Source organism: Canis lupus, chromosome 1 (assembly GCF_048164855.1).
Source record: "Canis lupus baileyi chromosome 1, mCanLup2.hap1, whole genome shotgun sequence".
NCBI classification, from domain to species: domain Eukaryota; kingdom Metazoa; phylum Chordata; class Mammalia; order Carnivora; family Canidae; genus Canis; species Canis lupus.
Window position 1 is genome coordinate 85687450 of NC_132838.1, and position 71796 is coordinate 85759245.

The window sequence follows — 71796 nt, forward strand, 5'->3', positions numbered from 1 at the left end:
CCCATAACCTGGAGAGTTCTATAGCTCTTCAGTTGGAGATTGACTTCAACAACTCTCACAGAAGGTCAGGAAGCATCTAGAGTCAGGGCTCAGCACAGTGACTGTTTTTTTGCATTCTATGTATGATTTCCACTGAAGAGAGTTTGCATTCTCTAAACCTTGTATATTTGTGCTCACACAACTGTGTCCTCTTGGCCAGGGGACACACTCCTAATCCTGCCTGTCTCCTCTCACGAGTGATATATCTTTGACCTACCCTTCACTTGTGTCCAGAGTCTGCCCAGCTCACTCCAGCTCATGAGTATTAATGGGTTCATTGATGAAACAATAATTGGCCTCATTGGTGGATGGACTTATCCCCTTAGGAATGGCCTCCAACTCTTACAGTTCCCCTTCCCACTGTTCTTTGCATTCTCATGAACTATGCACTTGGGTGTTTTTGCCTGGGCTGCTCCCCTCCTTCTTCAGCTGCTTCTAAAGCCATCTGAGGTCAGCCATCAGCCCTACCTTCAAGAATGTGGGACTCTCAGTGCTCCAGAAGTTAACTTTTAAGGAGACAAAATAGAATCACATCCCCCACAACATTGAATGCTTGGAGTCACAAGATATTTCTTGCAGAAGAGAAGTTACTACTCTGTCCCATCCTATGATGCCTTTCATCCTCCAAAACTATATTTCCTATAATTCCCAGGTCTTCCCTTCCTAGGATTATTTTGTTCCTTCTATTTCTGCCTTCTGCCCTCCTCTTCACCAGACTCAGACACAAATCGTATGATGGTGATGGCATGGTACCAACTTCTGATGTGGGCACCGTGCTGTATTTCCTGCCAATCCCATCTCTCACCAAAAAGGCAGAGCAGACCTTTGCTCCACAAGCCCTTTCTTCCCAGGAGATTCATCACATGCAAATAGTGACCTTGGGCAACCCAGTTCATCAGACTTTCAGATATTTCAGAATCCCAGAAATGCCTAGATCTCAACTGTATCCTGGGGGTAAGCATACAAATTCCCCATTCTTTCAAGATCATGCTCTTTACAAGTTGGTGAAGGGTGAGTTTGACAACGAGTGAGGTATGGATCCAATACGTATACTTTAAAATTAAATTTTTATGGTAGAAACAAAGTGAATATGGGTCGGTGAGGTAGGCAAGGAATGGAGGAGTGTGTGTGTGTGTGTGTGTGTGTGTAAAAATCAGTGACCTGTGTCCTATGTGAATATTTCTATTTATTGATCCACCAAGGCGATGAATTTAGAGCACTAAAATAAGAAAGCCTAAGAAAGCAAGAGCTTACTATAACAGGAAAGTAAAAGTCTGAACCAAGGCCCCCAAAGAATCATAAGAAAGAAAAACAAGCAAGTTAATCATGTCCCTAGCTTCCCATTGGCTATTAAAAAGGCTTTAGACCCACTTTTGTTGTTTCCCTGAAGCAAACATACTGATGTACACTTTGTGCATATTAAACCATTTCCTGGGCTTATTGTTTCTCCCAGGATGATCTCATTTTTAATATTGTATGTGTTTTTGAAAACTGAATAAATTATTTTGTTAAATTGTGAAATTTTATTGTGAGATATATAATAAACACAAATATATACATATACACACAATTTATGGGTGTGTACCTGTGTGTACAGATCAAAACCCTTAAAATAGTTTTAGGATTGGGTAAACAAAGAAGGTTAACTTAGCAGAGGAATATATATCAAAGCCAAAATAACTTTCACAGAATGCTTACCAACCGTTTCCATCAAAACTGCCTAGGTGCCTGGAGTTGTGCTTTGCAAAACAAGTGAAATGATTTCACATTGTCTAAAAACAGCAAGTATATCTTCAGGAATTAAGTGCATACAAGAATATATGAGCATGGAGAAATAAAACATGAAAGGAATAAGGTACAGTTCTAGAAACACTGATGCTTGACACATCCACAAGTAAATTTATTATAATATTTGAAATATGCAAGTATAAGGAGAACCCAAAGAACTTCAACTCCAGTCCTCCAAATACTATTGATCAAACACAAGTTCCTGGGACTGTTCTAGAGGGCAGGCCAGGAAGCATACCTACATTAATGTTTTGGAAAATATGAGTCAAGACCCTCATTAAGTCATGAAACCAATATAATATATTAAAAGCATTTTTCATGGAATAGAACAAAACAAAATAGAAAAGAATAGAAACAAAAAATAGAAAAGATAATGTCAGTGTGTTATCCAAGGCAAGCCGGCTGTTTCCAGAAACTTTGTTTCAGGTATGTACATGTACAGAGATAGATAGAAGATACATTTTTTATTTTTTTTTATTTTTTTTTATTTTTATTTTTTTGATACATTTTTTATTGTGGCTACTTGCCAAATGTTTTGATAGCTCCTACCTTTCACAGTATTAGTGAGAAACAATTTGCATGGTACCAATAAGGGGATGTTCTACTTTGGAAGTGCTGCAAATGGTGACCTTTCTGCTAGTACAAATGACAAAGCACTTCACAAATAAAACCCTGCAGTTGCAATAATCAACACGAAGTGATGATGTGGGGGAAGAAAAGGAGAGGAGGCAAGAGCAGTGGGAAGTGGTTGGCGATGATAAAGAGCCACTTCAATCTATCAAAGAAAAAAAAAACATAGCTATTAGATTAGCTGCTGCCCACAACTAGTGGTTTATTCTCCACTTCCACATCCCATACACCCCCTTCTTCTTCTTTTTTTTTTTTTTTTCAAATGTGTGAGTTCCTGGACAATACAGATTTTGACATTTCTCATAATATAGAATGGCTCAAAAATCATTACAATCAACAATCATTACAATCAACTGAGTGAAATGGCTGGAAGATGCTTAAATGCCTTTAGTGCCAGCTTCTCACTCACTGAAGCAGACCTCAGACCATCTCTCACCACTGATTAGGCCATCACTTAATGCATTTCCAGCAATGTAGCTGGGACTCTGATTTCATAGGGAAAAGGAGAAATGGGGGGGGGGGGATGAAAAAGTTGAATGTTTTCATATGAACTGAAAGGTTTCCCTTGATCTTTCTATATCCTATAACTTGACATCAACAGCATTCCCCTTCTAATTGTGCTGACAAGAGATTGTTTTGGATTCTATTTTAGGGCAAGCTTCTTTAGGTTTCATGTTTGGCTTCTTAGTCACAAGATAGCACTAAATGTGAGGTTTCCCCACACATGTGTATTATTTAGACATTTATTATGAGAATGAGCTGTATGTGCATCTCAAAGAAGGTCAAGAGAGACCATGCCCTATAATGGAGGGAATTCTAGGTTGTGAGTCACTAAAAAGCAGGATAAAATGGAAACATTCCCATAGTTCTCAGGGTTTAGTTCCTTTGTCAGTAAAACAAGTAAGTACTTGGACTAAATGTTATCAGATATTCTTTTCATCCTAAAACTCCTAGAATTTCTCCCTAAAACCATGGAACAAATATAAAAATGCTCACCAAATAATCCATTTCTCCAAATTTCCCAGCCTCCTTTGGACTTGGTTTGGGACCACATACTAGTTCTAGCCAATGGGTTGTGAGCAGAAAAGAGGTATGTCACTTTTACGCTTAGATATCTAAGAGCAGGTTTGATTTAAGATCGCCAGATTTAGCAAATAAAAATACAGGGTACCCAGTTAAATCTGAATTTTTAGTAAATTAAAACATTTTTGGTAAGTATGTGCCAAGCAATTTTTTGGACACACTGATACTGAAAAAGTTATTCATTGTGAATTTAAAACTCAAAATTAACTGGGTACCCTATGTTGTCTGAGAAGTCTAGTTTAACTTTTAAGAATCTCTCATCCGCTGCTGAAGCTACCCCTGTTGACCTAGAAGCATAACTAGCTGCAGGAAGATGAGATTCCTGAAAAGCTAGGAAGAAGTTAATTGCCTTGGAGAGTCCTACAAACAGCATCAGAATTCTCAGGGGGGAAAAAAAAGACTTTTTTAGGTTAAGTCTTTGCAATTTCAAGATGTATTTTTTTACAGCTTTATTGAGGTATAATTGACATATAGCATTATATCAGTCTTAGGTGTATAACATGTTGATTTGAAAACTTACATGTTACAAAATGATTACCACCAGAGCATTAGTTAACACTTCCATCATATCTCATAATACCATTTCTTTTCTGTGGTGAGAATATTTAAGATCTACTCTCCCAGCAACTTTCAAGTATGTAATACTGTATTATTAACTATAATCACCAAGATGTACATTAGATTCCAATAACTTGTCTTAGAACTGGAAGTTTATACTCTTTCACCAGTATTTCCCCATTTCCCTTACCCTCCAGCTCCTGGTAACACCATTTACTCTTTGTTTCTATTAGTTCAGTCTTTTTAGATCCCACGTGTAAGTGGTATCATGTAGTATTTTTCTTTCTCTGTCTGGCTTATCTCACTTAGCATCATACCATTGAGGTCTACCCATGGTCTTGTAAATGGCAGGATTTCCTTCTTTCTCATGACTGAAGAATATTCCTTTGTGTACATACACTTCATCCATTTATGGACACTTAGGTTGTTTCCATATCATGGCTATTGTGAATGATGTTAAAACAAACATGGGAGTGCAGATATCTTTTCAAGATCCTGGTTTCATTTCTTTTGGGTATATAGACAGAAGTGGATCCTGTAGTACTTCTATTTTCAATTTCTTGAGGAACTTCCATGCTGTTTCCCACAGTGGCTACATCAATTGACATTCTCACCAACAGAGGTTCCCTTTTCCCCACAACCTCACCACTGCTTATTTCTTGTCTTTTTGATAGCAGCCATTCTAACAGGTGTGAGGTGATATCTTATTGTGGTACTAACACTACAAGAGGCTATTTTCCCTTAGACAATTTTCTGTTCCAATAAAGGGAACTGACATTCAAAACAATTCAAATTGACTCTCCATAGGATGTTCCTATGAATGTTCAAACCATAGAATCTTCCAATTTATTATGTGACAGGTTCATATTTTAGTCTACTCTGTCTATCTAGGATAGAGTTGGAAAACTCAACTGTCTTCAGGAGAGAATATATCAATAAGTAAAGCATTCCAGGAGTTAGAGGCATTTGGAGAAGCAGGGAAGGAGGGGGCATGTTCAGAACAAAGGCAACCATGTGACTCATTATCAGTTAAGTAGCCAGTGGGGATATAAGCCCAGTATTGCCAAAGATTCCATATTCAATGGAAGCCAGAAACTCAAGAGAAAGATTATATGAAATCAGCTATATCATATACTGAGAATATGTTTAAGCACTGAGCCATGATACTAAATAAAATATGCCTATAGACTCATAGTTGCAGCCTTTTGTTAGTCATTAGTTGTTGAAAACTAGAAAAATTCTAGGAAAATGATATGATTCAAGAAAGGGGGAAAAGTTTTGAAAACACAAAGCTATTTAGGATACTATCAAAGAAGAGATCTCCAAAGACCTGCCTTTAAGGAGAAGTAATAATAGTGGCAAGCTATATTCAATTTCTCCTTTGGCTGGAGATAATTAACAATGCATGACTTAAACAGTCTGCCCACCAAACTCTACTGGAAAAAATGACCCAGTGAGCTTGTCGGTGTGGAGAGGGGGCAACAACTGATCCAAATGGAAGAAAAAGTTAATCAAGCTCCATTCATAGCTGTCTATCTAAGACTAACAGTTAATCTTTACATTCAGCTTCTCCCACCCCTCAGCTTCATTTCAGCCACACTGACCTACTTGCTGTTTCTTAAACTTGGGGAGCCCAGCTCCCATTCAGGGGCTTTCTTCTTGCCTGCAACTGCCTTCCCCAGATATACAGGTCACCTCCCTCTATTCCTTTCATGTCCTTAACTGAAAGTCATCCTGTCAATAGGGCCTGCCCTGGCTACAAGATCCCAGTTTTTTTTTTTTTTTTAAGATTTTATTTATTTATTCAGGAGAGACACACAGACAGAGGCAGAGACACAGGCAGAGGGAGAAGCAGGCTCCGCGCAGGAAGCCTGATGTGGCACTCGTCCCAGGACTTCGCCCTGGGCCAAAGGTGGCACTAAACCTCTGAGCCATCCAGGGATCCCCAGGATTCCAGTTTTTAACCGGCCCCTCTACATCCACAGGCCCCAGTCCTGTTCCATGTCCCTCTAGCACTCAAGTGTAGAGTCAGAATAATGCCATTGGCTTATCTCTTCTCCCCTAGCCCATCTCTTGTCCCCTTTAGCTGGAGACACTAGTTTCTGACTCCTATCTTCAACTTATGTTCTACCCCTTCTATTAATTTTTGTCTTCCGCCATTATATCTCTTTAGAACTCCAAGGGTATACTTATTGACTTTAAATATTGCTTTTCTAAAAATAGCATCCTAGCCTAAATCCAAGAAAACAGCATAATTTCTCTGAGGATATTAATTATAGTTTTCTTTAATGTTTTCATGTTATCTTCTGTGGCTTGCACTTGTGTTTATCAGTTGGTCATGTATGTCAGAGGCTTCCTGCAAACGCTTGGTCACCCGTGACTATCTGCTCATATTTAAACTTGAGGCTCCGGGAAGCACGATTGCATTCTCTGCTTTCCCAGGCTTGACTTGTCACCTTGTGGGCATCAGAGTGTGGGGATCTGACTGGTGGGTTTCATTCTAGGCAGCCCCTTGGTTGGGATAGTTGGGTTTCCCACAAAGAATCTTCCAATCCCTTGTCCAGGAGGTACAAGCCCAGCTGCCAGGTTGAGTCATACATGGAAAGGCAGGCATCCAATGTCTCACTGTTTGGTAGGTGGCTCTGCTTTTCATCCTCTGCTATCAGTTCTGCTTGCCCAGCCTTCTTCTGGAATTGGAGTGACATGGTTGCCTAAGTCTAGAAAAAAAAGGCAGAGATGTAGGAGTCTAGTTGCTACTTACTCAGACTCTCATCCGATCCCATGATCTAGATCCACCTTTACCAGGACTCAATTCCTGAGCCACCACAGATCAGCTTGATTCTCGACTTCCTCTCTTGCTAACTCACTTCTCCATATTTTCTGTGTTTTACCAGACCGGTTTCGACTCACCCCTCTGCCTCACAACCTTTCTTCCAAATTAGTCTTTTGTTCTTATGGACTTCTTTGGTTATTCTTTTAATGACTTTCCTCCTTTTCACTGAATGTTTGGGAAACTGCGATTTGACCCTGGACCTGGAAAACTTAATAGCTATCTACTTTACCACTGGAAAACTGTTGCCCATCACAGATTTTGGTGGCAAAAATGAGACCTGTGAAAAAGTGTTGACCAAAAAGAACAATAACTTTGACCCAGAGAACAATGACATCTTAAGGATAGGATATGGTTTCAACTAGGCAAAAAAGCTTCAATATATCAGTTGCAGAACTGCAATGATATGGAAAACTGTAAGTCATTTGGAAGAAACTGTTTTGGGAGAACAGAAAGGAACATCATTTTTCCTACCAGACATATCTTTCAGGAAGGACTAGTGGAGAAAGCAACCACGGTGGAGATAGGTTATTCAGAGACAGTCTCATGTACAGATTGTTGCAGGGGAAGGTAGAGATGAAGTAAAGTGAGAACTCAAGGGTTAATTTCCTTAGGATGTTGAAATAACTCCTGAGACATGAGACTCACACAGTATAGAAATAACTGGACAGGCAGTTGGGGGATCAGAGTTCTGGAATAGCTTGTAGTTTAACTTGTTTTCCAGCTGAGTGGTGTTGGGCAAGGGACTGACTAGGGTGCAGAGGCTATTACTTAGTTGGCAGTGTTAACCCCACACATTTCCCAGTGAGTTAAAATTATAAGGCCAATGACATTAAGTGGTACTGAGTTGAATACTGTTTTGTTTTAATAGCAATACATTTAATGTCATAACTTACATATAAAAACCTATAAATTTTAAGGATATTTTTCCTGGAACGCTTGGCTGGCTCAGTTGGAGGAGCATACAACCCAGGATCTCAGGATCGTGAGTTCAAGCCCCATATCGTTTGTACAGATTACTTAAAAATAAAATCTTTTAAAGAAAAGATTTTTTAAGATGTTGAAGGAAAACAGGCAATTAATTTTTTAAGATACAGTAAACAATAATATTTATGGCATGCAGACATAGTAAATATCTTAAAGTGATTAACCCATGAATGGGCAATATGGGAAACACTTGACTTGCTAACTTTCTTCTCTGTATATATGTTTGGATTTCATGCATGGTTTCATTTCTACTTTTTTTTTTTTTTTTTTTGAGGGCATATTGAGAAGACACATTTTTAAAGTTAAAGAATCAATTCAAAATGCTAGCATCAGCTTCCCATTTGTTTTAAGGAAGATATTTTTTCCCCTTCCAGAACATGGAAAAGCAAGGCTATGTACAGTTCATTAAGACCAAGGATCTTAGCAGAAATGGTTTGCTGTAGGCACTGTTGAAACAGATTGGTTATAGCACCCTTGTCTAATAATACCAAGGAAAGCAAAACTATGACAGGCATCCAACTTGGCAGTATTTTCCCCAATGAGACCATTTTGTTTTTGGCAACCAAAAATTAAACCTTCATCAGATATACATAAGAAATGATTCAAAAAAAAAAAAAGAAAGAAAGAAATGATTCATAGCACTGAAACTCCAGATCTTGCTCTCTCTTCCCAGGAATACAGGAAAGCCAGTGCATTTACCTGTAGAGATGGCATTACAGGAAAATATTTTCAGAGTACTCTTCCCAGTCACAGACTTCTATGGATTGGAGAATTTTCCCATTTCTTCCATGATAATGAATAACAACATTAAGATAGATGTTCTCCTAACTGAATTAGGTAGAAATCAATCAATCATTTGACCCTTAGGTGATTTAAGGTGAAAAAATGTAAATTCTTAGATACACCACTGTTATAGTGATTAATCAGTTTAGTTATGTTTTGGAAATTACTGTAGATACTAAATATGCTCTTTTTTTTTTTTTTCCATTGAAAAATGGCCAATCTTGAAAGGGACATTAAATTGCCTCAGCACTGGTTTGGAGGATATATCTAACCTCCAGCTAGTTAGCTGTTTGGCCCCAGGAGTGATACTAACCTTCTCTAAGCTTCGAGTTACCTACCTACAAAATAAAATAATAAGAAAATGCAACTAAAGAGGTATGCATAAATATTAAATAATATAACATATTAAGTGAATGGAAAGAGCAATTGATGTATTTAAGATTAAAGGCATTATTTTTGCATTGATCTACACAAACATGTTCCAAGGTCAGTTTGGTACTGTAGTTAAAATCTGGAAATGTCAGATTTTTTTCCACATAACAATACTTTTATTAATGTCATTCGTTAAATTTCCACATTTTTTTCCTGTTTTGCTCTATTTCGTTCTCTATTATCTTCTCTCAAAACCATGTAGTTGCTTGCATTGTTTCCCTGCATAGTGGAAGATGTTGGCGGCTTAGGTTTTTTGTTGTATTTTATTTTCAAAGATGTGTTCTCAGACCTTTAAATGTGGCTCTGCATCTCTTTTTTGTATTGTCAACTTTTTAAAAAGCTCGATTCATTTAGCTGTGCGCAGGCATGTTGTTAGAATGAGGCTCTCACAATCCACTTGGGAGAACAAATAAAATCTTGCAGTCTTTGCTGATGCATAATCAATAAGGACCTGGCTGCCAGAGATTTTACTTATCTTACAGCTACCTCTGCAGCATAAATGGAGATTAGAACACTCAAGGGTTCTGGTGATATTCATAAACTTTGCTGAAGGATTTTGGTTTCAGACTTAATGAACCCACCTTGAATGCTTTTATCATTTTTCATCTGCTGGAGATAAATTATCAATCTAAATTCCCTAAAGACATCCAGTCTTAGCACCCTGATTTATTCTTAAATTAGTAGATTCAAATCTTTATCTCATTCTTGTTTCTGAGCTGTGCTTCAGAGAGGATATAAAAGCATGGAAGTGTCCTGATATGACAGTTGTGAAGGGTACCACAAACTTCTCACTATATTATTTCATCTTTTTCATTTAAGAAAAAAAATGACTCAGATACTAACTGTATTAGTTTTCTAGGACTGCCGTAACAAAGTGCCACAAACTAAGTGGCTTAAACAATAAAAATTTATTGTCTCATAGTGCTGGAAGTAGAAGTCCAAGATTACTGTGTTCACAGGGCCATGTTCTCTGAGGACTCCAGGGAAGGATCTGTTCTAGGCCTTTCTTCCAGCTTCTGATAGTTCCTTGTCTTATGGCAGCATGATTCCAATCTGCACTTGGCTTTCTCCCTATTTGAGGGTCTGTCTCTGTGTCCAAATTTGCTCTTTGTAAAGACAGCAATTATTGGACTAGGGGCTCATTACTCTGGTATGACCTCATCGCAATTAATTTACATCTGCAAAGACTCTATTTCCAAATAAGTCACACTCTGAGGTACTGAGGATTATGACTTCAACATATAAATTAAGGACAGGAGGCACAATTTAACCCATAATATATTTATGAATCACATTTTGGACAGATAGACTCATTTATGAATCAATCACTTTATTCTAAGACCTAGTCCATAATAAGTGCTTATTCTTCAGATTGGTCCCTAGTAGATGACTTTACAGCAGAGGACTCAGGGTTTCATTCAGGGGTATCTGTTGACTGTGAACTGACTATATATAGAAATATCTTTTCCTTGTTGTGGCTGAGGTTCATAGTATGTAGTGTCTCAGCAGATGTAAAATACACAGAAATAAAGCATGTAAGGTTCTGATATGGCACTGACTCCTAAAACAGTCCTGTCTCTGAGTCTGTCTAAAATGTCAAGATAGACCCCTTCATGAATGGATGCCTAAATTGAGGTATAAAATTGTGAATATGTTAATTCTAATTCAGATAAATTAATCAATTGTTAAATCTTCTGATTCCTATTTCACAAATGATGGAACTTGATATAAATTCCTATGTCTCATTTGGCCACCCTAAAATTCTCTAAACTTCTAGGAGTGGGTCTTCACCACTCACACTGGCATACAGAATTTAGTGAAAAGTGTGGGTTATGATTTTTGGTATGCATTTTACTTATAGTAACAGAACTTTATTTAGGAGGCAGTCACTTAAATAATTCCTTTTAAGGACTATGGCTTACAGAAAATCATGATTCCACCTAACAGAGTATATAGCACACGGTTCTTGCTTTAAAAAAGTATCTGTTGAATGAATAAAAGTGATTTACCAAGAGATCAGTGCTTGTCCTACTTTAAATTTTTTTCATAAGCATTCATTCACCATGGACAAAATTTGAACTAGAGACTAAGGAAAAAGAGATTAAGGGAGAGAAAAGGCTGAAGATAGAAGGGTAGGCAAAATGACAAAAAGAGAGAGGAAAAGAGAGAAGCATATAGAGGGATTAAGAAGAGATTATAATTCCTCAGTTGTATGCATTACACCACGCTGCTCTTTGAGAAGTCATTCTTATTAAAGAACACTTGTACCTTCAAATAGAACTTGGAATTTGAAATAGCTTTCAAATATTCAACTCACCCATTTAATGCAAAATAAATGATTTGTTAAAAGGGAGAAAAAAAATCCAAGAGGCTGAGTCATGGCAAGAAGTCTTAAATCCGATTGGTTTATTTTGATTGCATTTGCAAGTACCTGATGAAAATGTGCAAATCAGTCCATCTCAGCATTTCAGGCTTCCTGTTGATTGTGTGACAGAGTTGCCAGGCACATAACACATTTGTTTTACAGCACTGCATGATGAACTCACAGTGTTTTACCTCCAGGACTGAAAGTCCTTAATTTGTTCTTTGAGGAACAGTCTGTTTTCATCAGGAGACATGCTTTGCGTTGATCAAGCAATTCTACAGAGAGTGACATTAAAGAAAAAGAATCTGGGGATCAGGGTTAGCAAGGAAGTATCTGCCCAGTGCCCATGAAAACATAGCAGTTTTAATTTCCAATTAAACACATTTATCAATTTTTAGATGAAGTTTTCACAATATGTCCACAACCAGCACAACAGCAATCTCCAGGGCGAAGAAAAAATGAAACAAAAGCAACAGGAAAAAATGATCAGTGAATTTGTAGTGAGTGCTCTGTTTAAGGGAAGTAATATTAAGTGCCAAGGAGTATGAAATGTGTTTAAAATACAGTTTTGATAAAACATTACTGTCTGCTTAAGAATCTATTATCATTTTTATAAATCTAGTTTGAATAAGTTGTGGGGTGAAAAATATATATATGTACAATAGATATTGGTTTTCGAAAGCTGGTTTAGAATTCCTCTTGGGAAATACTTTGAGGTATTTTACATATATATATATATATATATACACACTATCTCCTACATGTTAGCTACCTTCTTCGGGTGGGAGATGCAGGGATGAAATGACAGGTGCTGTCCCTTCCCACGTGGAGACTATAGTCTACTCTGAGTTCATCCCCACAGGCCACTGGGAATAAAGGTGAGGAAAAAAGCAAAAAAGATTCACATTGTGCTCAAGGTAGGAAAGGAGCAGTAATTTAGGGATAAGGGCAAACACAAAATCAAGTCAAAGGTAAAAGTTTGAGAGAAAAGAGAAGACCATGAATAAGGAAAAAAAACCTTAAACCTGAGGTTGTAAAAAATGACTGGAAAACGATTGAAAAACCAGACTGTCCAATATCCACTTTAAAAATATCTGTGTAGAGGTCTCATGTGTCAGGATCTTTGTCATTACCTGGGAATAACCAGAATCATCCACTACACCGCTGGAACTACCCCCAGACATAGAGAGTTGGCACGCAGAAGAAGCTGGAAACAGCCGAGATGTCCAGCGTAAGCAGTAGGCACAGGGTGATGCAGGGCAGTCTTGGGGAGGTCAGGATCAAAGATGAAAACCTGACCAGATCTTAAAGGACACAGTGGGACTCCAAATGAAATCCACTACAGAAATCTCTCCTTGTCTCTCTCGCTCCTTGGGTGTGCGAGCTCATGGATACATTTATGAATAACATACGAATAAGTCACTTTTAAAAAGAATTTTAAGTTTGAATCTCAAATTCAGCAGCCAGCCACTTCTGTTTGGTTTCTTAAATCGTAAAATTGATCCTGCTGGCAACAGCCTCACTTCACATAGCCTCGGCTTTCTCATCTGTGCATTAGAGGCTTTCTCTTTCTTTTCTGCAGCACATTTCCAAAATCCAAATTCAAGAATAGACATTAAAGCAATTTGTAGATTGCCACCTGGTAAATAAGTAATTATAGCAATGACTTTGTATTTGTTCAGCTCTGAACTCTTCATAAAGCTTTTGACCATATGTCGTCTGCTTTTCCATTCACAAAAACTCTGCAAGGTAGACCTCATTGATCCTCCTGGCAGACAATAAGCAAAGTTCAGAGAGGCCAACTGAGTAGCTCAAAGTCCCACAGCAAGTAAATGGCAGAGGGGCCACTTCCTCCTTCACGAGCAGTCCTTTTCAGCAGTGTCTGGGTGGCTCAGTGCATTAGGCATCCGATTCTTGATTTCGGCTCAGGTCATGATCTCAGTGTCCTGAGATCCAGCATGCATCCACTCAGTGCTGGCATCAGGCCTGCTTAAGATTCTCTCTCCCTCTCCCTCCCTTCTCTTTCCTCCCACTGCTTGTACCCACACAGCATCGCATTCTCTCCCTTAAAAAAAAAAAAAAGAGCAGTCCTTTTCTATAACCTCCATTTCCTTTTTGCTCTTTAAAGAGACATCAAATAATCGGCAGCAGCTTCAGCTTCACCTAACCCATCCTGCCTTCTGATCATAGTGAGCCAGCTCTGTACAAATGACCCATTGCCAGAAATCTTGGACTATCCAATGTTTCGATTTAGTTAAAAACAAATATCCAGAAGTATGGGGAAGGTAGACTTAAAAAAAAGAAACTGAAGACATTGAGGTTTAAAACAGAGCTCTTATCGTGCTGGGTAATTGCTTTTCATAGTTTTTTTTTTTTTTTTTAAGCAGAAAATATAGATCCATAATATGCTAATGAACATTCACACTCACAGCATGCGCTGTAATGACTCTGGTGGAGAAGCACGCAGCTTCCATTCGGTTGGGAACAGGCTGCCAAATGAGATCATATCTAGTTTCAAGCAATCAAAGATTAAACAGTATCTGTAGCTTACTCCAAAATACACACACGTGCACACGCACACCATGACTACCACCATCACCACCATTAAATAATATTTTAAGTTACCATAAAATAGAAATGTAACCAGAGAGGAAAAGGAAGCTTTAGAGCAAGTAGTGCAATTGAGCCAAAAAATTAAACATTTTTAAAGGTTAAAGTATACAAAATAAATTACGGATCTGATGGAAACTCCATTCTCACCCACTCTTATTGTCAATCACAATCCTTAGAAGTGCCAGAAGCTGAGAGACATAACATGAATGAAGAAAAGTTGATGTATGATTAAACACAGGACAATCACCTTAACCCTTTGCTTAGACCGACACAGCTTCTCTTCTCAGTATGGATGGGCTTAAGCAGGGATATGCTTTACAGAGGAGTGAGAAGACCCCTGCCCCCCCTCCCTCACAGTAACATAGTTGCCAACATTTCAGATCCCAGCACATCAGACTCAAATAATTTACTAATGGTCTCCCTGCATCATTTTGCCAACTGATGGGAGAAAACCCAGAGTCAATAAATAGCAGATTATTTTTACTATTCTTCAGTCTCTGATGAGTGACTGCACATTGCGCAGCCGTGATTTTGTGCACTGCTGTCACCTCTGCCTTCCTCTGTTTTCTCTAAGAACTAAAACAGATTTGACTCCTTGTCATAATTTGAGTCTATATTGTTAGTGCCTTTCCATAAGATGCAGTTCATTCTAATCTCCTACACCTCCTTCTGAGGCACTCCATGCAATACTGAGATCATACTATCTCAGTCCCAAATATCTATCTGTCTATCTATCTATCTATCTATCTATCTATCTATCTATCTATCTTATTTTTCCCCCAATTTAAGGCAGCTTTATATCTAAGTGTATATGGAAGTACAAGTGAATGTACAGATGTGTCTTCATTTGGGTTCTTCCAGAAGCCAACCCTGAAATAAGGATTTGAGAGCAATTAGGGTACTTGGAACATTATCCAAGGAAACAGTAGTGAAGGGTGCTACTGACAGGTTGTGTTAATTCTCCTGTACTTTCATTCTGCTGTGCAAGAAGGCAGACCTAGCTCCAGCTAACAAAAAGCCACTGGACAAAGAGAAGCAAAGTGTGGCATTTAGAAGTCAGAACTCCATGCATTACGCAGTAAAACCCCCAGAGAATATAATGAAACACCAGCATAATTTGCAAGAGGCTAGATATAACCCAAATAGAATAAGAGTAGAATCCCCATCATCAGGATGCTGTTAGGATGAAATGTTTGCATATGTGTAAACCACGTAGGGTCTATGTATGATAAGTATTCAGTAGGCATTATTATGTTAGACCTATAATTATTAAGATTTTTAAAATAGATTATTGTGATTATATATTTTACCTCTTTGTTGTATATTCATTTTTTTCTCTTAGTAATCATTCATTTCTGTTTTTATGTGTTTCTTGTCTATTCCAGAAGTTATTTTCATGACTTAAAATAATATATAACATGTAAACAAATCAAAATGTAGAAAATAGACATTCAGAATTATAGAATGAATCAATGAAGATGAGAAACAGCTATCATAATGACCTGCACATTTGTTTTGACTGGCTAGACATTTGTTTACAAGCTATTTAAAAGACAATGTAAAAACAGCAAGATTGCAAGCCAAAACTAGCTTCTTATTTAATCTGAGCAAAAATACCAAGGGAAGAATAAGGAAACTTTTCTGAAATCCATGGGCCTGGGTGTTTGAAGGTCCAGAGACAACATACGGAAAATTTTGGCCACATATAAGTTTCCATAAAACTTATATTCCATTACCAGGAATATAGAACTCATCAACATATGATATATGTTTGCCATTTATACAGAGATGTACTGTGGACATAGTCATGTGAGGTTTCTCCTGCTTCTGAAATCCCAAATGACTTTAGTGTGCAGAAGGTAAGTCTGGGGCAGCCCGGGTGGCTCAGCAGTTTAGCACTGCCTTCAGCCTAAGGAGTGATCCTGGAGACCCAGGATCGAGTCCCGTGTCGGGCTCCCTGCATGGAACCTGCTTCTCCCTCTGCCTCTCTCTGTGTCTGTCATGAATAAATATATAAAATCTTAAAAAAAAAAAAAAAAGAAGAAGAAGAAGGTAGGTCTCTTCTTACAGACTCCTACAGCCCATAGAAAGAAGAGGTAGGTTAGTGGTTCTCAAACTTTCTTGGTTCATGACACCCTTAATGTTTAGTAATACTTCTGTGTGCATCAAAGCCAAAATTAATACCTCCCAATTCATTAAGTAGTTAGAAGTTGGGTCCAAGAAATTGGAAAAGTATTTATGTTATAGTAATAAAAAAAAACATTGATAATACAGTTGACCCTTGAACAATTCAGGGGTTGGGGGCACTGACCCCCTCACTGTTAAAACTTTATGTATAATTTTTGAGTCCCTATAAACTTAACTACTAATAGCCTGCTGTTGACCAGAAGCCTTACCAATACCATACACAGTCTATTAACATATATTTTGCATGTTATATGTATTATATACTGTATTTTTACATTAAAGTAAGCCAGATAAAAGAAAGTGTTATTGAGAAAATCATAAGGAAGAGAAAGTACATTTACAGTACAGAACTGGGAAAATATCTATGCATCAGTGGACCAGCACACTTCAAACCATGTTGTTCGAGGTTCAACTGTAATACACACAAATGTAAAGAAAAATAATAGTTTATTTTTAAAATAATACTGACAAAGGGATGTGTTTTCTGTTGGGTTCTGCATACTAACCTTACTTCCAACTTCTAACAGTTGCATTCTTCAACTGAAAATAATCTCTGGCCTCAGAGCATCATGATCTTCACCTGCCACTGCAGGTGAGAAGTACCAGGGAATTAACATCCCCAAGAGCACTCCCAACCAAGCAGTAGTAAGAGTCAGTGCATGAATGCTCCAGCTCCCTTAGCCATTAAGGGCATGACTCTGAGATGTTTGTATTTATCTCCCAGAGCTCCCCATTGGGATTAAGCTCCATTTATCCACAGTGAGTGTTTGCTTGATAATGTCTCCTTTTATTGACTGTCTTTGTATAACTTTCCTACTTCCTCCTTCTAATATTGCCTGAAATCACCTCCTAAGCAATAAACTACTGTACTGAACCCTGGTCTCAAGGTCTTCTGGAGAAAATCAAACTGAGAAAAATGAATGAATGATTCATCAATCTTATACCATATACTAGCTATTCTTGTAAAGTTTCTCACTTCTTTCCTTTGCTCTTTATCCCAGCTCCTAAATTAGAGTGTTATTTATCATAAATAGGCACAGAACTAATCATTATATTCTCATGGTGCCTAATCACAATTCATTCAACTGAAATGCATCAAGCCCCCAGTTTTGCATGCTGTGTTCAATGTTGGAAATACCAATATAAATCAATATAAATAAGACATATAATTTTTGCTTTCAAAAGTTCATAGTCTCAAGAGTAGAAAGACTTATCAACTGGTGACTATTGATATATAGTAAATACCTGCTGAAAGCCCTCAATAAATAATTCTTGTATACCTGAATTAATAAGCATCCTTCTTGCTCCCAGAATCTTCTTTAATTTTTTCATTATGTTCTTTATTTCTTTATATAACATTCTCAGAGGAAAGGAAGAGAAGTGGGTATAGGTCATAAGTCACATGTTAGGACATGTCCCCTTTGTCATCTCTGCAGTAAAAGTAGGCTCTATTTGGTCCATTTGTTTTGAATAATGCATTGTGAGACCAAGACTGTAAGTCTCACCTTGGGCAGACACATGGAAAAGAAAGCATGAAAGAATTAACACAAATCCATCACCACTGCTAAGGAAAGGGCTTAAAATTATCACTTGTGGTGGGAGATAGCTTCATGCTTATTAGTAAAGGAGATAGATTTATGAAAAGAATCATCTGGATTCTTCCCCTTTACCCAACTCATTAATAATAAAGTTCCCTTGGGAAAGTCCTCTTCAGCAGTCAGGGATCAGGAAAGTGCTACCTAGGTCCATACATATTCAATTCAGTAGTCCCTTGCCAGTTTAGCCATGACTTTTTAAACAGAATTAAGTTAAATAACTAGATAGATATCCATAGAGATATATAGTGAAGGATATAACGAATTCATAATTCTTTGCCCACCATCAACAGCAACAACAAACATGAATAAAATTACTTTAAAATAATTAGGAGTTGTTTCCAAGTTAACTATATTTTCATCAAAGGTCTAGAGCCAGCCTTATTAGAACAGTGGAAAGAAAATAATTCTACTTTCACACATGATGTCATAAAGTGATTCATAATGTGAGCATGATAACAGCTAGCAATCACAGTTTGAAGACATTAGCTCTCAGAAGCTAGATGCAAAGGGAACAGCCTCAGTGGCTGCCAGTATGATGGCTTGAAGGGAATGCCGTATTTCCCTTGAACAATTTAGTGCTCTGTTGGTCAGATACAGCCCACAATTTATGCCCCTGGGGTTAAGTGTTGAAGGAAAAGAGACTTAAAACTCAACTAGGGGGTTCCTTCAAATGAATCACAGATAAGGAGATATTGTGTTTATATGGTTATGGTCACCATAACATGGTCACTATAACAGCCCTCTCTAAATGAGGACGTGAAAAACAGAAAACTCTTCATTGCCGTCCCATTTCGTTCATTTTCAGACAGCAAGAAAATTAAGTTATCTACACCCGTGTGCATGCATGTGTATGCACAGCCAGTAACAGGCAAGAATATTTTAAGCCCTTGTACAGAGTCAGACATGGTAACTATGTCCCTGAAAATTTTCACAGCCGGCTACTGCTTAAACACAGGGAACCGATAAGTGAAGATGAAATTTGTATTTTAACATATTCAACTCCTGGACATTATTGCCAGGGATAAAAGAACAGGAAGCATGTTAGAAAAGTACACTTCATTTTTTTCTCTTCATTATCATTTTCCATTGACCTTTTGGAAAATAGTAGCAAAGTAACTATCTTGTTCACCCCTTTGTTAGATTCAATATAAGGAACTCACAAACACGACCAATTTCTGTTTTGTAGTGTTTCCTGGTTGTGTGTCTGAAAGGAAAGAGGCTTAGGGTTTTTATATGTTTGTATTATTTAAGGGATTTTAGATATGTGTGTTGAAGCAAGGGGAAGTAAATAATCAGTTTAGCAAAACTCTGCCATTTTGAACTAAAAGGGAAACTGCTTGAATTAATGCCTGTGTTGGAGTCAATACCATCTTTTTCCCTCCTGAGTATGTTCAGTACCTCACACTAGGCTAATAAAATGTTGCCTAGAAGCAGTCATTAGAGAAACTACTTTACTAAATAAGGATGTAAATAAGAATGAGTCACAATTTGTAGTGTATCAATTGTTTTAAGGGAATATTCCAAAGAACAATTTACATAAACCAATTAAAGACAACCCCAACAAATGAGTTTACATGATAAAATCAAGCCATGGGCTCCTCTAACTAGAAAACTAATAGTCCAAAAGTTTGTAGACATTTACATAGCAAGCTTGATACAAGTATTGCACAGTACTACACATCCACAATTCTCATACCCACTCCTTTTACTTTTATTGAACAAAGAAAAGAAGCACTGGTAATTCTCCATAAACAGATACACATAGACATCCATCCTTTCTTTTTTCTTTTTTTAAAGATTTTATTTATTTATCCATGAGAGACATAGAGAGAGAGAGGCAGAAACATAGGCAGAGGGAGAAGCAGGCTCCCTCCGGGGAGCCCAATGGAGGACTCGATCTCAGGATCCCGGGATCACGACCTGAGCTGAAGGCAGATTTTCAACGACTGAGCCACCCAGGTACCCACCCATCCTTTGTTGATGGTTAGCACGGAAGAAATAAAAACCTTATGTATATTTTGCTCCTGTTATCTGGGGTCTGTAGGAATACCATAAAGGGTGAAAAGTAGAACATCTTACAAAGTAAAAAGAAATCAGCATACTGATCACAAATGAATGGCTCTTCTGGAACAAAACAAAGCAAAATATGAACAACAAAAATAGTCTTTTTACCTCCCAGGGAATAATTTTAAATACATATGTGTTTTTAAGATGCAAAACTCATGCTATCAGAGACCAAACAAACCAGAGTGTTGCTATGATAGTTATGGTCAAATGCTAATGAATCAATTCAAGGTAGAGTAGAAATGAGAAGAGAATTAAGACAGCACCTTTAAAAACATGATTCTCCTAATCAAACTAGGAGACCAGACAGCAGGCAAATGCCAAGAAATAATGGTCTGATGTCTGCCCTTTCCGGGACATTTGTGTTAAAGAGCAATGTAATTTTTAAAACGTGGGAGATAACAGTGCCCAGGCAAAGAAAACAGTGCATTTTAAAGTATGTAATGAAGAATTTTCCTTGACAGGCAAGGAGAGCAAACACTGCTACTGGATTGATTCAGGATAATTTACCACCAATTCTTTAAAAGATACTCTTTAAAAATCATACAAAAAAAAAAAAACCCAATAGCTCTTTGTTTTAGCTTCAGTCAGCCTCTATTCATCAGTTATCAATAAGGAAAAGACATGACTTATTTTTGTTATTAAGAAAACACTTAAATTTCCTCCACTGGTCCCTTCATCATTTTAATTTGAATCTCACAGGATCTTATACAGCATCTAAGCCAACATCAAAGATTTAAGAAGTAAAATGATTTGCTTGGTCTGCTAAATATTTGGAAACCAGACTTCACCTAGAATGGACTATCCTGGCTATATCTCTGAGACAGCTGAGGGGAGTGAATGTTTCCTTAGTGCAGAGATAGAACAATAAGCAAGAGAGACATAGCAGCTCATATTTCCATTTTTTTTTCCTCATCAGTGTCACAGAACCCTCAACGATTAAGTGTACTGGTACAAGCCGCATTGCAATAATCAACACAACGAGTCTCTTACTAAGATGGGGAGAGTCTGAAGAAAGTGTGTCTTAAGACAGTATAGCTAGTCCTTGGTTTTTCTGGGAGGATGGTAAAGGAAAGTCAGGCTTCATTAATGTCAACTCTGATAAAATTTCTGGGGACACAGGGACTTAAGTTATGGAGAGGTGGACTGAGTCTACCAATTCTTTCTAAACCAACATTTAACAAAGCTTTCTGAAAATATTACATATGGCATGTATCAACGTATGACATGTGGCCAATAACAACAAGTGTAAATTTAACTTGGGAAATTAGATATGAGAGGCATACTAACTCATTAATAACTTGTATTATTGAACTCTAGAGACAACACACAAGTAATTAGGCATGACACAGTCAATGGACAGTTTTGACCACCGGTGCTGTCACCATCAGAGGAGCAATGTAGTATTTTACAGGAGTGGGGGAGTAGGGATGTACTTTTGAATGTTCCACGAGACTTGATATTGAAAAGAGCCTTCTTGCATGCACATCAAGGTTAACAAAGGACAAAGACAGTGTAGTCAGGAAAGGCTGCACTACTGTTGAGAGGTATATTTTCATTGGAAAGGAAAGTCAACAGCAGATAAATAACATAAGTAATAGCATCTACTAGAATTCGTTGTCATCAGTGAGCAGCAGCCCAGCTGTGGAGGGGATGATAGAACTAACAATTATGATCCTTTCATCCAGAAACCTATAGACCTAAGACATCTACAAACTGTACTTAAGAGTATACACAAATACAGTTACCAAAAATAATGTACTGAAGGAGATTATCATTATCACTTAGAAGGGATAGTTCTTTTTTTTTAGGATTTTATTTACTTATTCATGAGAGACACAGAGAGAGGCAGAGAGAGAGAGAGGCAGAGACAGGAGAAGCAGGCTCCATGCAAGGAGCCCAATATGGGACTTGATCCCAGGAATCTGGGATCACACCCTAAGCCGAAGGCAGATGCTCAACTATTGAACCACCCAGGTGTCCCAGAAGGGGTATTTCATATTAAAAACAGAGGAGTCAAGAAAGCCTAATAGAGGAATTACAGTAAGAGCTAGGTCAATTGAATTTCAGTGCAAAAAGACAGAAGTGCATTTAAGTCGTAAGGTCAAAGTAGGTGTAGTTAGAAATGACCACTCTTTTCAAAGGGATTTTGGGTAATGAAATTGAATGGAAGTGTTAGGTTTGGACTGTGAACTTCTTGAATGCCACACTGAAAATGACATTATACTATAGAACAGAGCTGCCCGATAGAACCTTCTGTGATGAGGGAACTGCCTTATATTTGCATTGTCCAATATTGTAGGCATACGTGGCTATGGGGCATTTAAAATCTGGCTAGTGCAACTGAGAAACTGAATTTTAATTTTATTTAATTATAATTAATTAAAATTTAAATTTAAGTAGCCACATGAGGCTAGTGGTGTCAGTGTTAAACAGCACAGCTCTGGGGAGTGGGGAATCACTGTAGGTTTTAAGCACGGAATGACAAGATAAAAGCCATATTTTAGGCAAGTTAATTTGGCAGCAGTGTTTAGGAGAGTTAGGTGGAAAATGAGTAGTTCTCTTGAGATTGTACTGAGTTTATAAATCAATCTGGAAGAATTGACATCTTTAAAATATGAGTCTTCTAATCATGAACGTGATATGTTGCTACAGTTATTTAGGTTTTCCAATTTTTAAATACCCCTGAACAGGTTTTATAAGCTTATAGCATCATAGTTCATAATAACAAAAATATAGAAACAACCCAAATGTTCATCGAAAATATAATGTGTAAGTAAAATCAATGATGTGTTCTATTGCAAGGAAAAGGAAAGAGCTATTGTTATAGGCAATATCATGAATATATTAGGTAAATGAAGTAAGATACAAAATGATACACTTAATATTACTCCATTTAGAAAAGATACAGTAATAGACAAAACAAAAGCCGTTATTTATAAGAATTATAAAATCATATAGAAAAGCAATTATTTATTGTAAAAGTCAAGATAATGATTTCTTCTACATGGAAGGGATATAGTCGGAACATGGGATATTCCTAGGATTATTGGTGATATTGTTAATAACCTGGTTAATTCTCAATCTGTGTAGTTTGTATTGAAAGGCAGTTTCAGTGTATATATTTAGCAATGACTAAAGGCATAGTAGCCATAAAGGTAAAGTTATTATTTAAAACAAAAAAAAAGACATTGCTCAAAAGCTTCGTTGTTATCTTTCACAAAACCTCTATGCTACAGGAACCCATTTCTTTAACATTATTACCAACAATGATATCAAAGGTCATACATATTCCATTTATATATTGAAAATCACAGGGTTTAAGAAAATTTGCTACTTATTGGTTATAATTTGTCCTACTTGACAGTCTTTCATTATCTTATTTCATACTTGTGTAGTTTTCTATTGATGACAAGCCTACTCTTGGCTAATACTAAAATTTCCAATATTGATAAGATTCTGAAATTAGGTGAGCTTGCTAAGGCAAGAGTAATGATAATCACAGACCACCTAACAGGCAATTAATAGAAGGGACCTCTCATCTCTCAGCTCCAAAAATAATAATAATGACCAGAAGACTTCAAAATAAGTATACCTGTTTGACAAAAATAAAGAACAAAAAAAGAATGGTATCATGAGTCAGTGTCCCGGGTTCCCTGTACTTTACAAATTTGTAAAGATTATCATCCCAGTGAAGCTAACATTGGCATATGTCAGCTGGATGGTTTAAGAAAAAGCATAGCAAAGAAAAGAGAGATGAGGCTTTTTAAAGAGTTATAAAATTTAATACCGTAATCTCAGGAGCAGCGAGAAGATTTAAAAGAGAAATCTTGCCTGCATTCTCTGAAGTTTTCTATACTTTTTATTTAGTTACTCCCTGATTCCTTGAAATGCTTTTTAGTGTAAAAGAGAAGAGTGGAGGAATGTTTGGAGAGAGCCAAGATTCCCCCAGGGAGGTAAGGGATAAAACATCTTGGGAGAGAGGAGGAAAGGATCCTGAAGAAATGGAAAGAGGGTTATTAGACCCAAGTACAGAAAGAAAATTAAAATATTCTGAAATTCAGAGGCCTGAGTGAAGGAAATCGTGGGGAGCTTCTCAGGACCTGAGAAGGGACTATGATGCTGAGAAGCCAAAGGGCCTGTGAGCAATTCCCTGACGGGTAGCAAAATTGCAATGAGAGCCCACAAAATAATTAATCCTAAATGCTGAGAAATAGGCACACCGGCAATACGTGCCTTTGCTTTGTTCTAGTTTCTGAATCTGAGTTCACAGTCCACAGCGGTGTCTTTCTTTTCTATCGGTAACACTCTGCACACATCTACAACATTTCATTCCTTTCTGGTGATATAGCTATGAATGTGTTACACATATCTTTGTACAGTTAAAAAAAAAAAAAAAAACAAAGCCTTACCTTTATTTCAAATGATGTTTTCATAAGAATCCACATTGCTTCCTGATTAACTTCTCTACCACCATTAAGAAAGTAAAGTTGTACCTATATGGACTTGATGGTGTAAAATTTAGGCACCAAGGTGGTAGAGATAGACCCCTCTAGAAAGCTTCTCCTCCCCCCCCCCCCTTCCACTAATGGATTTAACATCCTTAAATTGCAAAAAGCAGGACCGAAAGGTGATGTTTTGACAAAATGAGCTCGGTTGTTTGGAAGCAGCCCCCAAGGCAGAAGCTCTGAATTGGGGGCCTGATGTGGATTTCTCCATAATGCAGATAAAACTTCATGATATATTTAAATCCTCTTCCGCAAACATTTCCCTGATTTGTTGCCAAGCTGTCACTGAATTTAGTAATCCAGACAGATTACCATAGGGGTTCTATTTTTAGGGTCCTTCTGTTACTGTGGCAGTTGCAGCTGATCGGATTACAGCTATATCCTACCCATGTAAAATGCATTGATGCTTCAAGAGGAACCTGCCCTCCACTCCCGTAATTACAATGTCAGACTCATCGCTGGATATTTCTCTCTGAATTTATTTTGTAGCTCCATCGTGGCCAATCCATTATTAACTCCTGAGATGGTGTGTTGTCTTTTAGTTTTGCTTAGTGCCTTTCAATACTAGCTCACTAGTGTGTGTGTGTGTGTGTGTGTGTGTGTGTGTGTGTGTGTGTGTGTTTTGGCGGTGGGGAGGGAATGATGGAAAATGCATGCTGTGGATCACAGAGGACATATATAATTTGTCTGATTCTGAGACAGGAAAATTAGCAACGCAGACATTTCTCTCCCATGAATGACAATACCTCCATCTAGTGGTGAAAATGAGCAAAATATTTATGTTGCCTTCAATGTCAGAAGAGGAAAGAAGCATTTACAAATTAGTCTCAAAACATAATTTGTATTTTACCTACAGAATATAAAATTTCTCCTAAGAAAAATATACATTCAGGTAGCCAGACTGGACCCTTCCTGCAGCCTTTGCAAGGGAAAAATAAGTCCATTTACCTCAGAGAAATTTTAGCCTCTGGAAATGACTGACCCTCAATGTTCAGGTGTGCAAGATTGGCCAATTATCTCTTTTATGTTTTTTTTTTTATGAGGCATTGGAAGGGAGACAGTTTAAAGCGTAGTGAAATAACAAGTTGAATTATTTCATTTGGATTTTTGTATTTTGTCTAAGAAGTAAATTTCCCATCTCTCATAAAACTACCTTTTATTAATTTCGTACTATTTACACCTCAGTGAACTAGAATCTATATTATACACATATATTCAGGTAAATTGCATCTTTTCCTTGAAGGAATAAAGGCTAAAGAAGAACGTTGAGGCTTTCTTATTTCATAAATTACTGCAATCTCAATCCAAAAGCTCTTGCAATATAAAGCCAATAATTAAAGGCTGTCTTTTACAAATGCTCTTGACTGTGTTTTTGTTATCTCTTAATGCAAACTATTTATTGTTTTTAATTAATCTTCCAACTCATATCAAGTTATATCACTTGTAGTAACAAATTATTTACATAAGTATAAACATATAGTCAGCAAGCAGAAAAACCAAGGTGCCAATGAAGACAAACACCAACTTGCAGCAAAGCCCCACCAGGTGGCAGCACTCACGTGGACATGTTGGAAATCCCGGTCCTTAGACCTAGAGTACTCAAATCTCCACTGCTTTGATGTGCTGCAAGATTTTAGTCTCTCCAGAAGGACTGAGTCCAGTAACCCACAGCAAAAGGGCCAGATCTTTCGAGTCAGAATGCCAACTGATGGATGTAAAATCGAGGATATTCCTTTCCTGAGACTGTATGTCAGAGTATACAGAGAGAGATCATAGAGAGGTATGGAAATAAATACAGATGTGTGACATACACACTTACCTATTTCCTAGTTCTATGCACTGAGCAGCCACAAAGGCAATCACACTACCGTAGCTATGCACACCTAGTGACCGGATCATGGTTCCTTAAATAATTTTCCCATAATTGAGCTAGGGCTCTTTGGAGGAATGAGTGATTTCAGGGCTCCTATAAAGAAGTACAAGATGACCTTGCATCATATTTTTGCCCAGAAAATATGAAAGTTCTCAGAATAGTGGGGACATGTCAAAATGACACAGAAGTCAGCCCAGTGTGTGACTTCAGACAATATGCACATCAAAATAAATTATGATACTAATGGATTATAAGATGTCAAAGTCATAAATGTCAAAGGCAAACTGAGGAACTACTCCAGAGTTAGGAAGATTAAGGAGACATGAGAACGAAATGCAACATAGGATCCTGGATTTAATCTTAGACCAGATATTTTTTGGGGGTGGCAGGTAGCTCTAAAAGACATTATTGGGACAACTGCAAAACATAAAGTAGGTCTACAGATCAGATAGGAATATTGTATTGATGTTACTTTCCTGACTTTGAGAATTCTATTTCGATTTTGTAAGAAAATATTCCTATTTCCAGGAAACACCTAATGAATGTTTAGCAGTAAAGGCTAAACGTTACTTTCAAATGGATTAGAAAAAAGCATGCGTATATTTGTATGTGTTTGTGTGTGTGAGAGAGTGTGTGTATTGAAAAGACAGGACAGAAAATAGGTCAAATGTTAAAATTTAAGAATCTGAGTGAACAATATATGAAAATTCTTTGTAGTAGTCTTACAACTTTTCAGTGTCTGAAATTTTTCAGAATTAAAAAATTTAGAAATTTAGTGTCTAGTAAATAATAATAACATAGTTCCTGGGACATACAATTTTCATAAATGCCAAGCTTAAAATTCATGATTTTCACAGAACAATGAATCACTCATTGGGTATGAGGAACTAAAGTCATATGCCCCTATCATTTATCATTTAATAATTTTATGTTTAAGGGAAAGAAGACACTTTAAAATGATGCTTACAAACTTTAATTAAAAAAACTGAAGTGGACACAGGATTTTGCCTTCTTCTTTTTTTAGAATCCCCCTGAAATAATAGTAAATATATACAAGAAGAATAAATTACTTACAGTGCTAAAAATAAGAAAAGATGCCATCAACCAGCCACAGAAACCTACATGTTTGTAATATAGAAAGCTGGTAAAATCCTTTTGATGGATAACTAGAATAGAGAAAATGACTCAAAACTTATGCAGAAGGTTGAAAAACAGGTGGAAACTATTTCTTTGTATAGAATCACAAAGTGGTCAAGTTCAACATTGGCAAAGATGGGGACAGTGAGGGGTCCAAGGCTGTCCTCAGGGTCATTAGTAAAAATCTGAATATAGAATGGATGAGCTTCTGTATTTATAGCAGGTAGATTATATACCCCCTCAAATAATAGCCCCAAAGGAGAAGGTAATTGTGTGGGTACAACCTTCTCTATCTCCCTCATGGGGTGCAAAGGAGTGAGGGCGTCAGCTAGAGAGAAGGCAGAGAGATCGCAGGTTGTGGTCCAGCTGGCTCCTTGGCCAACCCCAGAGCCATGCACCTCTAGACCTCCTATTATGAGCAGGAAATAAATCCTGACTTGTTTAAACCATAATTTTTCAGGTTTTCTTTTATTTAGAGCCAAAATCATTCCAAAGCCAATTGACCATTAAAACACACAAATACAATCATTAGAAACGCTAAAGAAAAATAAAATAAAATTAATGCATGTTTGTAGGAGCAAGTAGGACTGGGGAAGGTAAGAGGGATCTCTTTTACAGGAGAGATTTTAAAACTTTCTAAAGTTCCTAAACTAAGAAATAGATGGATAGGTTTGTGATAAGAATTTTTGAGTTAAAACATTGGAAGTAAAAATACAGTTTCAAGTCAATCTATTCATTGTCTCAGATAATACGAGAACAAATTAGGAAAAATGACTTAAATGATTTAAAGGTCAACATTTTAATAAAAGCAATACAAATCATATAGGCTGGGAATATGAAATGAGATCTCATATCGTGTGATATAATCATTCTCTTAACATGTGAATACTTATTTGTACAAATCAAAAAACACATCAAAAAGTACATACCACGATTCCAGGCATTTCCTAAGTCTCCGTTTTGCAGTTTGTTTTCGAGAATAAACAAAAGAAATACAAAATATCTTACTTTTTTTTCTTCTTCTATGCAGCTGAGAAAGAATAAAATGCTTGCAGTGTAAGAAAATTTACTTAGTCCTTAGAACAGAGTTTAAAGATCTGTGGAGGGATCCCTGGGTGGCGCAGCGGTTTGGCGCCTGCCTTTGGCCCAGGGCGCGATCCTGGAGACCCGGGATCGAATCCCATATCGGGCTCCCAGTGCATGGAGCCTGCTTCTCCCTCTGCCTGTGTCTCTGCCTCTCTCTCTCTCTGTGTGACCATCATAAATAAAGAAAAAATTTAAAAAATAAAAAAATAAAAAATAAAAAATAAAAAATAAAGATCTGTGGAGGGCAGACCGGGTGGCTGGGTGCTTTAGCGCCGCCTTCAGCCCGGGGCCTGATCCTGGAGACAGGGGATCGAGTCAGGTCCGGCTCCCTGCATGGAACCTGCTTCTCCCTCTGCCTGTGTCTCTGCCTCTCTCTCTCTCTCTCTGTGTCTCTCATGAATAAATAAATAAAATCTTTAAAAAATAAAAATAAATAAAGATCCATGGAGGGAAGTAATTATATAATTACCCGATTTCACATGCTCTCAGTGCATGCTTTTTTCCCTTTCTTACATTTCCATTTTCAGTATTGTTTTTTCATTTCTCCTCATTGTATTAGGCACATACTCTCAGTTTGAAGCTAATATCTTAACCATTTGAAAACCCCTGTTTAGAGTTAGTGACTTGACTTTGAACAATCTGCAATAAATCTAGGGGTCCATTGGCCCAGCACCAAGGGCAAGAAGCAAAAAGTATTTAAAAACAAGAATCAGGGCACCTGGGTGGCTCAGTGGGTTAAGTGTCTGCCTTTAGCTCAGGTCATGATCTTGAGGTCCTGGGATTGAGCCTTGTGTAGGACTCCTTGCTCAGCGGGGAGCCTGCTTCTTCCTCTCCCTCTGCCTCCTGCTCTCCCTCCTTGCATGCTCTCTCTCTCTCAAATAAATAAATAAAATCTTAAAAAGAAAATAAATAAAAGCAAGAGAATAGGGATGCTTTCTGCCATATTTCGGTTTGCAAATTACTGAGTTCTAAATGGAGTTATGCATTCTTCTAAATCATATGCAATCTTAACCAGCAAAATGCTTCCAGCTAGTCAACATTTTGTGTGTTTGTGTTGGGATTTGTGTGTTTATGTCTACCCCAGCATTGGTGGCAATCAGTACTGTTTGTTACTAGCACAGTAATGATGAGTCTGATCCTGTCTCTCACAGATCCATTAACCTCTCAACAGGACTAAAATTCACATTCAGATTGAAAAGTGCAGATATGGTGAGCTTTGGTTCCCTGGGGGACGTCCAAGTGTTGAACAAGTCACTAGATGTGCAAGGCTAGAACTCTGAGGAATCAATGCTTACTCATTAGATTTGAAAGTCATCAAAAATGCAGATGGAAGATAAAAGCATACGTATGGATGATATCCACACGTGAGCCAAGTATACCACTGTGGTTAATGTCAATGCTACAGATTGAATGTGCCCCCTCCCTCCCCAATTCATATATTGGAAGCCTTATCCCCAAGGTGATGATATCGGGAGATGGGGCCTTTGCAATGTGCTGAGGTGTTAAGGGCAGAGCGCTCATGAATGAGATTTCAGAGCTCTTATAAAAGAGGCTGCAGAGCGACCCATGGCTCCTCTGCCATGTAAGGTCACTGGGGAAAGACAATTAGCTGTCTATGAATTGGGAAGAGGATTCTCACCAGATACTAAATCTAAACTTCCGAGCCTCACAACTGTGAGGAACACATTTCTGTGTGTATAAGCCATCCAATGTGTGGTAACTGGTCAGACAAAGACAACCAATAACACTTCAGGAGTAGGCAAAGGAAGAGGAATCTGTAGAAAAGGAGGAAGGGGGAGAAACTGGAGGGAACAGAGGATGGAAGTCACAGGAGGAGGGGACACCGGAAAACAGCCTATCAAATGCAGCAAAAGAGCCCAGGAAAGTAAGGACTAACGAGGGTTATTGTAGTGCTAAAGTCACTGTAGGCAGGCCAGGGTCACTTCTGAAGAGTAGCAAGGAATAAAGAGGGGTAAGGAAGCTGAGGAAGCTGAGCTTGTCGCTGACATGAACTCACTTAGCAAGTGTGGACTCAAAGGAGGACCAGCATGACTTGTGTGATTCCTAAAAATCTATGCTCCATGAATCAAACACAGTGAATTAGGGAAAATGGATAAATTGGCTTTTTGATGCCTCACTTCAAATGGAAATAATAAATACAATACATAAAAACATTTCTGTTTCCACAGCACACATACAGCTTTTCCCTTTGTTGATCATTGCTATTTCTTTATATTCTTTTTTTTTTAAGTTTTTACTTATTTATTTGACAGAGAGAAAGAGCACAAGTAGGCAGAGTGGCAGGCAGAGGAAGAGGGAGAAGCAAAATCCCCAATGAACAGAGAATCTGATGCGGGGCCCAACCCAGGACCCTGGGATCATAACCTGAACTGAAGGTAGATGCTCAGACCCACTGAGCCCCACAGGCACCCCACCTTTATATTATTTTAAAAATGTTTTTCTGGGGACACCTGGGTGACCCAGTGGTTGAGCATCTGCCTTTGGCAAAGGTCATGATCTTGGGGTCCTGAGATCAAGTCCTACATCAGGCTCATTGCAGGGAGCCTGCTTCTCCCTCTGCCTGTGTCTCTGCCTCTCTCTGTGTGTCTCTCATGAATAAATAAATAAAATATTTTTTTAAAAATGTTTTCCTATCCTTCTCCTGTCAACAGTTATGTCTCCTGGGCCAGATAGTAAACCATATGAGGAAACTAGAACACACCTTCTAGTTCTACATTGAATTTCCTTAAGCAGTTCTTTGTGTACACTTAGGAGGAAGTTTTTAAAGTTTATCGCTAGATGGCAGTAAAGATCAAAAGTTGAATGAAACCAGGCAGGGAAACTTCCATGAGTACTAATTTTGAAATAATTATGAATGTGCACATTTGAAATCAATATAGTAGTTATATTGTTGAATGCTATTGCTAATACATATCTGGAAATGATTCTGACATGTTGTTGGTGCTTAAAAAACAGATTATTTTGGGGAAAACAATGGAAATACAAAAACCAAATGGTTAAAAGACACAACTTAGTGATGATGTGTCTGTTTGTATGCAACTACACCCTCCATGACTCCTAGAGACACATTAACAAGCTTTTTAGATAATATGAGAATCATACCTAAATCATACCTAAAATATTAAAGTCCTCTTCTGTGTCTTATATCAGAAAACATGCTCTTCCCCAAAATGTAGAGCAACTTCTTCATTCAGTATTTTAGCATTCTTCATTCTAGCATTACCTTCATTTTTCAGAAATAGTCGGCTAATGAAAAAAGTATAAAATAACATTAGGACAGTGCATAATAATTCCCAGTGTACTTAATGGCATTTTCTTTTAGTTTAAAATAATTTTTACAAGTTCTAATATTTTGCCAACTTTTTATTTTAGAAAAGGTATAGGATTCTGTGCTATTTGGGGGGCATATTTATCATTTGTTTCTTTGCATAACATGAATAGTTATGATAAAACAATTTAGCTATGTAACCTTTGCACTCCAAACAGCACCATTGTGACCTTTGATCAGAGGTGAAGGGACTTCTGACACCTATGTGGATATACCTTCAAGAAAGAGTCACAAAAACAGGATGGTTTAGTGAATAGCCTGGTGGATCAGAAGTTCATCCTCTTAGTCTGTTCTGATATAATTTTTCACTCAGCAGCCCTGTGATGATTAGCCAATTAATTATTTTTTAAATTCTTTTTATTGGAGTTCAATTTGCCAACATATAGCATAACACCCAGTGCTCATCCCATCAAGTGCCTCCCTCAGTGCCCATCACCCAGTCACCCCAACCCCCCGCCCACCTCCCTTTCCACCACCCCTTGTTTGTTTCCCAGAGTTAGGAGTCTCTCATGTTCTGTCTCCCTCACTGATATTTCCCACTCATTTTCTCTCCTTTCCCCTTTATTCCCTTTCACTATTTTTTATATTCCCCAAAGGAATGAGACCATATAATGTTTGTCCTTCCTTGATTGACCAATTAATTAATCGAAGTGCATAGCTTATGCTTATGTCTGATGGTACCAGACACCAGGGGCATATACTGAGCTATTTCTGCTTTTATTCTGTAATCTTTTAAGGCGGAGAATTCTTGAACCTTTTACATGAAGATGGGAAAGAACCAGCAACAGGGAGATATTTAAAATAACAAAAAAAGCGATAATGAGTCCCATGAAGTGTAAACGCTTCCCTATGAGATGCATTTATGTATCTGTTCCACATAATCCATCAAAACACAGAGAAACAAGGAGATGCAACAGGTCAGCTGTATACACTTTAATAAATGGGTTTTACTCCTTTAAATAAGAAGTAAAATTTGCAATTTTATATGAAAGTGGGGATTTTCTCGTCTGATATTTTGTTCCAGGAAAAAGATATAAAACTCACCCAAAACATGGGGCACCTGGGTAGCTCAGTGGTTGAGCATCTGTTTAGGGTGTGATCCTGGGGTCCTGGGATCAAGTTCTGCATCTGGCTCCCCTCAGGGAGCCTGCTTCTCCCTCTGCCTATGTCTGTGCTTTTCTCTATGTCTCTCATGAATAAATAAAGTCTTTAAAAAATACCTCAGGCAAAACAAAATATCAATATTTACTTGTAGACTTTTTTTTTAAATCTTAGAAAAACTATCATACATGACTAGGTCCTAAAATTCACATGAGTCATAGTTTAGATGAAGAGTAAATATAACTTACTTTGTCTTTGGTTGATCGGGTCTTTCCTCCAAGTTCCCAAACACTAGAAGAAAGAATTATCTTTGAATCTTATCTTGTTTAAAATCCATTAAGAACAGTGCCTCTGGGAACAAATGGCTAGTGTCTCATATCCCAAGATCACCACCAGAGTCAGGTGCCCCCCAGGTAGACAAGAGATATTAGCCAGAAACAGAAAGGCCAGGGAACACCGAGCCAGAGATCTCCATCTTCTCCTCTACAATGACACCCTTCCACTGAGCAGATTCCAGAACATCCTAGAGGGTAGCCAAGGGAAGAAATGGAAAAACAACAATAACAACAACAACAAAAACCCAAAAACCCAGAATCTAAGCTCTTTTTCTCAGACAGGTAGAAGAGTATCTAAAAAATTATTAAATCACACCAGATGGCACTAAAAGTTCATGTTTCCCCTCCTTAAACTGCGTATGAAGGTTCATGGTGAAGAATAGATTTTTAGACGACATAAAGGAGCTACATTCGGAGTCAGCTTCATGAGTACATCTGTGCCAATGCATTGGTTCAGAAATGGCCCATTCAGGAGAGCCCCACATTTGATTTCATGGCCTGCTCCCACCATCTTGAAATTGTTAAGTTTTGGATAAGGAGCCTCACATTTTTACACAATGTAAATTGTGTACTTTGGCAATGTACTTTGCCATGCAGCTATGCCTGGTTATATTCTCTCTGCTTCTTTATATTATTCTAGGACTTCATTTTTTTTTTTTATCCCACTAGAGATAAACCATTGCGTTTTTCCCCCTTTTCCTTTTGAGAGTTACTGTAGCAGCTGGTTTTTCTTGGACTATATGGAGAAGTGTTGTGGGTACTTATCTGATATTTTACTTCTCAGGTAATAGATATAGAAAGACTAAAGTAGAGGACTGAACGTGGAGGATTTTAAAAGAAAACACACAGGATAAAGATATTTGAAATATAAACGTTGAGACATTTGAAATCAATAATTGGTTTGCATCCTGACAACACAAACTTGCCAGTCGTTACTGTCTTCATAAAAATGGAATGACAATTGTTTCCAGCAAGAAGCAAAGAGCCTGTTTCCATTAGACAGGCCCAAACAAAGCAGCCTTTTTTCCAAATGGGTTGTTTGGTAAATGACTCAGCCTGGGACTAAGCTTGAGTTTCTGTGGATTTTTGTGGTAGGGCCTAAAACACACACACACACACACACACAGTAGAATTTTTGATGTGCAGATATATTCAAGGCACTTTCATTTCCTTTTCTCTCATATCTATTTTTTGCATTCTTCTCTGCTTTTTTTTCACAGATACTGTCTCTACTTTTACATCAGATCCATTTGTGGTTCCCTATTCAAAGAAAAAGACAGTCAATAAATAAGCTTTCCAAAACTGACACTATTGAATGTAATAATCTCCAGTGAGACAAGAATACGAAGAATATAATCCACAATTTAGCTTACTATAGGAAACCATTGATCTTTACAGTAGCTAGGAATAATCTGACACTTCTGATACTGGAGGGCACACTATAAAGCACAACCATAATAAAGGAAGGTTTAATTGGTAGAAATGCATTGCTAACCTCTCATAGTAGCAGCTGCTACTATATATTAATATTTCCTGAGTTTTTTTTTACTGGTGCTAGGAGCCGATAATCTCACTTAATTTTCATCACAACTCTCAGACAAGTAAACTGAGGCATAGAGAAGGTAAGAAACTTGGCCAAGATCCATATTCAGTGAGTGATATAGGATTAGGATTTGTGTCAAGCAACCTGATTAATTCTTAGTTGTGAAAACACTGACTTTTGAGTCAAAAAGTAAACAGTGGTGATAATTTATAAGAGGGTGTGTTGTTGACACATCAGTGCTAAAGAAAGAATTTGGAAGGTGGGTTGCTTTGGTTACTGAGTCAATAACCAAGTTTCTGCTGTTAAAGGTAAGGAAAGGATCATTTCCACATGACTGCGTTTTAGGTTTCCAGATACCAACCAGTTCTTTTCCTGTATTTCTGGCTCAGCCTGAAGGAGATACACAAACTCCAGTACAAGGATTTCTATTCAGACCCTCCTTTTTTTTTTTTTTTTTTTTTAAGTCATTTCAGCTTGGAGCTAAGAATGAGCCTCATCCAATTTAATCACCACAAGATTTATGCCATTGCAAGAGATGGATGGAAAATCAAAATTCATTCAGTCATAGTGACTATTTGACCTATCATAGCTAATCATCTTAGCGTTTGGAGGCACTATTTTTTTTCATTTTCTCTTGGATGGTTTAATATTAGCTGTTCCTCCTGTTTCTTATGCACCTTATATTAAGTGTTACTCTAACTCCATTAGGTCAACCCTTACAGCAACTCTGTAAGGCAGGAAGTAGTAGTAACAGTACTAGAGGTAGTAGTAGTAATGGTCTCTTACTGATGAAGAATAGTAGTTTAGAAAAGGTCATTATTATTCTCAGAGTCTATTAATAAGCCCTAGAGCTTTGATTAGAAGTCAGATTTCCTGGGACACCTGCGTGGCTCACTGGTTGAGCGTCTGCCTGCAGCTCAGGTCATGATCCAGGAGTCCTGTGATTGAGTCCTGCATTGGGCTCCCTGCAGGGAGCCTGCTTCTCCTCCTGCCTATGTTTCTGCCTCTCGTGAATAGATAAATAAAATCTTTTTTTTCTAATAAAAGGTGTGACCTTTTGAACTATAGTCATACCAGTGAATTGTACACACCTTGTCAACACCCCCACGAATATTTTTCCCAAGATGGTTCTCTGATATTTGTGTCACAAGGACCAGAATAGGAGACTTGTGATGCTTTTAAAGCAATGTCAATTTGTGAACTTGCATAGCTACTCCATGGATGATATTGCAAGTAGTGGTACACAGAATGTAATGACTGGCTATCGCCTTACACATGGCATATCATCTTTTTACAACAATGGCCATCATAATATCGCTATTCTTGCCCAAATCCCTTAGGACCCTGTTACTTTGCCTTTAATGGGTAAAATGTAATTACCTTCCCCTTGAATCTGGGCGGCTCACTACTTGCTTAAAACTAAAATGAGGGCAGCCTCATGGCTCAGTGGTTTAGCACCACCTTCAGCCCGGGTCATGATCCTGGAGATCCAGAATCTATTCCCATATCAGGCTCCCTGCATGGAGCCTGCTTCTCCCTCTGCCTGTGTCTCTGCCTCTCTCTCCTTCTGTGTCTCTCATGAATAAATAAATAAAATCTTTAAAAAATGATGTGTCAGAAGTGATGCTGCAACTTCTGAGGCCAGGTTGTAGGTGATGTAGCTCCTGCCATGGTAGCCAGAACATTTGTGGTAGAGCCAAAACTGCTATGTCGGTGGGCTTACTTCCCTGAGGACACCATGCACTAAGGAATCTCAATCCAGTCTACTTGGAGAAGACTTATATCACCGTATAAAGAGAGAGATGCCTGGCCAGCCCTAGACTCCAATGAACTACAATTGTAGGAGATTCTTCTAGCCAGAACTGCATAGCCAGGAAGAGAGAGGATTGGAGGTGATTCCCTACAAAGGTCTTTGGTGACAGCAAAATGATGAGGGTACGAGAGCAATAAGAAGATTGCTATGCTTTTTTCCCTCCTGTCTCATACCTTCACAGCTCTCAAGGTTCTTGCCTATTTTGAAAACTCTTGATTTTCTATTCATTCTCAGTCCTTTACTCCAACACACTCATATCTGTAAATCCCTTTCTTGTAAATTAACCAATCAGTCTCTGTTGCTTGCAACCGAAGAACTGATTCTCCTGATGTTTAAGCTTATAGATGCCAATTACTTTGTATCAGCACATACACATATACTCATCCAACCTCATTTTTAAGTAAAATGCTTAGTTTAGGGAACCTGAGTAGTCCCAGACATGATGAAGCCAGGCATATCTGAAGTCTGGCAGCCACTTTAAGACCATGAGGTAGGTAATCAACATAAGGCAAATGCCAGATGATCACAAAATTTCCCAACATCATTCAGCCTCAATGCAAGCAGTGGTCTTCCCCTGGATTTCTTGTGGGGAAAAAAAATTATTCATTTAACCATTATTAGTCAGATTTTTCTGTTAGTTACAGAGGACCACAAAATTAATTGATACATGCACAGAAACTATCTTTGTGTATTCCACATGTATGGAGTTATGTAGGAACTAGGACAAAAGAAGAAGAAGAAAAGTCGAAAGGGAATCATGCTCAAAGTAATTAACCTTGCACTCTGGTGGCAAAGATGTCACTTGAGGTGTCACATAAGATATAAAGAGCAGACTTGGTCACTGTGAATATTCTAATTTAATCATAAGAATAAAAAAAAAAAGAGGTTAGATAGAAGCAAGGAGCAACTACTTTAGGAGACACTTTAGCCAAAGATGAAGTATGCAGAGCATATGTGTGTTGAACCTAGAGAGAAAGGGGTGAAAGACCAATGAATAATATATGCGGTATAGTATATGGTTTTGCAGTATTAAATATATATTAAATAATATATGGTTTTGCAATATTAAATATTCTTTTATATTATTCTTATATTTATGCAGATTGTTGAAAATATTAGCAATATTTTGTTTGAGAAATTGATCATCGGTATTATACAGTTTCTACTCCTCCATGCTAGAATCAACAAGTATTTAGTGTATGTGTGTCTGTGTGTGTTAACAAAATCATCATAGGCTTACAAAAATTCACGTATCAGGCAAAAAGGGATAATGGAAGGTTTTTCAGCAAATGCAAAGTGCTAGCTACCTGTTTTATGTGTTTGTTTACTTATTTGCATATTTAAAAATTTAAGTGTATGTTATCTACAAGGGACTGGGTAGGGTACTAGAAAAACAGAAGTGAATAAAACAAGCACAGTCCCTACCCTTAAGAAGCATAGAGAAGAGAAAGGACAACTGAACTGGCAGTTGTAATACGGTATTATGGAAGCATTGAGGGGCAGGCCTCACCAAGATTTTGAGTTTCAAGGAAGACTTTTTGGAAGAACTGTCATCTTAACACAGAGCTGAAAGCCTTAGTGTGAGTTAGAAACACAAATGGAGGGAATGGGGGATTTCCCTAGAGTTTAACAATTTTGTGCATAATATTGTCAGAGGTTTATCCTATACCACAGTGTTTACCAAGAAGAATATCTTGTCCATATGGAAAAACTAATTTCTTGGCATCATGTTTAATTTCAGTATCTAGTCACAGAGCTTGAGGCTTTTTGTAGTCTTTTTCTTTCTCTTTGTTAGCCAAATCTTGATAATAAGTACACTTATAGCTAATAGTTGACATTTATATCTCCAATTATTTTTCCTTTAAACCTATTCCCTATTAAAAGGAAATGAGCTATCAAAAAAGAAAATTGACAATGAATAAATTGCTTTGCATGGCCTTAGGAAGTAGATTCACACACACACACACACAAATATCACTATAAGCAGAAGAGAACATTTTTATTTTTACTTATTATTAAAATAGCATCTTTGTCAAAAGATGTGGCTTTCTGAAGTAGCTTCTCATTCAGTTTCTCTCCTTCTTTGGCCTTTCTTTCCATACATAACTTCAGTGAAATGGATCTGGGGTCAGGAATTTGTGTTAAAATTTATGTTCATTCATTCATAAACTATATGAACCTGAACAAGTCAAATGACCTTTGGGAGCTTTAGATTTCTCATTTATAAAAGCAGATCACATTCCTCTCACAGATTTGTCTGAGGATTAAAAAAAAAAAAAAAAAAGCTTCTAAAAATAGTTTTTAACAATGAATGATTCTCTATAAATACATTTATTCATTCAATCCTTCAACAAAATGAAATAACATTCATCCCTCATGCATTCCCCATTTTACTGTCTTTCCACAATTCTGTTACCTATTTCCCGTTTTGCTAAAATATTTCATATGTGTCTGTATTATAATCATTACATTATATTGTCACCTGTTGCACAGGTCCTTGCTTCTGGATTTATTTTAAGTTTCAAAAGTTGAGAACTGTTTTTTAATAAACTTTATTATTTTAGGACACTTTTAGGTTTATAGCAAAATTATGCAGAGTTCCAAATACCCTACCTCTATCCCATAGGTTTCCTTATTATTAACATCTTGCCTTAGCTAGTGCTAATTGTTACTCATTGTTATAATTGATGAACCAATATTGATACATTATTATTAACTAAAATCCTGTGATTTACATGGTGGTCTATGATGTGTTGCACATTTCTGCAAGTTGTAAACTGTAGGTTTTGACAGATGCGTAATGTCATGTCAGAAGGCAAGAAAGTCTGCATGATAAAGTTTTCAGAAGTCATCTTCTAAGACAGTGGACAGGGAAGGAAAGGCAGGCAAAGAGAGGGTAACTCACTTAGGCAGTTTCTCTAAAATTAATTTAGAAGAGGAAGAGGTGTGGATGCAGTCTTGACCAGCAGATACATTCAAGCACCTTGACTCTATTTTTTAGAATAGTACTGATGAAAACCCCTTGATAAATTCATCCTGCCTCGATGTGCCAGCCTTAGGTTCCCTCTGATTTCCCACTCAGGTACTTTTCCAACCAAACAAGTACACAAAGGAGGTACAATATATAATAACAAAAGACCTAAAAATGTCAGAGGCTATGATAAGCAGCATATCTGTCAGTCTTAGTTTGGCTGATGTATTATGGCCCAAATATTCATGATTGTTCCATAGGATGTATGGGACCAGGTGTAAGTGGAAGAAAGTGAAGTGTGGGGATCAAGGCAGATAAAGCTACAATCAGGTGAATGCAGCTAGGATGGTCAGAGATTCAAATACCTAACTGGATTATTCTGGGAATAAAATAAAATAAAATAAAATTAAATTAAATTAAATTAAATTAAATTAAATTAAATTATTGCCTATGTGGTAAGAATACTCTCAGGGGAAAATAACTGATTTCTTTTACAAAAGTGCAAGAACAATTTGACAGAGGAAGCAAATGGTGTGGGAGCCACTCAACATGCTAAGGAAAAAAGAGAGAGCGCTTTGACCTAGGTTTCACACTTTACACAGAAATTATTTCACTACGGATCACAAACTTTAAATGTTAAATGAAAAACTTTTAGGAGAAAACAGAGGAGAAAGTTTTCAGGGATTAAGGTCCATTAAAAGTCTGTGTATGAAAAGCACTATCAATAAAAGAAAAAATGGAATAACTGAACCACATTAAAATTTAAAGTGTTTGCTTTGACAAAGACCTAATAAGAGGATGAAAAGACAAAGCTGCAGACTGAGAGGAAACATTTGCAAACCATATATTTGACAAAGGACTACTATCTAGAGTATATAAAGAATTCTCAAAACCCAACAATAAATAATAAAGTGTCAAAATACAAAATAGTGGCAATATCAAATGCTGACAAGGTTGTGGAGAAACTATAATACACATATATTAATGGAAAAATGAGGTGGTACAGGCACTCTGGAAACAGTTCAACAGCTTCTTTGAAAACTTAACATGCAACTGCCATTTTTTAAAAAGAGAAATTTTTATTGCTGTTATCATCTCATGTTCACATTGGTTTGTGAAGCAACAGAATGTTCAATTGTTACAATGCTAATGCAATAAATCCATTATTACACAGACCTGCACTTAATTATCTGTATCTGGATGATCACATATAAGGAGTCCATTTTCCAACTCTGTGAATATTTTCTCAAGTTTAATTTGCAAAATCTATTTCATTAAATGATTATAATTTAGTATTCAAGTCCTTGCCCTTGATATCAAGTTAAATTATTTCATTATACACACACACACACACACACACACACACACACAAACACACATACATATACTCAGAATAGAAGGACCAATGACACACAGTTGTCCTGCAAGATCATTTTATTTTCTACTGCACAAACATCTTTCTCAGGTAATGTTATTAGGACAATCTTTTATGAGGTTTTATATTTTGGGATAAATATAGTTTTAAAAAAACTTACATGGAGTTGCGATATAAAAACAATTTATAGGCTATATTTTTTAGAAAGTATTTAGCTAGACTGTATTCCTGCTGAGAAAACTTTCCTATTTAAGTCTATGATATGGAATGAAAAGATATGATTAAAAAGTCTTCTGATCAAGAAGCTTGTGATCATCAAAGGAAAGTTAGTCTCCGCAGAGAGCCACCAGGATTTTTTCATAATCTCCCTTGGTTTCATCCTGTTGATTAAGAAATAGAGCATATTTAATGCTACCTGGAACCATAATCAACATAAGGGATTTTTAATTATAGAAGAATTATGTATTTATATATTTATAGATGTAGAACATATATCACAGTATGTAAACTCTAGGATCTTTGATAAGAATATCATTTATTGAAATAATACAACTAATATAGCAGATAACTAATATTTGTTCATTGATTATTACATAAAAAGCAATAGCTTTCAAAATTCAGATTATATTAATTATGTTGTATATTACAGCCATTATTTTCCAAGAATGAAATATCACACAAAATTGAGTAGGCTTAGCACAGTTTAATTTCATATCATAGTGAAGGCTATTTGACTCACTCACCAGGGAGAAAGTGATAAGCCTGTGATTTTCTCACTTTTTCTTGATAGATTTAGTTATCCGATATAAGTGACAACTTAACTTTAAATAGTCACCTATCTTTCAATCTTTCAATAAGTTGAAAAATCCTTGACTTTTCTTTCTTTTTATTTTTAATGAAAATTTAAACATGCATGTTATACATTTTAATAACAAAATCTAGGAAAAATTAGAATGATAAGTTTCTAATTTCTGACCAATATTCATTGCAAAATAAATCATTATATCTCCCTACTAAAATATTCTGGTTGCTAAATTTATGTTTGGGAAATAAATATTTCCATTGCTACTAAAATATTTGTGTATTTGTGTAGTCTTTTTTAGTGCAGAACTTACTAATCCAGTGAAAGTTCAATTTACTTATAAATTATGCATCCTAATAAAACAAATTAATCTTACATATAAAATCTATAGATATGTAAGTCAGTTTTTCTTTTTGGAAAAGTTGCAAAAAAGACTGCCGTTTGTGGAGATGGCATTATGAAAATTATAACGTACCAGGATGGCTTGGCAGAGAGAGACACCATACAACTTCTGGTAGCATGCTTTGATATCATTCATGTCAATTTCTGAACGGGAAACCATAATTCTGATCAGTGTCTTATGACGAGTTCCAGAACCCTGTTTAAAGCAAATGATGGTAAATGTCATACTCAGAGCGTACTCTTCATAAAGCAGGTATAGGTTTGAATGTGCAGCTCTTTTGTTTATTCATTAAAACACACACATATGCACACACAGACACACACACACACACGCACTTGACACAGGTGGAAATAAAATGACAGGAACACAACAACTGCATTGGCAGCATGTAAGAGCTTTTACAACCTCCTAATTGGTCTTCTATCATCCAGTCTTTCCTTGGTCTAACCCATTCAAAAATTACCAATAATAACATGAACTTCTAAATTGCAAATATGATCATATAATCCATCTGTTTAAAACCCTCAATGGTCTCTGGTGGCTTTTAGGAGGAAAATCAATCATTTTATTTGGGTTTACAATGCCTGATTCCACAATCTCTTCTTCCACTGTGCACCATCACTCTCATTATATTTATTATCTTGAGAGAGTCATGCTAACTCCTCCCCTGGACCAACTTTATCCTTCCATCTCTTCCACCCTTGCTCTCATCTGGCCAATTCCTATTCAAATATCAGGTCTTAGTTTAGCAGACAGCAAGTCTTCATTGATTTCTCCTGCTCTTCTATAATGTTAGGTATTCATCCTTACTCACCTAGATAATTACCCCCCTAGATGGCAAGCAGGCATGTGGTCTAGGACTGTACTGCCTACCAGGTGCTGGCACCATGTGTATCATTTTACCATTTCAGAAGGATTCTTTCTTATTAATTAAATGGTTAGATCTCTCTCTCTCTCTCTCTCTGTCTCTCTGTCTCTCTCTCTCTCTCTCAACTTCCTTATTTTGGAGTTGCAAAGAAAAAAAAAGAGACAACCTAATAGCTTTTCACAATACCTGTATATAGGTGGCATCCCGAGGAGAATAAAGTTCGAAGTTGAAGTGGTATTGCAAATATATCTTAATAACACTTCAGTAATTTTAAAACAACATTTTAAAATCTTGGAATGAAATACGAATCCGTGGCATGGATGACAGAATAATAAAAAAGGCAAGTGAAACTTAGAAAGGAGGAAATTATAAAACCCACAACCTTGGTGGAAATAGGCTACTAACGCATTAAAAGAAAAAAATACATATCTTTTCTCTGCTGACTCAGGTTTTATGGAAACAAGTATACCACGAATTACTGACAAGCTCACCTGACCACCTTACCTATAAAAAAAAATAGGACAAGTCTGACAGAATTTTATTCCACTAAGTATGTGCATTGCCTCTTGCATTAAGTGGAACAATGATTCTTTTTTATTGGGAAGATATTAACATCGGTGTGGTGTGCAAACAATACAGTTTCCTGTTTTTCTCCCCACAAACAGTAATTTCACCCCTCAGCAAAGCATAAAAATAGAATGTTACCTTCATGGCCTCATGAAGCTTCTCAGCAAAGAACATAGGTTTGCTTGTGGCACACTTCACTGCAAGACAGGCACACTTTAGTTGACATATTTACCACATGAGAAGAAAGATACATCTGAAAGTTTGACCAGCAAAATTCCATTCTCCACTCTACTTCCTCATCCCTCCTCTACTAGGGGATATTTAGCCTATAAAAAGCTCTTCTCTAGATGGCGGCCTTGAGGAATCTTTTCCATGACAGCGTCACCTATCTCCTCTATCTTAAATCCACCCAACAGCAACTTCAGTTCATACTCTCCCGAGAATACTCTTCTTGGACATGAGGAAACCAGTAGATGATAGAGGCCATGGGGGCATACCATAAATATTTTTCTTAAGTTGTAATAAGAATTTTTTTTTCAAGTGAAATAGGACTTGTTTCCAGTATAAGGCATCCACAAGATAAAACACTAACAGATGCAACCACAAGATAAAACACTAACAGATGCATCCATTAGTAATAGTCTCTACCTTGCTACTCAAAGTGTGACCAAAAGTATTGACGTAAACTGGGAGCTTGTTAGAAATACAGAATCCCAAGGCCCCACTACAGACCTGCTAAATCAGAATCTGCATTTTAACATAGTTTCCAGGAGATTCGTGCACACATTCATTTGAGGAGCACTGCTTTAGAACATAGGCTCCCAGGTCATCGAAATAGCATGGGAGACCTTTAAAACCTTTTTCTTCTGAAGAACTTTCCAGAAGGTCCTGGAGACCTATGGAGCTAATCCCTCTGGACTTGTCTAAGATGACTCAATCAGCAAGTGACAGGATTTGAACCTGCATTTATTTATTTCCAAACCCCATGCTCTTAATGGCCACTCTGACTTTCCTCTGAGCTATGCCCACCCTGGTGCGTCACTTGGCATAAGTAAATGCTTATGAGAAAGCATTTCCCACTTGTCCAACTTTCTGAAAAAGGTAATAATATCTGTAATTATTAAGAAGGACATTATATACCTTTAGCTAAATATTCATTGCTGTTATCTTACATGTTGCCTCTATATAGAACATAAGTTTATCACATCTTAGGATTTAAAAAAAAAATTATATTTATTTATTTATTTATCTTTAAGTAAGCTCCACACCCAGCATGGAACTCATCACTCTGAGATGAAGACCTGAGCTGAGATCAAGAGGCAGAAATTTCACTCACTGAGCCACTCAGGCTGGGCAGCAGTTTTTGGTTTTGTTTTGTTTTTGAATTGTGGGACAGCCTTGATCATTTCAAGTTAGAAAACTCTTCCCTTTCCATGACTACATACCGATAGCCGTGAGGCATTTCTCGATGTCACCTTTCATCTCCAGATCCAGAACTTTGTTCATGTCGTGCTTACTGTACTTGCGGTATTTCTGAAACACTGAATATTAAATTTAAACTAAGAGATGTACAAAGCATCCTATGCTTTAGCAAACTAGCAAAATCAGGGTAACTGACTCAAAGCATTTCTTTGGATGACTGACTCTTCAAAACACACATTTTAAAGCTAATCGTTTCACGGAGTGTATTTTGGAGATTTTGTCTTCTCCTAAGAATGTAACTCGCATGGCTATCCTGGTGCTCCTGGATATTTTGGGGACTTCTCACACATGTTGACTTTTATTAGAACTGGCATGTGATTGACAACCATGGCCCTTACCGCATCAGAGCTAAATGCCATACCGAATGGATCTTCCCTTATATAAAGAGCTGTGTAGTAAATATCTCTTTCTTTTATCCTAAAAAATCACTGTGCTATTATAAGATGATGAACTTAAAGTCATCATTTGGACTTCCCCCTTTGCCTTGGCTTCCAAGAGGTTCAGAGCCAAATCTTGTGCTCAAAGGTCAGAATTCTTGTTGCTTTTTGGTCTGGGAGCATCTCTATGCCTTCCCCCCGCCCTCCCCACTTAGTCCGGACTTTAATGTTTCTCTTCATTGTAATTTCATTCTGTTGTATGTGTATATTTTGTCACAACTATTCCAAATATTTTGGGGGAGTAGAAATAGTCAAGATAATTAAATGAAGCTCTACCTGCCAAAGTCACAAAGTATGTCTCAAATATGGTAAAATGGCGACTGTGCAAAGTTGGACAAATGCTCAATGCACTCTTTCCCTTCTTTTATTTGTCCTCAAAAAACCTGCGTCTTCTATAAATGGTTTTCAGGAATTTTTTTTCTTACCTTGGCGAAGGTGGGGATAGGCTCTGGTGGTAAGGATGGTAATGAACACATTCACATCTGTTCCTTTTCTCCTTTCTCCTGCTTCATATAAAGCCTATCAAGAAACAAAAACATAGGGGCACCTGGGTGACTCATTCAGTTGAGCATCTGCCTTTGGCTCAGGTCATGAATCCAGGGTCCTGGGACCAAGCCACAAGGTGAGCTCCCTGCCCAGTGGGGAGCCTGCTTCTCCCTCTCCTTTCCCTCTCTCTGTCTTAGCGCTCTCGCTCTCTCTCTCTCTCTCTCTCTCTCGAATAAATAAATGGAGTCTTTTTTTTTTAAAAGAAACATAAACATTTGAGTATCTACTGACTTGATATCTGCACAAGAATGTTAGATCTCTTCAAAAATTTTCTAGGCAGCTGCTTTGTGTCCAATTTAATCACAGTCGGCAATGTTAAGAATGCAAATTCCTTAAAGATAGGGAGGGACCTTAGTTTGGCAAGTATCTTCCACAGTATGTCTCCAGGCACCCTGCAGACAGTAGAGACTGAATATATTTTTTTTGCGGAATAAATATTTGCTGGATTAAATTGCTTTCGGATTATGTTCTATATCAAGACAGCTCCATGGGACTCTCTAAAAAAAATTTTTTTTACTCTTAATTGTTCAAAGTAACTATCAGCAAGTACTAATAAATCAATAATACAAACATAACCTAGATCTTGAATTTTGATATAGAATTTCTGGAGTCAGATTCTGACTCTGCAATTTAGTTGCTCTATAATCTTAGATAAAGAATTTAACCTTATTAAACTGCAGATTTTCTTCTTTCGTAACTGAAAAAGATAATCCTTCCCTTACTGTCACAAGCATGCTCTGTTAACTTTGATATGTTAATTGCCATCATCCCCCTGGGCCACACTAATCCATGTAGCTGCCATAAATATACATCTAAGAGCCCTGATAGCCTTACAATGGAACGCAAATTCAGAAATGGCATAAGTAAATAAGAATAATTTTTTGTTATGGGGGCAATTATTCATAAACTAACTTCTAATATGCTTGCATAATTTCTATTATGCAAATTTCTATTATTTTCTATTATTTTAATAATGGCCAAACTTCTGATGGACAGAAGTTATTTTGGACATTTCAGGCAAAAACCTGGTATGTATGCATTTATTCAACAAAAACTTTTACTGAGTTCCTTTTATGTGAAATATAATGTACTGGTATTGTGAAGGGAGTGAGTATGCACACATAAGTTTCTATCCTACTAACTCACTGTGATGAATGTATAGACATAATACTGTCCCATGAGGAAAGCATATGCAAATAATAGGGTTTTTTAAATTTTTTAACAGAAATTCCAGCCCTAAAATGGCACGATTTTTCTAATGTTGCCAATGGATTGGTGTATACATAACCAACAACCTCAATGAAACTATGTGGATCAATATACCAGAAAGAATATAAATATATTATTATAATCTTTTATAGTTATAATATAATTTCTATAATGTTTTCGTAATATAAACTTATATCTACAAACCACTCCATTGTTCCATTAAAAATGTTGTGCTTACTCTTTCCACTTGAGTTAAAAATTTATTTTTCCGTTTCTTATACACGGTAAAATAAAAATTCAGAGTTTTCTCAACAAAACAATCCTTGTGAATGATAAATTCTCATTGTCTTTCAATCCTTCCCCACTTTGTGAATAATTAAATCTTTTAAAACATAATTTTCCTCTCTTGGGTTATTCGAGAACAGGCTGGGTGTGCATCATTCAGGGAATGAACATTAGGGGCCATTGGTCTCTCAGAGGGTCTTAGTTTTGCTTTCACATAGAGACATCAAGCGGTAACCCCACCTAATGCAGAACCTATCTGACATGGGAAATCCATTCCAGTAGTATTTGTCAGCACTTGCTTACCCTGGCATCCGTATCGGCCAAGTCATCATTTACGCCAAAATCCTCAGATCGATCACCCTGAAAAAAATCCCATTCTTTGGTAAGTGGTTTTCCAGCATGTAATCACATGATTTACTTAATTCCTCTAAAATCAGATAAATAATATTTTTTGAGAAAAAGAGAATCAAGTGCTTATTTCGAGAGAGAGGGAATCTCATTTTACTCTTCAAAAGGAAGAGGTCTGTCCTGAACTAGCTGAGGTACCTTAGCAAGAGAAAGCAGAGCATTCCGATAATCTCCAGATGTGTCTGAGGTGATATCTTTAGCCAGATCTCTCTTCAGTTCTGAGAAATGAGAAAAGCATATTTTTCAATAAACCAGTGAAAACGGTAATAAAAATAATATCTGACATCTGTGTACTGGCTTAGCATTTGCAGTGTCAAATGTTCAGTCACTTAAGGAATATATTTCAAATATTATTTTTTAAATAAATCAGAGCAAGTAAAATTTTAGATCAGCAAATGTACTTCCTACAAGGCAATGAAAGCAATTTAGATAATATTGTGAATAAAACTCTAACAGTCATACAAACTTTGCTAATAAGAATAAATTGCATAGGTATACATAATTAAAAAAATTAACTTTGAAATAAAACATGCCTGAATTTATGCAATGGTATAAATTAGAATAGTTATTTAAAAGAATAAGCCGGAAAAAAAAAAGAAGAAGCTGGGACACCTGGGTGGCTCAGCGATTGAGCGTCTGCCTTTGGCCCAGAGAGTGATCCTGGAGTCCCGGGATCGGGTCCCACATCGGGCTCCCTGCATGGAGCCTGCTTCTCTCTGCCTATGTCTCTGCCTCTCTCTGTGTGTGTCTCTCAAGAATAAATAAATAAAATCTTTAAAATAAAAAAATAAAAAATAAAAGAATAAGCCAGAGGTACTTGCTTGAACACAGATTACTTACTTTAAAAAAGTATAAATACCTTACATGTAATATAGTTTATGTATATATATGTGTGTGTAAGTATGTATAAATATAGATTTACAACTTTCTTTTGTCTAAATACCCTAATTAAACCTAATTAATTAATGCTGTATTAGCCAAAAATTAACTGAATTTATAATTGACTAGAAGACAGGACAGTTAAATATTAAGGTATCACTGCACTGTATTTGGGGTATAATGGAGAAATATAGATATATACCTCCGTAAACTGCTTTATCAAACAAAAAACTATTAATGATGCCTTTCTTGACTATTATTACTAATAAAGGGATCTAAGATAAACACTGGTAATGAGATATAAATTCCTTCTTCTGATTTCTTTATTAAATTTCTCTGAAAACAATGTGTGAGGGCTACTATATTCCCTGTGATTGGAATGAAAATCAAGCAGAAAGATCCTCTATGGTGTTGCATTTTGGCTGGGAAGCCAAAAATGTGGAGGGTTTGTGAAACCAGAAAAGGAAACTCATGAAACTTCCAAAATTGCCCAGGACCCAGTTATAGCTACCCGCTTGTTGACAGCGTCGAGCATATCATTTAAATGAGATGTTTCACTGGATAGATAAAATGAGCCATGGACTTCCATCCCCATGGATATAACTAGAGATAAAGAGTAAGTGAATCATTTATATTCATAATAGTAAAGTGAAAGTTCCCATCAGAGGATTATAAGCACTGCACTCTTTACCTTTTCAAGGACAAATGGAGAATATCTTGTTTGGAAATTTCTGTTCTTGTTATCTTTCCAAAATAAAAGAGAACGGAACATTTTTTTGGGCATAAATCTCAGAAAAATAGGAATGTATTTAGGAAATGCTTTAAATTCAATGCTATGAATTGAGTTTTCCATGACAATAGTATGTAACATTTGTCTTTGAAAGACAGTTTCTATTAAAGTGCTAACTTGACAAGGGGTGGGATACTGTCTCCCTTATCAGCACCCTAGCAACTTGAGGGCTATCTGGTAACAGTGCACATGTGCGAGATACATCCCAAACAATGAAGAAATATTTTAATATGAAGAATTTCCAAAGCCACATCATTAACTCCCACGTTCAATTTAAAGAAAGGTGTATCAGATTTAGTTTCCAACTAAGGTAACTTGGACTGTTGGGCATTAAAACATACCTTCTCTATAGACTCTGTTAATTTCTCTGATTTCCTTGTTAGTTCTTGATGCCAAAATTTCATCCAGAGTGTCTTCATCAGTTCCAAGGCCCTGAATTGAAAAGGAAATGTAGGAAAAACTTTATTCAAGAGCATCTGCTAGTTTTGGTGTCCCAAAATTTATTTGAATCTAGCATTTAGTAAATTTCCTACAGTATTTAATAAATAGCCACAATATTTAATAAATACGATAAACTAATTATATTAGTCTAAAAACAAAAGCCATTATTTTGCACAAATATATAAAAAGTGAGGTCTAGGATTCATGCAGTGACAGACATCATGAGGGGAGTGGAAATAATACATCTGCTAACACCACCATTTAATTAATCAATTCATTCATTCATTCACTCGCTTATTTTATTCCCACTGATTGGCATGCCCTGTACTGGATGCGAGGTTATAACAGGAGGTATAAGTAGACTTGACCTGTACAATCTGTTGAGGAAAGGAATTTTGCTTATATCAATTCTTTACCTTCATGGCACCACGAAGTTCATCAGCATCAAACTGGGCTGGAGTTTTTAATAGAGCCAAAACAACTTCCTCGAGGTGACCAGAAAGGGCTTTCTTCAGAGCTTCATCCAGGGGCTGTACCGAAGAGATTAGAGTCAGGGCTTCTCATAAGCAACATGCTGGGCGGTATAGCAATGTGGGGTTGCCCAACCTTTAGGTAACCTTTCTACTGATTTCTAAATCCAGCCATCTTCTAGAGCTCCTTTCTTTCAGATACAAAATATGGTATGTAGAATGCTATCTTCACTTTTTAGATATAGAATGATGACAGTGAAATGTACTGAATTCACTGGTAACTTCTGAAAGGACTTCTTTGAGGGTTTTCTTACATGATGAGGAAATCACAAATCTTAAAACATATAGATTTGTATATCGATAGAAACAGAAGTAAGAATGCTCTAAAAAATGCATTAATAATTTTCCAGGCTTTGGAGTTTGCACTGCTCAAATAAGCACTATAATCAGACATTGGCATTATATCATTTTCTAACTGCAACTCCTTAAAAAAAATACCCCTTATTGGTTTTAAAAAATACAAATCTTACTTTTAAAGTAGAATTATACGAAAAAACTTTACACTTAGACATTAAATTGCTCAGGTTAAATTTTAGCAGAAGACATGTCAATCAGAACATACTCCTCATTGCCAATAGTACTTTCGGTATTCACTATATTCAAATTAAAGACTGGTCTCCATTAGAGAAGTTATCTGCAAAGAACCAAGATGATTAATGATTGACTTTGCTAGTATTGATTACATTGCAATCAAATGGATAAGTACTATAATCTTAGTCTTAGTTGTAAAGGGAAAACAGTGTTAGAGACTGAAAAAGTAGGTAACTGTGCTTTAAAATCCATGTCTAGACATACATGTAACTGAAATTGAGTATCTAAATTTACCACTCCGACCTACCTTTCCTTTTTCCTGGAGATATGCTGCTTTGATCTGTTGACGCTGTGCATTGTTCCTCTTAGTTAGAATGTCAATGATGGTTGCTTCATCCACACCTGGAAATAAAAGGTCACCAGGCTTTAAATCAATTTTCTTGGGATGCCTGGGTAGCTCAGTGGTTGAGAATCTGCCTTTGGCTCAGGTTGATCCCGGGGTCCTGTGATTGAGGCCTCCATTGGGCTCCCCACAGGGAGCCTGCCTCTTCCTCTGCCTGCGTCTCTGTCCCTCTCTGTGTGTCTCACATGAATACATAAATAAAAATCTTTAAAAAAAAGACCGTACATGTGAGGAGAGATGTTGATGTCAGCACTGAGTTTCTGCTGGAAATAAGCTGGTAAAAATATCAGTCATAACAATGGAGATCCCACTTATTTGACCAAAATTTGCTAAGTGCTGCGAAAGGCAATATATCTGTGTTTCACAGATAAATCTTTTTTATCTTCAAAATGAAACAGACGTTTCCAACTGCACGTGTCTCTTTTATGATAGTTATTCAAATGGCCACTGGGAAATATCCAGAAGAGGACTGTTTGGGGAACACGTCATTACCTTTAACTGTTATTGCGTTGTGCAAGGCAGCAACATCGGAGGATGGATTGAAGCTAGGGTAGGGGCTCACTGCTGACCCAGGACCTCCTTTGGATCCTTTCACAGTTTCCTGTGGATGACAGAGAAACAGAGTCATGTCCATTCATTCTCATTAGTTTCTATTCTGATATTTAACTAAGTTATTTTATTGTCACTTGACTTACGATGTATTCCTGCTCTTCATTTTCAATAAACCAGGCCTGTTTGAGGAATTCTGATACCATTGCCATTTTTAAAGAAGTATCTGGAAAGAAAACAGGTAGATTTTATTACAGAACACCAACCCATCACATATATACATCACTCTACTCTCTCACATACTCAAGACATAGAGTAGCTTTGACCTTATTTTCAGATCACTTATTAGGAGCATAATAAAATGCTAGATGTAAGCTTTTTAAAAGGAGAGTCTTATTCCTCAAACAGAACAGCCTCTACTCAGACATTTGGCTCTTTCTTGTCATATTTAGTCCTAACCTTTAAGGGTCAGATGATTCTACAAGGAAGTGTGGAGGCTGAAGAGAGGGGCTGGTGATTTACTTCACTGCTCTAAATTTATAGACCATCCACCATGTGCTAAGCACTGAGGGCCCAAAAAATGTTGAAACTTCATCCTTGCCTCAAGAGAACTTCCTGCTAGTGTGTGCTTCCCGAGGGTGGGGGGGGGAACAAAAGCTTAGAGGCAGCGCTAGCTGATCTGAGCCTCTCTTGAAATGAGTCAAGATGAACCTGACAGAAAAGTTATAGAGAACAAAACAGAGAGAAGGTTGTCATATTTGGGACATTGAAAGTTGTCTACTGAAGGAAGAAATGTTGACAGAAGCCCAATCAAAGAAGTTTAAATGTATCTCCAAAGCTTTAGGAAAACATGAATGGTTTTCTAAAAAGAGAGCAGCATGATTCCTTTTATATTTCAGAAAGATCAGTCATCCTATATCATAAGAGGACGGCAAAGAGATGGGCAAGATGAAAGATTAGAGGCTGTTTAGCAGGCCTTCAGAGAATCTGCGTGGGATTGGTGAGGGCTGAAAGAGAAGAAATGGGGAGAGAAAGAGCATAACATTTTACGTTTATAAGGTAAAACAATCTGTGACAGTCTACAAAAGTTGATTCAGACTCAAAATGTTAAAAAAGTTTGACAAAGAGATATTTGGATGGTATTTCTCCTTCAAATAATTCCATTTCCATTTTCCATTCCTTGGGATAAAATTATTTCAGCCCCTGGAGTAATTGCTATTCTCACATTTCTTCCTGGTTGAGCCATCCTAACTACTAGTCCTTCAAATTTCTCCACCCAACACAAAAAACCCAGATCATATACCAGGTTCTTTGTTCTAACAGGAAGTATCAGGGTGAAATTGCAACATAGATGCCCCCTTTAGGCAAATCCTATCTCAAAATTTTTGGAATTGCTCTCATGGTTCAGCAGTATTTTTGTTTAACCAACCATGTATATTTTAAAAACCTGAAGCACGTTTAAAACCGAATGTGGGGCACCTGAGTGGCTCAGTGGTTGAGCATCTGCCTTTGGTTCAGGTTGTGAGGTAGGATCCTGGGATCAAATCCCACTTCGGACTACCTGTGGAGAGCCTGCTGCTCCCTCTGCCTATGTGTCAGCCTCTCTCTGTGTGTCTCTCATGAATCAATAAATAAAACCTTTAAAAATTTTTTAATTAAAAAAAACCTATTGTGCTCCGTTTATCCACAAAAGAAGTTATCAGTGATCCTTTTTTTGTCTGGGGATGTGCTTTTAGGAATCCGAGGTCAAGCGAGGCATCTCTCTCCACACTCTTTTGCTTATCCCTCTGGAGACTATGACTGTGAGTACATCTGAAAAAGTCTGGAAGGGCAATCTCAGTACTTTTAAATTCTTGATACGAAGCTAAAGGAATGATGAAGAATAAAACCCATAACCTGATTCCTTAACAGCATGTTCAGACAAAGGATTTCAGCCACACCTGCTGAAAAATAATCTGTTTCAAGTAATGAAATTAAATACGTGAAGGAAATCATATCTACAGCAGAAACTATCTCCACTTTATTATCATTGGGATTGTTCGAATTACTATTATGTCATCTGCGAGAAGAACCAATATATTGTGCATTCATTTAAAGTAATCTCTTCCCCACCCCACCCCCAGCAACGGATAAATTTGAAGTTATTTCCTGAAGTGAAGTCATGATGTACAATTTTGCACTAGGTTTTAGCTCCCATTACAGTCGTAATCTGGAGCAATTGCTGCGGGCACGTGGAGTTTCATTTTCCAATTATTTAATTGGCACATCCTGAACTTCTAACTATTTCTGGCAAGATTTCAGGTATGTGAGATTTCCATTTTTATAAACTCATCCATGCCCTTCATAAAGTAGAATCCTCAAAATGAGTGATATGATTGGTCACTTAGTAAAATACTCTTCCATCAGTGAAACAGGCATTCCAGTATTTCCATTCTTTTCAATTGGGCAAACAAACAAAAACTTCAAAAGAGACCAGAGACAAAGAATATTGTCAACATAATTTTAAAAATGCATCTCAGGGACCCTGGCTGGCTCAGCGGTTGAGCACCTGTCCTTGGCCCAGGTTGTGATCCCACCTGCTTCTCCCTCTGCCTATGTCTCTGCCTTTCTCTGTGTCTCTCACAAATAAGTAAGTAAGTAAGTAAGTAAATAAATAAATAAATAAATAAATAAATAAATAAATAAAATCTTAAATAAAAAAGAATCTCACAACTTAAAAAAATAAATTTTGTCGGGATCCCTGGGTGGCGCAGCGGTTTGGCGCCTGCCTTTGGCCCAGGGCACGATCCTGGAGACCCAGGATCGAATCCCACGTCAGGCTCCCGGTGCATGGAGCCTGCTTCTCCCTCTGCCTGTGTCTCTGCCTCTCTCTCTCTCTCTGTGTGACTATCATAAATAAATAAAAATTTTAAAAAAAATAAAAATAAATTTTGTGAAACTTAACAGGACTCATTTTTTTTTCACTTCAAAAAAATGCTCCCATAATGCATCGATTTCTTCACATAACACAAAACAACAATAATAAGGGGTCTGAATAATTTATTTGACACAACAGAGTCTATACAGGAGTTATCTTTGTAACATATCTCCTGAGTTCCTGGATCTTAGAGTTTGAAATAATTTGGATGGTCTGAAAGCATGGTCTGGAAAAGAAAAGTAGCCTGAATAGATTGTCTCAGAAAAGCAATGTGAGGAAAATGGAATCTCAGTCCAGCCAAATAATATCTACTAGCTCTCAGCTTAAAGATACAGGCATAGTGGCAGGATATAAGAAATTGACCCGAAGGAAAGAGATTTTATTATGTACTAGTAGTTAACTGCTCAATGTCAACCGCATATATTAATAGAAATCTTTAACAGTTGCAACATACCTTACAAATACTACAGTAAAAATATTTTTGCCAAAAATGTAGAGGAGACTGGGACACCTGGGTGGCTCAGTTGGTTAAGCGACTGACTCTTGATTTCTGCTCTGGTGGAGATCTCAGGGTTGAGATCGAGCGCCCATAGGGCTCCACATAGGCCATGGAGCCTGCTTACAATTCTCTATCTCCCTCTCCTTCTCCCCTTCCCCTAATCCACTCCAGACTTCACCACTCCCACTCTGCTCCAGTGCACACTCTCTCCATTAAAAAAAAAAAAAATCTGGCCAAATTGAATTGCTAAACCACTCTATCTCTTCAATAATTACCCTCTGCTTGAAAACTAGCATTTGTACTTGATAAAACCTATTCAATAATTTGAAGGTTAATACTTGCTTAACTATAGATGAATAATGCATACAAAGATATTTTACAGACTGCTATATGTTATGAAAATGTCCGATATTATTACTATTCAGAGAAATATTTGGTCTAAGAAATAGAATTATACAGTTAAAAAAATAAATTAGATAACCCCATGAGTTCACAAAAGATTTTCTTTTTTTCTTTTTCTTTTTTTAGTTGTACTGTTTATAGTAGGTACTTAAGAGCACATTTTATTAATGTACCTTGGCTCAATATATACTTAATCTGAATGCTAATGAGCTCTGAAACCAAGCTTATCTCATCCTTAACATCGTCTAATTTGATGATGAAATTGGCCATTTATAGAGAGATTGACCTTATGGAAATTAATAATATTTCAGAGTTCTTCTAGTAAATGATCTGTTTGTGAACATGCACTGTCTACCAATCTCATTTATCTGTGCATAAATGTGTAACTTTCTAGAGATGAGCATTTTCTTTATACTTATGTTTCATAAAGACACCTTTCTTTATCTCATTCAGCAAGGAATTAAAGAGAGTAAATATGCATAAAAATATGCCCAAGATATTAGACAGAATGTAGGATCCATGCTTGTTAAGCTATATCATAAAGGTATTCCGGAAACAGTGCATTAGTAATTAAACCGACCCAAAATGTGGAAACACTAAGGCTGGTATCAAAATCAATTTCCTGATTTTTCAAAAACCGCACTCCAGTTGTGTCCTCGTTTTTTAATATATAGAGACAGGAGTAAGTTAGAGGCATAGGGACGTCATATCTGTAGTGTTCTCTCAAATGTGATAGCAAAAATATAGCGAGAAGGTAGAAGAGGAAAGAAGACAAAACAAATGTGGCATATTAACAATTGGGGAATCTGGGTATAAAATATATGGTAATTCTTAAGCAATATTCTCGCAACTCTTTTGAAGGATTGAATTTATTACAAAAGTCGTTTGTTTTGTTGCTGTTGTTAATCACCATTTCTATCTCTGTTGGCCTCATGAAAGACAGCTTCCAAGATCTGTGACAAACTGAGTTTTGTGGTCTCTCATGCCTTCCTCGTGACAATCTAGAATGATCAGTTGTACAGCGATACCAACAGTGACTTGCCTAGGACAACATCCTTTTTTTTTTTTTTTAAGATTTTATTTATTTATTCATGAAAGACAGAGAGAGGCAGAGACACAGGCAGAGGGAGAAGCAGGCTTCTCATTGGGAACCCGATGCAGGACTCGATCCCAGGACCCTGGGATCACGTCCTGAGCCGAAGGCAGATGCTCAACCACTGAGCCACCCAGGTGTCCCTAAGACAACATCCTTATTCCAATGTTCTACTTGGGAACAGTAGAAACAGTATGATTTCCTGGCAGTGTTCTAGACGGAAGTGGCAAGCATCAAGACATACATAAATCCATGCTGTTTGATTGCATATTCTTTTAAGCTAAGGACCAAAAGACTGGCAGGAAATGTTATTTTTAATAGCTCGCACTTGAGGATCAAACTCATTAACAGTGAGTGGGCCCATGGAGACTGTGGCAAGGTTTGCCCTAGGACTCAGGTGTTTATTTTTCAATGCTTTGGCTTGTGCTCAGTTTTTCCCTTGATTATGTATTTCAGAAGTCCTTCCCACACCTACCCATGTGGGAGAAGGCAATTAGACTAGCCAACGGTATGACTTATGAAGAACCACTTTCTGAAAGGTAGTCTCATGAATGTTCAGCTTCTGGGCCTTTGGACACAGTGTCTCCTTTGCCTGGAATGCTGTTTCCTCCTCCATATTTGCTCTCCTTGGCCAAACTGGTACTTCTACAAGGACTCAGCATAGACCTCTTCACACCCTCCAGAAAACTCACTCATTGGTTCAGCACTGGGCTGGGTGACCTCCTGCGCTCTCCCAAGGCATCCTCCTGCCCCTATGCTACTCCCTAACCAATTTGTATCATTGCTTTCTACTGACATATCTATATTCCCTGGCAGCATTACCATGAGAGCAGTGCTAATCCACATTCATTATGTACCTCCAATCCCTGGTATTTACTATGTTAATAAATGTTACAGAATGAATAAGCAGTGTATTAGTGCTAATTACTTAGGAAACATATCTATACATTTAACAAATGTTTCCTCCTAACTGTAGGATATAAACATAAGAATTGAGGAGTGCTGAGCCCTATTTTGATTCTCTTTAACTGACTTTAGGGCCTCAAGAAAACATTTAACTTCTTCAGGGGTCTTCATTTGCAAAAATAAGAATGTTGGAATAAATAGTATCTAAAATGTGTGATAGCTCTGAAGTGCCTACCTTAAATTTCACCTCAAGTGGACAGAAGAGGAGAAAATTAAGGAACATAGCATATAAACTATATCTGTTCTGATTGTTCCGATAAAATTTTATCCTGTTTTAAAGAAAAGTGAACTTATTTGCTTCAAAAACTGCTTTGGGTTTATCACTGAAAAAATAATAGGGCCATTGGTTTAGCTGTTTAGCTCTGATTTTAAATATAACTCTAGGCTCTAGAGAAGGTTAAGAACAACCAACTCAGCAAACTACTTCATCCACAGAAATTTAGCTTTGCAGATCTTTTGATTGAGAAAGCATTTAATAAGCGTGAAAGTCTAAATAATGTTATTATGAACTATTTATTTTGTCAACATCAGTGAGATATTGGCTATCTGCCACATGTGGCTGAGCCTGAGGCCCGGGTGGTAACATAACTTCTGGAGAAGAGGCCATTTCAGAATTATGAAACGAGCACTTTACCACAGTTGAATCATTCTGCAATGTTCCTTCTTTTCCAGCTACCAAAATACATTCCGGGTGCAGAGGGGAATGTTACTTTTTCAAAGTTCACGTATAATTTTAGACATCAACAAGGCAAGAAAAACACACCTTTCTTCAGCAAGCTAGCATTAAAAGTTAGACATCAGGACATTTAACATTCAAAATGGGCTAAGAAAAATTCTTGGAGGAACACTTGTAATGTACAATTAGCTGGATATGTTATGATTCAAATTCTCTCCCTTTTGCAAATATATCCAACACCAGTAAAAACTCTGCTTTAGACTTGCTTTGTGGTTTTCTAAGGAGTTTACGGCCATTAGTTCTCATTCACAATCCAGATGCTACTAAGTAGAATAATTTTTAGAGGACCCAATTGGCATTCACAGGAAATAACTTATCTGACACCACCCAGAAAGTATTTCCCTTCCCTTTAGGTTTTCAAAGCATCACTGGAAAAGCTGGTCTATAACACAGAGACCACAGGAATAAGAATGTGGCCACACCCTCTTTAAATGAAATGTTTAATAAGCGGATCCTCTGATTTATTTACACTGCATAAATAAACATAACGTAATTTCAAATGTTAATTACAAAGGGCATGATTATCACTATGAGGTCTGACTCTATATGATTCTTATCAAAAAAGAAAAATAAGATAGTCCTGCTACTTTGAAACAGTTTTCCTGAAACTCATCTCTAACACTTCTGTTCTGCAAGCATCCACCCTCCCTATGTATAACTCGGAGGAGGAAAACACATTCTTTCTTCTTTTTTTTCCCCATGGTAACTCACCAACAGTACAATAAGCCAGGATTAAGCAAACTGTCCATATTTGTAAACTCTATTTCTTAACAAAGTAAAACAGAACATTACAATCTGTGGTTTCTAAAATATAAATACCCAATGTGATTTCACAGAAAGATTTCTCAAAGCATACTAAATACGCCTAGCCCTAAATCCTGCAGAAGCAGTAACACTTAACATCCCGAGGGGAAAAGTTTTCAAAACAATCAAAACTAACTAAAAAGAAAACTAAGACTTACCCTTTTTTTCACTCCTTCTTCCAAAGCACTATGAGATTCTCCTCTGAACGTTTCACACTAGCAGAGAAGCCTTGTACTTCTGATTTTATAGAGTTTGAAAGGAGGCCACACCTAGCAACCAGAAGTTAGTAATTGGTTGCCTTTTTGTTTGTAATACGTGGCTCAGCCTTGCCCGAAACAAAGTGAAACAAGTCTTGCAACAAAACTACTCACTAAACCAACTCCAGGCAGACAGCACAAAGGGGGAAAAGAAAAACCGGAAGCACAGAGTTTTTTCCCCCCTTCTTAGTTTGCACTGCTTTTTCCAAAGTAAAATGCAATAGATTTTCAAGTTGCAGCAGTATTGTCTACCCCAACTCTGCTACCAATGGTTGACACCTATTTTTTTTAGTTAAACTGGTTGTGAAATAAAAAATATATAAACCTCAGATAAACCCAAGAAAACCCTTTCAGTCTGAATCCCAGCTCCATCACTTACTACTATGTGATCCTAGGGACATATTTAATTTCCCTGAACCCTTCTACTTTTGTAAAAATAGGGATAATATTATCCAGGCAGTCTTAAACACTAGAATTCTTGTGACAATTGAGAAATAATGTATTTTTGTAAATTTTAACATCATACCATGCTGATTAAGTTTTATTTATATTTTACCAGCATTTTTCTTACCTTAAAATAAAAGACTTGTTGGGGCAACTGGGTGCCTCTGACTCTTGACCTCAGCTCCGGTCTTGATCTCAGGGTTGTGAGTTCAAGTTCCACATTGTGCTCCATGCTGGGCCTGGAGCCTACTTAAAAAAATGAAATGAAATGATGAAATAAAATACTTCTTGTGCTTGTATATAGCTTGTGTATGTAAATAAGAAATATAAAAGAAATAAATCCCCAGATTATCTCAAAATTGTAAGCAAAGTCAATGTTAGAACTATGATTGTTACGACATTTTTAAAAGGCCAATTTACAGTAATTCTTTTATATAGAATCAGTTTTGCAGATAGATTTACGTAGATGCTTGACATTCTAGAGTAGTTGAACAATAAACCAAAGCACTAGAACTGTAAAATGAAAAGATTAATGAAGTAGCAGCTATTACAAAACAGGTGCCTTAAGAAATTTCTTACCTGACACAAGAAATGGAAATTTGTTTTGGTAGCCTCCATAGTGATTCAGTTTTATTCTCCACAAATCCTTACAAAATTGTATGTGATATTTCCATTAAACTATGCAAAAGTATAAACTCTTTTATAGTGTGTGGTTCAGTTTATAGGACATTTTAGTGGTTTGTTCTTTTGCCTCTTTTCCTTGTAGATATTTCAGGTAATTATACATATGTTATTATACAAATATATACATACATATGCATATATATATTTGTCAGCTTTACAAAAACCAATGAAAATGCCTTCTTAAGATTGTCAGTTTTTATAACACATCCTAAATTCTCAATGCTAATTTCAATGAAGTCAACACATCCTGACATGGGATGATCATCTAATCTAAATATTTGGGAAAATGCCAATCTATATATTTGGCACCCTCCATGTATACGCTGAACGAATTAATTAGCTACTAACTAATTGTTTCATATTACTACATTTCATTTGACAGATAAGACCAGCTTTCTAATACTACATTTATTTTGTCAGGTGTGAAGGGAAAAGATAATGAAATTTGTTTTTCTATTTGTATTTGTAGTCCTAACTCTGGTAATGGAAAAGTTGGAACATTTCTGCACAGTGACATTCTTGTGAAATGAAGAAAAAAGTCCATGTGCCTTTTATAAAATACAAAGACGTAAAAGAAATACATAGGTTCATTTTGTTTTGTTTTTGTGGTTACCAGTAGCATAAATCCAGAGGACTTGCTTTATATACTTGGATTTGCAAGGCACTGGCAAACCTAAAATAGGAACAATAAATGTAGTCCTTGTGGAAGAACTGAGAAAAAAAAAAGAAGATTTTTTTTCGAAATTAACTTTTAGCTGTAACTCTAATAGCAAGTGAAACTCCCAAATATAAAAAGTAAAGCAAGTCACTAATCATAGAGGAATATTGATGTGAATGATCTGTGGGAAAAGTTCTCCCCCCAGACAATCAAATGGATTCGTGAAAATAAAAGAGAACATAGCATATGTTATCACTAACAGCTGAGGGATAATCAGGAGTCCAATGTTTTTTATGTATTTGAAATGCCACCATACTGCAACCCTGGAGACATGATTCACCAATCTTACTGCTTCTAGAAGATGAGTCATCAGCTCCAGTTACTTCACACAGAGAGAAAACAAAAAGGAAAGGAAGAGAAAAAAGGGGAAAAGACCGTTAAAAGCAACCACAATGTATACATTTTCACAGCATATTTATTTCTACTCCTTTAGTGTAGGCCTGGTAGTAAAGATGAAGCAAAACAATGAGACAACATACGGTCTCACTCACACACATTATATGTTAACAGAGCAAAAAACTATGTGCCTAAGACTCCAGCAAAAGATCTGACTTAGGGCCGCCCTGGTGGCTCAGGGGTTTAGTGCTGCCTTCAGCCCAGGGTGTGATCCTGGGAACCCGGAATCGAATCCCATGTCGGGTTCCTTGCATGGAACCTGCTTCTCCCTCTGCCTGTGTCTCTGTCTCTCATGAATAAATAAATAAAATCTTTTTTAAAAAAAGATCTGACTTAGTAAGGGATTTCCCTGCACCTCTTTATGTTAGGCTCAGTCTCAAGCATTACTCTTCGTATGGAGAAAGAGGTATATTCAGAATCACCAAAGATAGCATTTCACTGAAATCCCAAAGTTCTTTACACCCACTATCCACAGTCCATGGAAATATTGCTTTCGTTGGTTATTTAAAACGTATTCACTGGTTAAAGCATTTTGAGAAATAATATTCTAGATGGTTTTCTCTTTACCTCTAGGTATATCAATAGGCAAATAATTATCACATGTGCACATGCACACTGAGTTCCTGGGGTGATGATGATGATTATTAATGCTCAAGTATTCCTGACATCACATGGAATAGAAAGATATATATTGTTTTAAATCTCACCTGCCGGGATCCCTAGGTGGCGCAGCGGTTTGGCGCCTGCCTTTGGCCCAGGGCGCGATCCTGGAGACCCGGGATCGAGTCCCACGTCGGGCTCCCGGTGCATGGAGCCTGCTTCTCCCTCTGCCTGTGTCTCTGCCTCTCTCTCTCTCTCTCTGTGACTATCATAAATAAATAAAAATTAAATCTTACCTACCCAAGTTAATGAGGTAGTCAAATGGATAGTGAGGTTCACATGAGTGCATCTTCATTGGACCTCATGTAAGGAAAAATAGGCAAAATTATCTGTACAGTACAAGTGGAAGACATTTTGTTTTCTTAACATATCAGTGTAGGAAGGTGATTGACTGAGAGTATGATGGATTAACATTTTGATAAGTTATATTGTTTTCTGGTACAGATTCAATGATTCAACAAGAAAAAATGAAAAGAATCACCCTGTCCCTCAAAAAGTAAACCATGACTGGAATTCCTGAGATTGGAATTTCCTCATGTCCATGACCTTTGGAAAGAAAACAGACATTTCTCTTTAGATCGAGGTCCAGCAAGACAACTTTTTGGGTTTTGACTAACCAGACACATCTGTAGCAGTGTGTTTCAATATTTAGGTCAAAATTATTAGTAGAATATGAAGTCAATTTACTATGTACTGACCAACATTAAAAAAATAGAATAGAATGAAAAGGATGATTACAGAAACTATCAGAATGTTTTACACATTATAAATATTATTTTATGAAATCTTGGCTTATAGTGATATGTGTATATGAGTGCATGTTATAAAGATATAAATGTATTTCAACTGAATGTTGTGTTTAGAAAAGGTAGAAAAGACTAAAGATGAGTAGTAAAATATATGTACCCAAGAAAAGTAGAAAATATTGTGTCTTCCAAGAAAAGTAGAAAATATTGTGTCTTCCTATTTATATAATACAGCAAATACAATTATATCATAAGGAGCATTGTAGACATATGAAGATTGAAATATTGCTTATATTATAAAAAAATGAAAACAACCCAGTTTTCTATCTAGAAAAGTGATATAATATGAACAAACTAGATTTATAAACTTGAATCCATGCTGAAAACATGTTAATCAGAAAGAGCAGTATCAAAGGATAAATATGATACTTCTGGAGAAAAAATTTAAACATCAATTATAGCATATATTTTAGAAATGTTTACATATGAAATATTACAACAGAATGATTGAGAAGGATGATTACAGACTCTGGGTAAAGGTTATCCCTTAGATAAAGGAAGACAAATGGCAGAGAGTATGGGTTTTTCACCACACCTATTTCTTTTTTTTCTCTCTCTCTCTTTTTTTTAAGATTTTATTTATTTATTCATGAGAGAGGACGGGGGGGGGGAGCAGAGACAGAGGCAGAGAGAGAAAGAGAGAGAGAGGCAGAGACAGAGGCAGAGGGCAAAGCAGGCTCCATGCAGGGAGCCAGACGTGGGACTCAATCCCGGGTCTCCAGGATCACACCCTGGGCTGAAGGCAGCACTAAATGGCTGAGCACCACCCCCTTCCTGGGCTGCCCTTTTTTTTTTTTTTTTTTTAAGCATTCCGAAATAAGTAACATTTGACAAATTTATGTGTTAGACACAAATAACATAAGGTTATTATGTCTTTCTTTGTAACTTTCTATATTGTTTAAAAATTTCAAAATTGTATATTTAAAGGAATCAGACATTGTGTTTGGGTTTTTCATCCAATACCATATTTATGAGATTCATCCATGTTATTGCATATATTTTTATTGTATGTATTACTATATTTTCATTATTCTCATTGTCCTATGGTATTCCATTGTATAAATATATCACAAATTTTTTATCCAATTTTCTTTAGTCAAATATTGCATGTTTCTAATTTCTGACTATTACAAGCTATGCAGCTCTAAGTATTTTATATGTATCTTCCAATACTTTTGCTAATTTCATGGGATACACATACATTCAACTGTAGTCAATACTGCCACACAGTTTCCCAAAATTGTACCAAGTTACATTCCAAAACAGCAGTAAAGGAGAAAGCCAGTCATTCTTTAGCTTTCTCAATTTTTGGCATTGTCTTTTTTTCATTTTACCAGTTCTGATGTTGTGAAGTAGTATTACCTGAGAGTTTTAATTTACTTTTCTCCAGTGACTAGTGATATTGAGCAGTTTTTTTACATATATGTTAGTTATTGAATATTATATTTTTTGAACTGCCAGATGAAGTTTTGGGTCCATTTTTCTATTGGGTTATTTGCTTATTCCTTATTGATTTGTAGAAGTTATTTATATTTTCTTTATACAATGTTCACAAACATGCAGAATTTATCTGTCAATTTTTTAATATTTTAAATTTAAATAAACTTACACACACACCAAATGCACAAAATGGTCTGTTCTAAAGGAGTAATTGCAAAATTCTTGGTCATGAGAGAAACAAGGACTTCTCTAGAGCATGTGGTCTACTTGAATCTGCTCAAAGCCCTTGTGTTAGCATGGCCATGGGAGGGGTTGGTCTTGGGGCATTAATGCAGGTCCCTAGTGCTGAGCTGGTCATCAACAGGTGAGATCACTGAGAGAAAAGAACAAGGAGGTACCATTTCCCATTTCACTAGATTTTTCTGAAACTAGAATTCTGGTTGTATTCTGGTATGACCTAAGGATAAAAGAAAAAGCACTGAAAACTCATTTATACTGGACTTACTGCTATTCTGGTGTGAGTGCAGAGGTAAAGGCTAAATTTAGTTATAATTTGGATAAATGCTACATTTTTTCTGTTTTAGTGTTAGAATTCCAATATCCACCTAACAAAAACAGCTCACATACTTGGGCTAAGGTCCTGTCTCTCCACCTGTCTACATTTTCTTTTGTAGTTGAGAAATCCTAGAGAAGACAGAAACTCAGATTCAGTGGTGACTTAGTATCTATTCTTGTGTGACTTAGGAAAAGTCAGTAAATTATTTGGTGAGTCAGTTCTGACACTTCCTCCAGCAGGATCATGCTAGAATTAGTGACTTCATGTTTCACAATCTTTTTTATCTTTGAATATGGTATCCCCATTCCTTTCTTTGTTTTCCTAAAAAAATTTTTAAAAGAGAGAGAATAATACTGTCACATTGGCTGTCATAACTAATTTTATTCCAATAAATTTTCAAGAAGCTTTGGGGGAGGAAAAATAAGATGTGCTAATAAGGTTGAGAGAGCAAACTCTGCTTTCTAGGTCCAAGAAAAGCAATGGAGCTGTTTAAATCCAAAGTTGTGAGATTTCAGGTTTCCTAATGTCAGCTTAACTATGACACCTTTTGTATACAAATTCCTTTATAAATCTTAGTAATTTGTGCCATCACAGTGATTTTTCCTTTGATGGCAACATATTTGGAGCAAAACCTTCTGGTAGGAAAAGAAAAAAAAATGAACTCATTGCATAACAATATTTGTATGAGCAATAGATACTATATATTCAAAAGCCCAATTGACAAGAACACTCGTTCATTGCTGGTAGGAATATAAAATGGTACAGCCCCCTAGGAGATAGCTTGTCAGTTTCTTACAAAATTAAACAAAATCTTATGATATAACCCAGCATATGCACTCCTAGATATTTACCCAAATGAGCTGGGAAACTTATGTCCACACAGAGGCCTGTGCAAAAATGATTATAGCAGTTTTATTCACAATTGCCAAAAATTGGAAGCAACCAAGATGTCCTTCAAGAGGTGAATGGATAAACAAACTGTTGTACATCCACATGATGGATTTCATTCAACAATAAAAGAAAATGAGGTATAACCCCAGAGAAGACGGGAAAAAATCTTAAATACATATTGCTGAATTAAATAAGGGTTATGAGAAGGTGATATACTGTATGACTCTGACTACATGCCATTCTAGAAAATTAAACTCTAGAGATAGTAAAGAGATTCAAAACTGCCAGGGGTAAGGAGGAGGGGAGAGGGAATGAGTAGGTGGAGCATGAGGGATTTTTAGAGCAGGGAGACTCGTGTGTGTAATACCATAATGTTATACACATGATGTTGTGCACTTGGGAAAATCTACAGAACAGCACAACATGAAAAGTAAACCCTAATGTAAAACTATGGCATTAGTCAATAATAATGTATCGATACTGGTTCACAAGTTATAACAAACAACACACCAATGTGAGATAATAATAGAGGACACCAAGGCCAGAGGATGAAGGAGTACATGGAAACTCTCTATACTTTCCTACTCCACTATTCTGTAAACCTCAAATTTCTTTAAAAACTAAACTCTATGGATAAGAGTTTTGGAAGCATTGTGGAGAGAAAGTGGTATGAGAAGAGCATTGGAGATGAGAATGTGGGGGTAAAGTGTAGGCAACTCTTAGACATACACATATACTTACATAACATGGTGGGAAAATGGGGAGCAAAAAGATACTGATTGTGATGTCCTGTTAGAAAATCTGAATATACTTTTAATTGAAAAATACATAAAATCATTAAAGAAAGAGAGTTGAAGATATAGGAAAAACAGAAGAGTTAACAGAACAACCTTCCAGAAGCTTTGGGAGGACAGAGATCTGATATGGAACAAGAGTTACTTTGGGATGAGGGGTATCCCCTCCTACAGAGGAAGTCCTCCCACAGAGGAAGTCCTCATATCCCCTTGTCTAATTGATGATTTGATAGGAGAAAAAAGAGATAACTGTCCTTGAGTAGAATAAATGTAGTCCTGCTAAGGGGCAGAGAGAGAAAAGCATTGGCATGAAACCCCACCTATGTTCAAAGGGAAGACAATGTGAAGACATATCTACAAACAAAGAACATTTTGGAACAAGTCTATCCATCATGGCCCTCAGACCCAACCCTACCAATACCCTGATCTCATGATCTCAAACTTCTAGCCTCCAGAACTGTAAGAAATTAAATTTCTGTCTGCTAAGTCACTCAGTCTATATTATTTTGTGATGGCAGCCCTAGCAAACTATTACAGACTTATTATTTAACCAAGGACACACTTGATTAAATGCCCCTATATAGACTTAAAGCTCCACTAACATATGATTAATAATTTTTTCCGTGTAGAAAATTCAATGAATTAGCTAATTCTGAGCATTCCATATTATTTCTTTGTAATCCCTGCTGAATCTGTGAGCCCAGTTTCCAGAGATAAATCATACATATATTATAATGGAGAAGATGTAATGTATGTGGATTTGTGTAAGATATTTCTCTTTGAAAAATATTGCTTCTTACTTAATCCTTTCCAGTGACCCTCCCTCCATGGTGTAACAGAGTTGAGACTATAGATATTCCCATGGTCTTACGGGAGGCAACAAATGGGATCAGACATCTCCTTCATGAAGCACATTGCTACAGAATTATAGCAAGATCAACAAACCCTTTAGTGTGAATCCCTGAGAATGTGAGGTCCAGAACTTTTCGCAGTTGAAAAGAAATTTATCTTACTGTTGAGAAGTAAAAAAAAAAAATGTATTTGCACTATTTTAGATAAAAAAAAAATAGCTGGTCAGTAAGATAAACTTTTGATTGATCTTTAGCTCCTAGTGTCCTGAAGTATTGATATTACAAAAACATTAAAAAATATTTTGTCCACAGTAAATGGTTATCTCTAATTTTGACAGAGACCTAAAGCAACCTTTTTTACTTCCCTATTGCAAGACCGATGTAACTTAGTTCAACGGTAACAGATAATGCTTGGGTTTTGCAACAATACACCACATTTTTTCTCTATGCATAATGATGGCATGGAATTTAAGACCAATTTTAATAACGGAATGATTTGAAATGTCTTGCAAGGCCATAATTGTAAAAAACTATTGGAAGCGACTTCTGTGTAGCTAGTTAGTATATAAAGATTATTCTATTAGTTTTTTTAGATATTTTATGTTTTTTATACATCCATACAAATATGGAAGATCGTGAAACTGTCATAAAATAAGCATCAAAATACAAGATAAAAAAGGGGAAACGCTGCACACATTTTATAACCAAGATCATCTTTAAGCTCAAAGCCAAACATGCAAATTCTAACATTTTCCCTAAATCTGCTACATAACCAGGAGTCTTTTGGAAAGACTAAAAATAAGCAAAATGGGAAAAAGAAACAGTCTTAAATTCCTCAGGTGATAGCCAGATTCAGAAAGACCCCAAGAAATTTAAATTCAGCTAATGAGTTTGCAGTGGACAATCCAGAGAATTAAAGATCCTTACGTTTCTTTGGTAGCTCTTCTTCCTTTTTGAAACTATACCCCTGTTGCCTGGTTAAGGCCTTGCATTTTTAAGAGGCTATGGCAGGTGCTTGCAATATGCACATTGCAGTTTAATTTCCATCTGGGTGAACAAGAAGTCAGCTGCCTGGAGCTGAGGCATATTTACTGTGAACACAGGTAAATTTGTTTAAAGTATTCTAAGTGTAAAGAGAATAAGGGATTAGTTGGGTGAAAAGGGAGCACAAAACAAAACAAAACAAAACAAAACAAAAACCTCACCAGGATTAGAAATGATGGGTTAGGCAAATATTCTTTACAGCATTTGATATTTGCAATATGGAAATGAAATGAAGATCAGAAGAACTACCTCATGGACTTCTTAAAATTCAGTATCTCCTCAACTTCCTTTAAACCAAAACATCTAAGTTACATTTCTCTGCAGCTCGAGTGTATTAAGTTTCATATCCCTATGAGATTTTTTTTTTAAAACACTACATGGGGGTTTGTGAAAACAAGGACTGCTTTGAAGAAAGCTATTGTATAGTGAATGTCACTACCACAGAAGAGGCTTTCTGAGAAAATTAGTGAAGAGTCCATTTTGTGAGTAAACTTGTTTTGCTGGAGTTACTGAAGCTGAGGATGTGTAACTGTGGTTTGGTGAGTCATGACTTTAAAATGTGCCCCGAAGTGGGGAAGAAAGGGAGAGAGATTTGCAGGGGATACCACTGTCCTGTCAGAAGCTAAGTAATCAGGAGATAGTATCATTCCTTTGCTTGAAATACTTGCAGTTTTCTTTAATAGGTAGTTTAATGTTAACATGACAGATGCTTAAAACGGAAACCTGAACTCTTAAAAAAACAAAAAACCAAAGTTTTTTCAAATGACTCATTTCTCTCTAAGGAGAAGTGGTAGAAAAGTCACATTTTCCCCCTTGGCAGGGTGCTCAGAACTGCTTCAAGTACTTGTGTCTTGAAGAGACTGTAGTGGTAATACATTGTAGTAAATTTATTTAAACTATCTGAACACATTATGTTTTATTTCTGCTTGATCTCATGGAGATTTAGAAAAGACATGTCTAGGCTAGGCATTCTCGGACTTTGAGTTTCTCTCTGCTGAAATTCTATTCATATTTTCAGACCCAGCTCAACAGCCAATCCTCTACAGCATAACTTCAAATCTCTATAGAAAGGAGTGGTAGCTTCTCTGGCAAGCAAACAGCACATTGGTTGGATCTTGAATTGTTTCATTTGAATTTTCTTTAAGATTTAATTTATTTATTCATGAGAGACACAGAGAGAGGCAGAGACACAGGCAGAGGGAGAAGCAGGCTCCCTGTGGGGAACCCAATGCAGACTTGCTCCCAGGACCCGGGATCACGCCCTGAGCCAAAGGCAGATGCTCAACCACTGAGCCACCCAGGCATCCCCATTTGAATTTTCAACATGGCTGTCATTTTTTTTTTAAGATTTTATTTTTTAATTTTTTATTTATTTATGATAGTCACAGAGAGAGAGAGAGAGAGAGAGAGAGGCAGAGAGAGAAGCAGGCTCCATGCACCGGGAGCCCGACGTGGGATTCGATCCCAGGTCTCCAGGATCGCGCCCTGGGCCAAAGGCAGGCGCCAAACCGCTGCGCCACCCAGGGATCCCCATGGCTGTCATTAATATTGTCTCTCGCTTCTACTAGATTAAGTTTCTTCAAGATGAATTCTTATTCATACTCCAATTGGCCACAGGGCTTTGCACATTTTAGGAAAACATACACAAAATTTAAAACACCTATCCAATCATTTGTCAAAATGATTCAGATCTATCCAGTCATGTGTTAGCGCTCCAAAAAAATGTGAGCAATCACATGCACTAGCTGCTCTTTCAGGCATGGGGAACTTTGTTAAAAACAATCCAAAAATTTACCACCCTCACAGAACTTACAAGCTAAACACATAAGTTGTACTATGTTAGAGAATCTATCCTGAAAGGAAGCTTACTGTTCTGTGCCCTATGGAATTTCCCAATAGTCTATTCAAAAACAGTGCAGATTTTGAAATTATATTTTTGCCTCATGAAATGATTTCAGCCAGCAGATTATAAATGGCAGATTGTCTGAAGGCTTAGGTATACTCTTGCAAGCATAGCCAATATCTTTCATAGACAAGCAAAAAAAAAAAAAAAAAAAAAAACCCACAAAACAAACAAGCAAAAAAAAACCCACAAAAAGCTCCAAAACAACAAGAACAAAAAAAAAAAAACCCAATCGAGAGGCTTGATAAGGCAATTATAGTTAAACCTCTGAAGGCATCAAAATTCAATTCTCTGCCCCTTGTGGACTTGCTGTGAAGAAATAGCATCTATTCCCCAATAATGTAGGTGACAAAAAGGTGGTAAGAAAAGGAAACAAACCATTGTCAGTATTCTATCTAAGGGCGAAACTCTAAGGCCTCAGTTGGTTGAACGTCTATTTTCAGCTCAGGTCATGATCCAGGGTCCTCGGATGGAGCCCCACATCGGGCTCCCTGCTCAGCGGGGAGTCTACTTCTCCCTCTCCCTCTGTCCTTCCCCCTGCTCTCTCGCTCTCTCTCAAATAAATAAAAGCTTAAAAAAATAAATAAAAGCAGTAGCAATATAAGAGGAGGATCAGAAGACAAATTAACTAAAGCCAGCTGTAGTAGCTCTCAGTACTAGGGGCAAGAGGCCAGACTGTTCAAATTCTATGTAAAGGGCCAGATAGATAGTAATAAGGAATTACTAACACTTACTGAGCTCTTGCACTGAGCCAGGT

The 71796-nt window shown here is 36.9% G+C and overlaps 1 protein-coding gene and 1 long non-coding RNA gene across 2 annotated transcripts; both read right to left on the reverse strand.

The window, feature by feature from the left end:
* Positions 1 to 6367: 6367 nt before the first annotated feature.
* LOC140639694 (uncharacterized) lies at positions 6368 to 18276 on the reverse strand. Its single transcript, XR_012036323.1, has 3 exons — positions 18209 to 18276; positions 17576 to 17800; positions 6368 to 6815 (listed from the first exon to the last, which is right to left on the reverse strand). It is a non-coding gene; the product is annotated as an uncharacterized lncRNA (long non-coding RNA).
* A 22813-nt stretch (positions 18277 to 41089) lies between these two features.
* On the reverse strand, positions 41090 to 60004 carry ANXA1 (annexin A1). Its single transcript, XM_072837994.1, has 13 exons — positions 59754 to 60004; positions 52325 to 52404; positions 52122 to 52230; positions 51534 to 51628; positions 50582 to 50695; positions 50066 to 50156; positions 48194 to 48273; positions 47951 to 48007; positions 46033 to 46126; positions 45134 to 45229; positions 43827 to 43885; positions 42326 to 42448; positions 41090 to 41428 (listed from the first exon to the last, which is right to left on the reverse strand). The coding sequence occupies exons 2-13, from the start codon at positions 52388 to 52390 to the stop codon at positions 41375 to 41377; spliced, it is 1038 nt and encodes a 345-aa protein (XP_072694095.1). The 5' UTR covers positions 52391 to 52404; positions 59754 to 60004; the 3' UTR covers positions 41090 to 41374.
* Between the last annotated feature and the right edge of the window lie 11792 nt (positions 60005 to 71796).

Bases quoted from the DNA above. Each gene is read 5' to 3' on its own strand.
- ANXA1 (XM_072837994.1), bottom strand. From the start codon at position 52,390: ATGGCAATGGTATCAGAATTCCTCAAACAGGCCTGGTTTATTGAAAAT. The intron at 45,230-46,032 runs GTAAGAAAAAAA...TTTAATATTCAG, and splicing joins CTATCCCCACCTTCGCCAAG to TGTTTCAGAAATACCGCAAG. The intron at 42,449-43,826 runs GTAACATTCTAT...TGCTTTAAACAG, and splicing joins AGCTTCATGAGGCCATGAAG to GGTTCTGGAACTCGTCATAA.